This window comes from Fundulus heteroclitus, chromosome 19 (assembly GCF_011125445.2).
Source record: "Fundulus heteroclitus isolate FHET01 chromosome 19, MU-UCD_Fhet_4.1, whole genome shotgun sequence".
Lineage (NCBI taxonomy): Eukaryota > Metazoa > Chordata > Actinopteri > Cyprinodontiformes > Fundulidae > Fundulus > Fundulus heteroclitus.
The window spans coordinates 1,494,559-1,566,156 of NC_046379.1; the positions used below are offsets into that span (position 1 = coordinate 1,494,559).

Below are 71,598 nucleotides of genomic sequence, written 5' to 3' on the forward strand. Positions count from 1 at the left end.
CAGCACATCGGTTCAGTAATTAATGTGCATCCTGCTGTACTTTAGACAGACATGTAAACTTCTGCAGGAAAGGAAAACTGTCATTCAGAGCAAGCTTAGTCTCTCTAAGACTGTATCTAAAACATTGTTTTGTCTATTTCTGCGTTACTTTGAAGCCAACCGGAATATTCTCTGCAGTTTCTGAGGATGTTGGGCTCTTCGTTTCACCTTCATGGCGTCATTTAGCTCGTAATTCTGTGGGAATCTCATTTCTTATAAATAAAAACTGAGTTTTATTGCAGCTTGCTGTAACTCGGATAGAACACCTGACCGGCCATTACACTGAGTACACTCTGCAGGTTGGACCGCTTCGGTTCTTCACACTGCAAAAAGAGAACTAAAAACAAGTAAAATTTTCTTGAAATGAATGTATCTACCCTAGATTTGAGCAGGTAAACAATATTATTTGCCAATGGAATGGGTATTTTTACCCCTAAAATAAGATAATTAGATATACTGCACTTGAAATAAGATGATGGAGATGAATTCTTCCTATTTTAAGTGCTAAAATCTTATTCCATTGGCAAATAGTCTTATTTACCTGCTCAAATCAAGGGTAAATACATTCATTTCAAGAAAACTTTACTTGCTTTTAGTTCTATTTTTTTTTTCATTCTTGGTGGCAGAGATTCAACATGTCAGAAACATTTTGGTCCATATCGACATGACGGAGGTCAGTAGCAACACTCAGGGACTCTGTGGGGGTTAAATGATGCTCAGGTGGTACTGAGGGACCCAAAGTATGCTGGGGAAGCCCCCCCCCCACCAGGACACCACCTCCACCAGCCTGAACCGTCACTACAAGGCAGGATCCATGTTTCATGCTGGTTCCACCAGAATCTGACCCGACCATCAGACTCATCGGACCAGACAACATTCTCCAACCCGTTGTCTGGTTCTGGTGGGTCTGTCAGGAATTGTTTTCTGCTGCAACGCTCCAGATGTTGTTCTGCAGAACTTCTGGAACCAGTCGGTCCATTCTCAGCTCACAGCACAGTTTCTTTCTCAGAGTTCTCTGTAAACATGCCAGAAGGTTGTGGGTGAAAATCCCCGTAGATAAGCCGGTTCTGAAGCCCTGAGACCGGCCCGGCTGGCACCATCCATCCTGAAGGTCTCGTCTGATTGGCTGAGGTAACAGGTGGGCTTAATGAGGCGGTCTGACTGGATTATCTTCATTTCTGGACACCATCCATCTGTTCTGTGAAGCAGCTACAGAATCAAACCTGCAGACAAAAGAAACTGAAATCCTGAAGCTTTTGCACTTTTATTGAGGGTTAAAAGTAAAAGACAACAGAGCGAAGCGGCTTTTTAATGTTTTTTATTCACTGACTAAAAGAAGAGAAGCATTCATTCAGCATCATTTCCAATCAACAGTTGGCAGGTCGACCCCTCGGTTCTCTGTGGAGGTTTCCACGCTGCCCTCCCTCTCATCGCTCCAACAGGAACATGAATCAACACCATTTTCTGTAAAATCTCCTCCTCTACAGAGGTAACAGACCTTTTCCTGCAGACTGCTCCCAAAAACACAGCTGGGCAGATTTGAAATCAGCTGCAGCTGTCAGGAAGCTGCTGCCTCCTCCGCTGGGTGCAGATCTCAGAGGAATCAGTGAGTCTGGTGGGGAGGTCCACCCAGCTGTGGGTTTTGGGGGAAGTCTGCATCCCTGCTGGCAGGAGGATGCAAAACCCAGCGCTTACATCAGCAAACAGTCACACGGGAACATCACACTCAGCTTTCAGCAACAACGTAAAACCATTTCTGTAAAAATAAAAACAAAGAACACAACGACATGGCGTCTGATTTACAGTCTGTGTGGTTTTACAATAAACTTCATGTTCAGAAACTGAACCCGGACAAGTGTTGCATAAGAGTCGGACACCGTAACGTGGTAACGTCGATACCGTTACAAATATGCGCTGTGTGACTTTATATATATTCATCTCTTTATATAGTTTCTATTTCTTCCTCTATGGTTTTCTAAAGACGCAGCCGGGCGCCGTCAGCACTGCTCGTGCCCCTTTGTGGCCACTTGTAAAACTGCTGTTATTGCAAACTGTCCTGATTTTAAACAAATGCACAACATTCGTACCACGATATAACCGGGGGCCGTCTAGCCGGTCTCACGGAGACCAAGGGGGACCCGCTGTCACCGCCGCCGCTGCTGCCGGGCCACAATTCAAAAGATCTTCAGACTAAAATGATTACAAGATCTCACAAATCATCACCATCATCATAATAAGGCCAAGTTGTCTCTGCACGTTCTCGCTCGTTCACATCGTCTGGTTCTGCACTGTGACGGTGAGAGAATGAAAAAGCAAATATAAAAAAACAGAAAAATGAAGCGTTTGGATTATATGCATTCCTCTTGCATAGTTGCGAGGCTGGACTGGCCTGCCTGGCTAATCAGGACGTTTGGCTCTCCACCGTAAACAAGGAGGACTTTGTTTAGCAGCCAGAAACACATCTGAGCGGGAACATCTGCACGTCCGCTGAGAATGAAGGTCTGTCGGCTCCTTTAACACGGAGGAGCTTTAAAACACGTCTGCATGGCAGCAGGAACAACCCATCACCACGACAGCATGGAGCGATGCTGAGATCTCCATCACAAACTGGCAGCACATCCCGTCTTTCAGATTTACATTCCTGCACGAGTCCAGCTCTCTGCAAGCTCATCCAGACCCACGCTGACGGAAAAGAAGCGATGATGGAGAGAGAGAGAGAGAGAGACGATGAATGAATGAGTGTCAGGGTTAAAAACCTGACCGCCTGCTGCTTTGGTTCTAGGAAACCTCCCCGGGTTCTCCTCTGGTCCAACAGACAGACAGGTCTCTGCGATGGAGGGAGTTAGAGGCCAGCTCTGTGGTTCCGGTCCTGGTGGGACCGCCTGACATCTGTCCGGGTTTCACCGGGAAAGAACAACGTGTGCAGAGAGCAGAGAGTCGGCTGCAGGAGCCGCTGGTGATGATCTCACGGCTGCTGAGTGGATGCAGCTGCTTACAGGGTGGATCACAGTTTAACGCGCGCCTCCAGAACATCAGGCTGTGTGCTGGAAGCCGTCTGCTTCAAAAAGTAAAACTCGCTGATTTAATGGAGGGAGAGGTTTGTGACGTTTAACGTACCGGTGACCCGCGGCGGCATCACCGCCGAGCGGCGCCGCGCCTGCTGCACGACCCGACCTCTGCACACACGCACACCTCTGGGTAAAAAAAATAAACCTCTGTTTGTAGAGATGGCAGGATGCAGGAGCAACCCCGCCTCCACCTGGAATGTTCTAGCAGCAAAATCAGTTTACAGCTTCAGACGGAAGCGGGGAGGACGCGGCGGACGGGCCGAGCCGAGCCGGGCCGAGCCGAGCCGGGCCGAGCCGAGCCGAGCCGAGCCGAGCCGAGCCGAGGAACCTCTGGAAGCATCCGGAGACGAGCAGAGTCCTCCATCTGGGAGCCAACTCTGCGCTACTTGTGTTTCACGGCTCAGAACATCGGGCGGATGCTCTGATGTTCTGGTGACACATTTCACAGACCCTGAGTACCGATCCGAGGCAACGCCTTCACTCACGGCCGCGCTTTGGTTCGTTCCCCTCAGAGAAGCAGGCGAGGCTGCAGGAGAACGAGGGAAACGCCACAAGGAAGCAATACTGGCTCTGTGCTCTCAGACTTTGGCAGCTTCCAACGGGTCAGCAGAAGAGAAGCGGATGCGGAGGCTCCGTAATAATTCACACAAACAAGCAGGAGGCCTGAGACGGTTTCAGTTTCCATCCTGCACCCTGAGAGCGTCCCCGTCTCACGCCGCGGCACCAGTTAGTCCCTCTTCATCAAACACACGCAGGTCTTCTACAGGCATGCGTCAAATAAAACACGTCTACTGGATGCACGAGAAAATTCACCAGAACCATTATTAAAATCCAACATTACAGGCACACAGCAGAGCAGCTGCAGCAGTTTGCATCACTGCTTCCCTAAAAGCAAACGAACAGCAAACATCGAGTCCAAAGCCGCAGAACCGGGCTTTGGACTCAGCGAGACTCCAGAACCTCCCAAAGGCTCGGCACACAGAGGGACCGCCGTCTCCAGGCCTGGTCCTCATCGTAGCTTTCTGAATACTTTGTGACCCAGAACCGACCCGGTGCCTCCGACAGGCGCAGTCTGCTCTGTCGGTACTTATCGGTGCCGTTTTACCCTCACGGTTCTTTTACTAACCCTCCAGTCTGAGGAAACCAGACCAGAAACACAACAGGAAGTGAAGCCAGTAAAAAAAAAGATCAGCTTTCTACTAACCAGAGGTCGACTAAAAACAAAGACACCGGAGCGTTTTTGCTCAGCAGATCTCAGAAGCTGAGCTCTGGGAAGTTTTCAGCGCTGAAACAGAACCTCTCGGTACCACAGGGCGGTTTCTCTGGAGATAAAAAAAAAACAAAAAACGGAGGCTGCTGCAGATTATCGAGGTTAAACCATCGAGGTCCAGTCAACGCGGCGGGCCCGGTTGCAGGGACCGACTCTCTCTGCGGCCGGTAAAGTGCTGGGAGGGAAGAGAACGTGGTTCAGAAACTACGGATCCCTGCAGCCTGAGCTGAAGCCGTCTGGGCCGTAACGCGCCTCCTTTAGCTTCAGCCAACCTTAATCGTTGAAAACAAATGTATGATCAGGTTCTGTGGCCCTCGGGCCGAGGCGGGTCGGAGGGCTCAGTCAGATGGCGAGACAGGCGACGACATCTAGAAGGATTCAAACGGGAGAGTGGAGCTGTTTCCAAGGCCACTGTGACGTAAGAGGAGAGGGAAAGTGATTGTTTCAGTGATGCTAAAAGCCTTCCTGAGGGGACACAACCCAAGCCTCATTGTGCTGTAGCTCAAATAAAAAAATAAAGGAAGGACTCTCGGTTGTGACGCATGAAGCTCAGACTGGTTTTTACATTCTGCTCCAGAAGCAGCGCCGCTGCGGCTGCCTTGCTTCGGGACGGCGAGGGAAACAAATCACACCTTCCCTCCATCACGACGCAGAGCTTCAGCATCTTCTGACGGGACCAAAAGGTTTCTAATCGGATGAAACCAGAACAGCTTTGGTTCTGACATCCGCTGGGAGGGGGGGGGGGCTCACCGGGAAGAGTAACAGAAGTCTCCATTACACCATCAGCAGCTCAGAACCCCAAATCAATGACCTTTAGACGTTAAAAACAGCAAAATAACACGATGAAGAGCAACAGAGCCGCCCGCCCTGCTGCCGGAGGACCGTCGCTCAACCTGCCGGTTCCGTCTGGACGTCTGCGTTAAACACACCAAGCCTTTACGGGCGGGGAACAGACCACACACAGGGGGGGGGGGAGCAAAGAAACACAGGAATCAGAGTTACACTGTCCACACAGAGGCTCCTGGACCGAGACCAGACCAGACCGGGCCGGGTCAGACCAGACCAGCTCTCAGCAGACTCCTTAAATATCTGGTTGTAACAGGCAGATTTGTGCCGAGTTCTAAATAAAAAAAACAAACAAAAGAAGAAGAAACCTGATGGAATAAAAACTAAAATAAAGCCAATCCTGTAAATCTGAGATCTGCATGGTTTTACTCGGTCTGCCGTTCTCCCACCAGGTCTGGTCCGGTCAGCCGGCGCCGCCCCCCCCGGCCGGCCTACATGCCGGCGCTGAAGGAGCGCAGCTCGCGGTGGAAGTGTTGGGTCGGCTCGGACAGAACCACGGAGGAGTCCAGGCAGGGGTGCCAGACGCGGCCGAGGCCCAGCGACACCTCCTTCACCAGGTTGTGGACGGGGTCTCCCTCCACGTACAGCGACTGGTCCGGGTCGAAGTCGATGCTCTCCTCTGAGACGGTGAGGACGCGCAGGCTGGAGCCGCGCAGGCGGGAGATGGCCACCAGGTTGTGGGACCACACCGTGTAACCTGGTGAGAGAGACAGGAAGCGCCGGCTTCGTCAGACAGGATCGCTGCAGGCAGGGATTCTGCACGACTTCAGCTCCAAGGCTCTCTAGGCGGGGCGGTATGGCTTAAAAATTAAATCTCAGATGGTATTATATCAGATTATTGTACTTTTAGGACTATAAGGTGCATTTAAAAATCCTTTATTTTCTCCAAAATGAATAGTGCGCCTTATATATGATCACCGTTGTGCTTACTGACTGATTTTATGGTACAGTGCGATCATAAATCTGTTAAAATGTGTAAATATGACTTTGGTTAACAACGAAGGACCCCTGAGCTGTCTACAGACTGCCTGACTGTAAAGTCTAAACTAGAAGTGCTTTCATGTAAGGCAGCCTGGAGTACGCGCTAGCAACAATAAACCTAGTAAGTTAATTTATTATAAAGTTTATTTTGGCCTTATGTCAGAAACAGGGCATTGTAATCCAGCTACTGTGTCCTCCCACAGAGACGATAGAGAGCTGTGGACGTGGAGGAGAGATATTACACACCTGGGGAGAATATTTAGTGCGCCTTATGATCAGACATATACGGTAATCAATTTTTTTCCCCTCCTTTTCATTTCACAAAAAGAAATTGTTTTAAAAACTTGCTTCTAATCATTGAAACCAGAACAGGTTTGGTTCTGACATCACCAGGAAGTGAGCAGGGTGGGAAGAGTCTGGGAGTTAAACCTGAATTCAAATGCAACTAAATACAAGCTGTAAAACAAGATGGCCGCCCCGCCGTTGTTAATGAAAATATAACTAAATGTTCGCTGGTTTTATTACACAATGAACAAAGAACAGGCTTCACTTCACTCCTGTAACTTTAAATTAATTTACTCATTTACTTTTAGTTAAAGTTCCTCGTCCAACCTTATAATAATATTGTAAAGTTTCCTCTTTACAATATTTTGACAATATATTTTCCTAAACATATTTTCAGCGTTGCTGCTTTTCCTTGGCAAAATAAAATCCAGATTTTCCAAAAATTAAATCTTTGATTCCAGTTCTCGCTACATGCAAATGTGCCCTTGGGCAAGGCAGTTTGTTCCAAGTTGCCTACCAACTTGCATATTGGTGTATGAAACAGTGTCTGTGGATAAATGTGTCTATTTAAGGTCAGTCCACGCTCCTTTTTATTGGATCAGTCCTGTTAGGGTCACACCTGCCATCACAGCAGCGACTGATGAACCAGATCTGAGCTCAGCTCTCTGCAGGATTTCCCTGACATTTGCATCCTTTGACTGAAGCCATTGTGTGCAGAGGACCAACGTGATCTCACTGTATGAAGGTGGCAGACAGGAGAAGGCTATGAAAAGATTTCACAGCATTATGAATGCAGAGGCCCAGTGAAAATCACAAAGATGTTGACAATGACATCAACAGTGAAGGAGCTGCAGACACTTCCAACACGCAACAATATCCTGCATTTACCAAGGAGGGTCTGATGAAGCCAAACTGGCTTTAGAAATGTGCAATGAAATGCTTTTAGGTGCTTTAATATTTAATCAAATAACCTCAGACTGGCAGACATCGTCCTGTGAATATCAGCCCCATTTGGTTTGGATATCAGGACAACAGGTGAAAAATTCGAGTTCTCTCTAACAAACTCTGCTAACATGTGGAATAAATCAGTGACAACTCTTCACAGATAAGAAATTATGAACAGAAATAATTCAGCTTTGAGTCTAAATATTTCAGCCAACTACTGTTCTCTACTAGGCCAGTGAAACTCCATTAAAGCTACTAGGCTAAATCAAGATTAAAGAAACTATGTACACACGAGAACAAAGAGAGAAAAATGGGTGAAAATCATCACCATGAAAATGATTTAATGATTTTTTTTAGAGTTCAACCAGGATCTTTAATTCAGAGTATCTGGAATGTAGTTAAATTAGCTTAACTCATTTATAACTACATTTTCATTCACAGTGCAACTCCGAGTTAGACAAAATGGTATTTCAGAAAATAATATTTAAAGATTGATTTGCTAATTTAAACATCAACAACCATTAGAACACTTGATTTTTAATTCATGCAATTATTTCTCCGGAAATAATTAGAGTTGAATTGGCAATAAGATGGAGGGATGCTTTAAAGGAACGGACGACCGGAGGTTATTTTGGGAGCACCTCCTGGTCACGTAGCAATTAATTTAATATCTTTCTCCTAAGTTCCTCAAAATGCCATTAATCACCATTAATGTTTGCTGTTCATGTTCTAAACGCTCATGGCATCATCGAACGAACGTTATGTTTAAACAAACTGTAACTTTGGTTAGCGTAGCTTGTAAGCTAGTAGCGTTAGCAGCTAACGGACATCTTGTTTAACGGATGTTTTAGTCATATTTCGGTGTAATGGTCAGAAAACATTAACGTCCATCAGTGTTTAATCCTATAAGACACGTTTTTACTTGTTTTGCGGTACCATAATTTCACAATACTTTGCACAATCTGAAAGGTTTCTGAAAGGAGAGAGATTGCGCTTTATAGCCAATGTCGAGTTATTACGGTAATTTTACGGTGGAGGGAAGCCAGCCCTCCTTCCGGTGCAGATAGTCGTGGAAAAAACTGTGCAGCTACTGGCTGTACCGTCAAAACTGAGATTGCTGGAGGAGCAAAGAAAACGCCGACACATAGTTTTCTGTTTTTGAACGTTTCTTCACTTTCCTAACAAGGATTCTTAAATTTGTGTTTTACATATTTTCAATGCTGTCTAAAAATCTCAGTCAGAACGCAAAAGTCTTTTGTTGTGTACATCTATTGTGTCTTTTTGATCACTAAAAAAATTTCTGTTGCTTTTTCTTTTTAAACCGATGAAACTGATAAAACTTAATAGACTGAATTGTAGAAAATGGTGGATCTTGAAAGTTCAAGTTGTTGTTGTAGGTAAATGGGCAAACATTATTTACATTTAATGGCCTTTCTACTGTTAAAATAATCAAAAATATCCAGGCGGAGCTTTTGAGGCTGAGGCCTTAAAGGGTTAAACCCCTGATTAAACCCGTAACACTGTAAACACCAGAGCCAATAATGGATGGCTTTATCTTTTATTCATTCCTATCAATCATTCTACACTCACCGGCCACTTTATTAGGAACACCTTGTCAGTATCGGGTTGGACTCCTTTTGCCTTCAGAACTGCCTTAATCCTTCGTGGCGTAGACTCAACACTGGAAACATTTTGGTCAGGAGTGTACCTGATAAAGTGGCCGACGAGTGCCGGTTATAATTTTTAACCTAAAAGCCTCCTTTCTTGATGTTCAATAACCTTAAAATAGTTGAAATATTGAAAATAAAGTGCTGCAGTTTAAAGCAGCTTTTTCCACAGCTGCGGCTGCGTTGCTGAGGAACACGGGCCATGATGCGGTCCTTGAACTCACCGTGTATCACCAGGACCGCCAGCTGGGTGCACCTCCACGCCAGCAGGACCAGGGGGTCCTCGTTGCGGTTGACGCTGAGGTCGGGGAAGCCGGGGCCGTCCCTGAGCAGCAGGAAGTGGGTGAGGGTTTTGTTGTACTGCTGGGAGATGAGCTCCAGGGTGGCGTCGTTCACCAGCGTGCTGTAACTGTCCAGGTGGAGGCGCTCTAGAGGCAGGCTGGGCTTTAGGACCCTGAGGAGCTCTGAGCTGTCCACCTCCAGAGCCATTATGTACACTCGCAGGTTGGCGCTGACGCGTACCTGGGGAGGATGAGGGAAGCCTCGTTAGCGTCGCTTTGGGTCTACAGAGCTACAGCTACGGCGCCGCTAGCTTACCAGCGCCTTCCAGTCCTCCTCTTTGGCCGTGTCCTCCAGCGGTTTGAACTCCAGGGCGGCGCCGTTCAGCAGCAGGGAGAGGCGATGGAGCGGAGCTCGTCGTGGAGATGCCAGCAAACCACAGAGCTCGGGCGTGAAGTCAGAGAAATCCAGAGCTAAGGAGTGAAGGTTGGAAAGCCGATCCAGCTCTGACGGGGAGATGAGGGGGCCTGAGGAGGAAGGTTAAAGGGTTAAAAACGCTGCAGCTGTTCCTCACCCATGGATCAGAAACAAATACAGACCGAGCTGGTGGTCGAGCAAACTGAGGTGTTGCAGCGTCTCAGCTGAAGGGTTGGACAGGCAGGCCAAGGAGCAGGGCGTCACCAGGCCCAGCATGAAGCTGCAGGACAGCCACCGCAGCTGCCGGCTGTTGGACAGCAGCTCCATGAACAACTGCTGGATTCTGTGGAGACGAACCAAGAAGCTAGTTAGCCGCGTTGCTTCGACCCGACTGAACCTGCAAAACGTTCTGACCCGTTCTGCAAACACCCCGTTTTTCTGAAAGAACAGGTTGGAGCGATCGCTTCCTTCATCCAGTAGATTCCCAGCTTCAACATCCACTGACTTCATCACAGTGAGTATACAGGTGTGTAGAAACACAAAGACAACAGCAACGACTGTAGAGAGACTAACTGAAGTCCATCACCCTACAAAGAGAGAGCCTCACACGTAGAAACCATTTCAGACAGCTGCACACTGCAAAAATGGAACTAGAAATAAGTAAAATATTCTTTAAAATGAATGTAGTTGTCCTTGATTTGAGCAGGTAAATAAGATGATTTGCCAATGGAATAAGATGTTTGCACTTAAAATAGGAACAAGTCATCTTCATCATCTTATTTCAAGTGCAGGATGTCTAAATATCTTATTTTAGGGGTAAAAATACTCATTCCATTGGCAGATAATATTATTTACCTGCTCAAATCAAGGATAAAGACACTAATTTTAAGAACATTTTACTTATTTTTAGATCCGTTTTTGCAGTGCAGATATCCTGTGGCGTAGACGTCCCAACTAGGGTCATCAAGATAATCGATACCCCCAAAGAATCAATGATCAATAAATAAAATAATTAAACAAAGGTGTTAATTTGTGTCTGGATCACTATAAACTGACCCGTTCACAATAACAGAGACACCCAACCTGAACGCTGACCCTCCCTGCAGACGCTGCTGGAAGCCTGAAGTCTGTTAACCTGTCCAGTTCAGCCAGAAGAACACGAGACGCTCTGATAAAACTTTCCCTACAGGAAAACACCAAATGCTGCACGATGCTATATGCTAACGCTACAAGCTAACGCTGCAATGATGTCGGAGAGCAACCTGAAAAGTCTGACATAAGCTAACGCTGTTGGTGTTCCTCCGTTCTGCTGCGGGACGAATCAACGCAGGAAAACAATCAGCTGGCAGCTCAGTTAGCTAGTGAACAGTGAAGCCCCCCCCCCCATATTAGCTCTCTGTTTAGATGTAAAGGTACTGGGGCTAATGAAGAAGGACTGAAAACGAGAAGAACCCTGGTGTTGTGGCGGTCTAGTCAAAGTCCAGAACTCAGCTGTGCAGAAACCCCAATGAGCCGAAGCAACGCTGGAAAGAGGAATGCATCAGAATTCCTCCACCTCGATGTGAAGGACAGCTGAATCATGAGGTGTGCTGATAATTATGGGCCTGGATTGTTACGTTTTGATGGAAACATTCAGACCAGCAGCAGATCTGAGCCGATTCCACCAACTGAACAGGAACACAGCTGCCAGGCTTTCTTACTCGTTGATCTTCTTGTCCCCCTGGTGGATCTGGTGCAGGTTGGAGCCGTCCGACAGTCCCTCCTGCTGCAGGATGAAGGTGTCTCCGTACAGACTCAGCCTCTGCAGGTTTCTGCAGGAGAAGAAGAAGGAGACCAGAAACCGTCATGTTGATGGGAAAACACCGTGACTCGGTATCGTTTACAGCCGGGTTTGTTCTGTCAACAACGGCAGCGGACCGCCGGTCTGGTTCCAGTCCAGAGGGACACCTCAGATTGTTTCCTTTACCAACAGCAGGATGCGTCACTGACCATCGCTTCATATCCTGCTACCTGAAATTAATCAGCTGAGCTCCCAGCACTTCCTGCTTCCCTCTCCCAGACTTCAGGGACGGCCTTTTACTTCATTACACTGATAATTGGGTTTTATTGCAGTGATTTTTATTCTTCTGTCTGATTTTGTTGGGCCCTCTGTGCTGCAGTCATGTTTTAAATTAAAGTGAACTGACTCTGCAGGACCAGGGCCGCGCGCTCGCCTCGTAATCAGACGTCCCACGCAGCGAAGCGTGCATCGTGATGAAAGCAGCCACTTCCTGAGCAACAGCTGCCGCCTCGGCTTTTGTTTTCTCTAAAGTGAAACCAGCGAAGAGGCTGTCAGGATTACAGGATGTCGACCGACAGACCACAGATCGGAGCGCTTCGTTTCCTCGCTCGCCTCTCACCAACAAGTCAAATTCAGACGTACGGCTGGGCCACAAATCCATTTAATCCATTAATTAAAAGTTACAGTTTAAACAGGACTTTAATTTACCAATAAACTCACTGGGCTTCCATGAAGAGAACAGCAGCAATGCTGAATATGTTTAGAAAAATGTCAAAATATTGCAAAGAGGAAACTTTTTTTTCACCATTAGACCAGGAACTTTAATCTATTAATTTACTTTTTTAAAGTTAGTTTGAAGTTAAACAAGTGGAGTGAATTAAATTCTCAGCTCACTGTTAAAACCACCAGCAGTAAACATTTAGTTATATTTTCATTAATAACAGCAGGGCGGCCATCTTGTTTCTCAGCTTGGATTTAGTTTCACTTGAATTCAGATCAACTCCCAGATGCAATACTTGACATAAAAGCAAGTTTTTAAAATCATTTCTTCTTTTTTTTTTTTTTTTTTTTTTTTTTTCCCCCAGTGTCCTGTCTAGCACTATGGCAATAGGAATTGATATCTCAATGCCAGATAGAGCTCGACAGATTTTGCTTTTACAAGTGGAGCAAACAGCTTTCGCCATAGTGCTCCACTTGATTTATGCTTGTAAATAGCTTTATTATGATTAAATTAATTTCTTAAATCTTTTTTGTGAAAAGGACGGGAAACAATATTTGAAAAAATGTATTAATCAGAATTGGTATAATTACATATACATTTATTTTTAAGCCATATGGCCCAGCCCTAGCATCTGGTTTTCTCCCCATTTATTAAAATGAATCAGATCACCTATTAAAACTAAGTATTTCCAGAGGTTTTGCACCATAAAGGCATCGACTAATGACCTGAACTATAAGGCTGTTTCCTTAGTTTAATAAAACTGATTAAGGCCAGGGCAGATGCTCTAATAAGTAAATGGACATGATAATGTACTTCCTTCGCTTCCTGGTGGATTAAAGGCTGGTACCTCCATTAAAAGGACCTGCAGCTCAGTTTTCTCCTTAATGCATTACAGCTCTTTGACTAATTAGCATTTTTTATTCTAATTCAGACTGTGCAGGTCAGAGAAAAACAGGCAGGAAAAGCCTGATTGATGCCTCGTTAAGACAAACGTGTTTGATCACAAAGCTCCACGATAAAGCCATACTTTAAATAGAACCGCAGAAGAATAACATCCAGTAATCTTTTCACGGTTCAGATAAAAGCCGCATCAGTACGGGCTGCTGGCATTTTAAAAGTGCAGTGATGATCAACGCTCACGCCTAAAACAGAAACTGCTAAACGGAGAGAAACGATTAGAAACACGTGCGTAGAGCCGACCAGACGTTAGCACAACTTAGACAAAGTAAAAGCCGCTGAATGGGAGCCGCGTCGGTGCTAGAAAGCACTACGGCGCCTAAAGGGGAACATAGGAGAAGGCATCGGCCATCAAAAGGAACATTTCTGCAGAACGGAGCTTCTTTATGATGATAATTATCATACGCTGCTCAGCTGTGGTCATAAGTGACAGTTTGTAACAGCAGATCAATCTAATCTGCACATAAGGTGTAGATGTGTGTGTTTGTGCTGATATCAGCGGCTCAGAGGCAACAAAGGGTCTCTGCAGCGCTGCTTTGTGTCCTCTGGTGTTCAGACCGGCCCCTGACCTCACACCGACACCGAAAACACACAGAAACGCTTTCAGTGACCCGCCGAGCAGCGGCAGGACTGCTGATGAATTAAAAATGTCTGCGGATGCAGGCCTGCTGTCAGCGCTACAGCGAGGAAGCACGCAGCAGAAGCTGGTGTCTGACTCACAGCTTCACTGAAACAGCGACTTCACTGGTTTCAAAGGATGTAGATTATCTCTGGTTATGAAACCTAAAACGCACGGATCAGAAAATGCAGTTTGAAGCCTTCAGCTGATCCAAAATGCTGCAGCAAGAGTTCTGATGAAAATCAACAAGAGGGATCATATTTCTCCAATTTTAGCTTCCCTTCATTGGCTTCCTGTTAAATCAAGAATAGAATTTAAAATTCTTCTTCTAACGTATAAAGCCCTTAATAATCAAGCTCCATCATATATCAGAGCTCTGATTACCCCGTATGTTCCTAACAGAGCACTTCGCTCTCAGACTGCAGGTCTGCTGGTGGTTCCTAGAGTCTCTAAAAGTAGAATGGGAGGCAGATCCTTTAGCTATCAGGCTCCTCTCCTGTGGAACCAACTCCCAGTTTTGGTCCGTGAGGCAGACACCCCGTCTACTTTTAAGACTAATCTTTAAACTTTCCTTTGTGACAAAGCTTCTAGTCAGAGTGGCTCATGTTACCCTGAGCTACCTCTATAGTTATGCTGCTATAGGCTTAGGCTGCTGGAGGACATCAGGGTCTATTTCTCTCACTCTGCTGAATTCTCCTACCGCTCTCCAATCTGTATTGTTATTATTTCAGCTTTTAACTTTTTGTTCTCTGTCATTTTTCTCTTCATAGAAGGTACACCTGGTCTGGCGTTCTGTTAGCTGTGACATCATCAGGGGAGGCAGATCATCCTCTATTACCATCTAACATAGAAAGTACTCCTGGATCAATGTGAGCTTCTGAGCTCACATTGGTTTTGGAAACCCAGCTCAGTTTCTCCAGCCACACTCAGGCCTGATACACCAAATCCTCTAGAATCAACAAATCTTATTAATAGAACCTGTCCGACAACATAAAGGATTGCTGCAAAGCCATCAACAATGCAGACGACTGTCCACTGTGGCTCTACGCTCTTTCAGGAGGAGTGAATGCTGCTTGGAGAGACTTGATGCAACCTGCTGGGTTTCCTTAGAGAGGAAACTTTCTCACCAACCTGGAGGATCTGATGGAGTCTGACTTTGGAAAGAACCTTGATGATGATGACATGATGTGAATTGGTGCTAAATGGAAAATAGACCAATAAAACAGAATCCTAAGGATACAGCACAATGTTTCAAACCCTGGTTGTATTTGTGGAGTTTCCAAAACTCCCTTTGAAATGTATATTAATAGAAATATTACACATAATTTGCTTTATTATGCTGATTAACAACAAGATAAGATAAGATAAGATAGTCTTAAAACACCTAATGCTATATGAGAGGTCTGTTCAAAGTGGACAGCAAGGTGGTTATCATGTCATTACAAATATGTCCCACATGACCATTCAGGAGTGAATATGAATGTTTATCTCCTATCTCTGCATTTCCAGGTGTCTCAGTATTTAAACGCTACAGAATCATTTCCTTCCCCGCTCCAGAGATCTTTACTCCTCAGAAACTAACAAAGGGGCAAAAGGTAATCTGGGATTCAATAGTTAATGTAAGAAGGACCTTCATAATCAGCTATTTAATGTTTTCATAAACTCTAAATTAGATTTCAAATAACCTGTAATGACTAAAGTAAAGTAATGAACAGAAGAGATGCATTAATGAGGCCTTTTGGGCCCAACAGACCCAGTAAATGTTTACGTCTCTGCTACTCGTGTAAACAGCCTGTCAGTGATGGTGTGTTCTGCATATTTCCTAAAATCACCCACTCAGCTGCACATTTCATTCTTTTCATAAAGCTATTTTACTAACTTACCACTAAAACATTGTACTAACTGTACAGTATTCTGCAGTCTTCTAATATTCTTAGTTTTATCTGCTCCCTTTGTGGATCTGCATGCGTCAGTTTAGCTTCACTTTGCTGCTGCACACCTCGATTCACCAACTGAGGGACAATAGAGGCTATTTCTATTTGATTCTATTCTGACCTGATGATCCAGAGTCAGTTTGTACAAATGAACGAGGAAAAAAAGTGCTTCCGGTTCTTTGATGGTTTTACATCAAAAAGGAAATAAAGGCTAAAACTTTTGATCTAATTTCCATTAAACGTTAAATTAATGCTGCGTTAATAAAATAACAATAGTGCCACTATTAGTGTTATTTGGCGGAGGAATATGAGGCAACGCGAGAAAAGCTGCACGTTTAGGACAGCGCAGCCTAATCCAGGCCGGGTTAGCCCAAAGCACTGGACCGGTCCCGGTCCCGGTTCTCCTAGAACCAGGGTTCCCCAGAACCAGGAGCTGCCCAGCGGAGGCAGACTTCGCGGTCCTCCGCAGACCGGACCCGGTTACGTAACTCCCGCAGCCGGTTTGTTTACAGCCCGAGCTGCGGACCTTCCGCTCCAACATGTCCGCTGCTTTCCGGGGGTCGCTCCCCGCCCGCAGCGCAGGCCTCTGGCCCGGGACTCACCTGTTGTTCCGGATGCTGGTGAACACACACAGGACCTGGTCCAGGTAGGTGGCCATGGCGTCCCTCCACCGCTCCGACAGCCGCTGCGGGTCGCCCTCCTGCCCGCCGGCCGGCTGCTCCATCCCGGCGGCCGGCGGCTCGTTGCTCAGCGGGCTGAGGTTCCCTTCCACCGGCGCCAGCTCCAGCTGCAGCTCCCGCACGAAGGAGCCGAACTTCCGCATGAGGAACTCCAGCTTGGGCGTCTCGTCGGCGCCGTTGCGGCCGTCGCCGACCCGCAGCTTGAGCTCGGTCCACAGCGCGGGGTAGAAGAGGCACTCCCTCCAGCGGGAGCAGACCGCCGAGGCCCGCAGCTTGTCCCGGTCGGACAGAAAGGAGAAGATGTGGACGATGAGCTCGCTGGGTAAAGCCATGGCTCCGACACCGCCGCACAGAGCCATGGCGACCTGGGAGAGCAGCGAGCGCTTGGGGCAGCTGTAACCGTTTGTGGGCTTTAAACGACGCAGCGGCGGCCGGCCTCCTTCCTCTCCTTGAAAACAAACCGTTCTTTTTTTTCAGCTTCGCCTTCACTACCGGACCGAACCACTTCCGCCCCGGGATGCGGGGGGCAGCGCGGGCATTACACAAACACGGGGTTATTTATTTAACCTAAACACGTCGATATATTTTTATTTGTGTTCCTAAAAGCTGGTAGGATTTTACTTATAAATTAATTTAAACTCGCAGTGTGTTTCCTGCTGGCGTCTTGAATGGTTCCGTCCGGAGCTGCTCGTATTTTTGCCATATCTCTGTTGTCCACCAGGGGGCGTCGGGGAAGAAACGGAGAACCTGGAGCCAACACGCGATCTTTATTTTGGTGTTTGTTTCCAGCATGACGCGCCCCACGGACGTTCACACCCCACTGCAAAAATCTGACGCAGGGCTTCATCTGGTGGGCAAACCAGTGCAGCAGTGACTGAGACCCTAAATGATGTCACCTCCAAAAACATGGCGCTCTATTGCTTTCTGCAATTAAATTTAACTTCAGTCCGATGCATTAAGAAAAATAAAACACTTTAAATAAGGATAGTACTGCAGCTACAACAAAAAGTGTAACGTTTGGAAGTTTGAAAAAAATTCTGAGTCCCATTTTATGTACCTTCCATCCTATTAGAATAGATTTTTTTTGTTTAGTTATCAATATGCAAAATCAAGTGTATGGGCAGCAAATTGCAAACAGAAGCACACAGATACAGTTAAATGATGGCGATTTAAAAAAAAAACTACATAAAATGGAGACTATATACTGCTTGAAATTCAAGGCCGTATACACAAGGTAAGAAAACTACACAGTTATGAATACACAACATGCAGATTTTATTATATTTGTTACAATTCTGACAGGGAGCCACAAGTGGAAAATGATGAAAAGCCTTTTCTCTGATCATCTCTGATCATCCTATTTCTAGTAGCTCCAACTGTTAGATGACATCTTAAAAAACAGACGATCATTTCCTTCATCCAAATACATGTGTTGTTGCCTGTCAGGTGAAAAGATGCATCTCTGAAGATAAAATGGATCTATATGTGAACACTCCAAGGCTTCACCAGGACAAAAGAGACAGTTTGGTAGCCATCAAATTAAATATAATTAAAAATACAAGTCAAATAAGGTTTTATAAAGTATAGTATATGGAATACAATAAAGTACATACATATATGGTATATAGTACAAAATGTCAGAATTTTATTAGAATATTTAATTTGATTATTTTGTTTTCTTCATTAAAAAATATTGTGAACGTCTTCCATTTTGCTTGTCATTCTTGTTATTTATTATTTCCTTTTAATTAATTAATTAATAAATTTTTCTTTGGTTATTTTCCATTACTATATTTCCATTTGGTTTCCTCCTTGTGACTGCGTTTCTCCTGTTATTTACATTAATGGTGTCGCTAAGACGTAGCTGTAAATATAAAGGTGCTAATCTTTTATTTTGGTTGGAAATGTGCTGTTGTGGCGCAGTTATGCAGTTCTATGTTTAAGCAGCAGGGGGCAGCAGAGGGCATGAATTAAATAGGCCTTTTCAGTCATGGTCCGCGTCTTTGATGTAGAGGACGCGGGTTCGACTCCCGGTTTAGTCAGGAAGAGCATCGGGCATAACAACTCTGTCAGACATGTGTGGAATTTTATTCACCTGCTGTGGCGACATCTGAATTAGTGAACCACTGAATTCACTTAAAAAAGGGGTTGGTGAGAATGTTGTGACGCCAAGTGCACAGAAGGGGGTGACAGGGAGTAATGCAGCCTGATAACCATATAAAATACTCAAGTCTGTGTACAAACCTAAAAAGTAAAAGTACGACCACAAAATACTTTCGTATAGAACAGCAAACACATATAAACTGCAGCCAGCCTACAGTTATACATGTGGAAAACCTCTTTATAATCGTATAACATCCACCACCATGTTTGACTGTAATTATGGTGTTCTTTTCTTATATGCTGTGTCACTTTTACTCCAGATGAAACGGAAAGCACGCCCTCCAGAAAGTTAAACTTTAACTTGTCAGGATGGAACATCATGATGTTTTTTTTTTCTTCAAAGATGCAAGATTGTTTCGCCCGTAACCTTTTATCTTTTGGCCAAAACTACACAAAAGTTGAACTAAATAATTTTAGATCAGTGACTCTAAAGGATTTATTAATTAATTGTATTTTTTCCCAGTGTGGACCATTTTATTTTTTCATGTTATTCAAATCGCATCTGAGAAAAGGACCAGGTGACGTCAGCTAATCCGCACAAGATGCTTCTTTACACCCCAGAGGTGTTAGACCGACTTCTCAGGGAAAAAGGCTGTTATAGAAAGAGTTCAACATGAAGTGAATACAGAGAACCAGCCGACGGCAGCTAATCAGCACAAGACGCCTGCCTTCACCACAGAGGACTTCAATACGCCTCTACAGAAATTAGCTTATAATAAAAATCCACCGACTTGAAGTTAACGTGGAGGTTAACGCTAGAGATGGGAATGATACAACTGTGCCCATGATCCCAAACTGCGACAACCAGCTAAATGGTGATAACCGATGGAAATAGGAATAAACCTACCTGCAGCCCCCCTGGAACACTCTGGGCGCGAGGCCAAAAGACCAGAGAAGAACCCCACACCTAGATAAGGAGATGTTACAGAGAAGTGTCCCGCTGTCCCAGTGCGCTGTTCTCACAACAAATTATAGGAGTGAACCAGCTGGAAATGTTGGAATTCCACTTTAAAACAGATTTACCCCACTTCAGCATTACACCTAGTAAAATAGTCCATCTCCTGACAATAATCTGTGTTGTAAACGGTCATCTGCTAAACTGCCAGAGACACAGCGAGCCACAGGTCTGCAAACCTTAATATTATGCAATGCAGCTTTAAAGGGTATTAAACACTTCTGTAACAAGATGATTTATGACTGTAACCTGGTGTCTGATACCTTGGAGAGCCTTCTAGAGATCATGGAAGAGCGCCCACCCTGGAAAAACTCTTTATACACACTGAAGCCTTGGGTGATGCTGTCAAAAAAAAAAAATCAGGATTACATTCATCTGCTGAATATGGCAGAATGTCTTACAATAAATTACCTTACATGGCCATTTATTGTGGAGATGAGAATTCTGATGCTTAAAAACTGCAGTAAAACTTCAGTGACCTTCACTGACAACTTCAATATTTTCTAATAGAAAAGACACATTTTCTACAGAGACTTTTTCTCTCTGAACAGGTCAGGTGCAAAACTTCTCATCTTCTGTTCTGTGAGCCATGCACCATCAGCTTTGTCCTTCAACAAAGTACAGCAAGAGCATAAACAGATAAACCTGGTACAGCCCGAACAAGCCAAGACAGAGATAGCAGAAAAGACGAGGAAGAAAGAGCCTTCTTCACTGTTACAGGATGAATCACCCCAGATCTCAACAGTGGAACCCCTGGTAAGCCCAACAAAGAACCGAAACCCTCCCTCCCTCAGACCAGACTGCACCACCTCCCCACTCATTCCACATGTCCCTTTCCTGGATTTCACCAACATGAAGGAGGGTTTAAAGATTGGCTTACAGCTGACATCTTCTCCTCACAGTCACCCTGATAGCCCAGGCTCTGCCACCTAACCAACATCTTCCAAAAACCTCCCAACCCGTTTCCTCCACATATCAAGGATGATGAACACCTCTGCTCTCACTTCTCTGTGATATACACTGGGTTCTAGTCGTGACTTTATCAGAAATGTTAACTTCCAGGAAAAACTTGGGCCCCTGCTGGGAGATAGCTGTAAAATATCTGTGATGATGCACGGCAGAAAGAACAAAACTAAAAGGATAACAAAGAGAAATAAACAATCATACTTAGAAGTCATACATTGTCACAAACAACCAGCCAGACACAACATCAACCACCAAATCATATAAACTAGGTTTATTAAACATTAGATCTCTGTCAGGAAAATCCCTTTTAATTAATGACTTCATTATTGACAATAATCTTGATGTAATGTTTTTAACAGAATCATGGTTACATAAATCTAATAAAGCAGCTATACTGTTGGAGTCGACAAACTACAATTTTCTTTGTGAGAGCAGACAGCAAAGGAAAGGTGGAGGAGTAGCAACATTGTTTAATGATTCACTAAAATATAAAAAGGTGTTTTTGGGAAAATTTGACTCTTTTGAACATTTGGCTCTCCAGGTAAAGAGCCCGGTAGGAACTATGTTTCTGAATGTTTACAGGCCTCCTAAGTCCACATCAAACTTCTTTAATGATTTTAGTGACCTCTTGTCTGTGATATGTGTTGATTATGACTGTTTAATTATTGTGGGAAACTTTAACTTTCACGTTGACAACCCTGAAGACAGAAGTGCAAAAGAACTGTGTGACACACTTAGAAACTTTGGTTTAACTCAGGGGTGTCAAACATACGGCCCGCGGGCCGGATCCGGCCCGCCGAACAATTTAGTCCGGCCCTGTGGCTAAATGCATTATCATTATAAAAAAAAATATATATTTTTTTTTTTTTCCAGTGTCCTGTCTGGCAATGTGGCAATAAGATGCCACAAAGAGCTCATCAGATTTGACTTTCACAAGTGAACAAGATAAAAGGAAGAGAATGATAAAACAATTATTGAAAAAAACATGTATTTCGTTTAATTGAAAATCTGCAGTTCCTATATTGTCCTGTGTTTTAATTAGCAGATTAAGCTTCAGGTGTGGAAAAATTCAAATCATTTCTTAATTTTTATCTGTTTGATGTATTTTGTTATGCAGGACAGTGTTTTTAAGTCCAAAAAAAATTTGAATAAATGTTTTTCAACACTGTATAATCACTGTGATCAGTTCTTATGCATAATGCATATGCATAAGAATGATGATGGTTCTATGTCTGGCTCTCTGGAGCACCAGTATCCAGTGTGACACTTTCTAGACTGAAAACCATTATTTACCTTGTTTTTGGATGTGTTCTTGAATTTCTTTAGATCGTAGCATAAGCTCTGCTTTTTCAGATCTTTCAGTCAACGTTTCAATTCAATTTTCAATTCAGTTTTATTTATATTGCACCAATTCCCATAATGTCATCTCAAGTCTCTTTCCAAAGTCAGACTCCATCAGATCCTCCAGGTTGGTGAGAAAGTTTCCTCTCTAAGGAAACCCAGCAGGTTGCATCAAGTCTCTCCAAGCAGCATTCACTCCTCCTGAAAGAGCGTAGAGCCACAGTGGACAGTCGTCTGCATTGTTGATGGCTTTGCAGCAATCCTTTATGTTGTCGGACAGGTTCTATTTATAAGATTTATTGATTCTAGAGGATTTGGAGTATCAGGCCTGAGTGTGGCTGGTGAAACTGAGCTGGGGTTCCAAAAATAAACTGTCGAATCACATTTATTCCTGAGAACAAGGGGAGATTCTCACAAGGGACCAGTTTGATGTACATTGTATTTTTGTTTCCTTAGCAAATGAAACCGGTAATTTAAAACTGCATTTTGTATTAATTTATCTTTCTCTGATATTAATTGTTTGCGCTGAAATACTTAATGTGACAAAAAAGCCAAAACTGAGAAAATTCACAATGTTAATGCAAATTTCAGAAGAATGAAGTAATTTTCTGTGACCAGGGGACACAGATTGAGAAGGATTTCCTGGGACATTTTGTGGTGTTTTACGGTAGCTTTACAGCAAATGAAAGCAGTGAAGAGGTCAGGTTAATGTAAAACCTGACTGATAAGGCATTTTATGCTGTTAATTCAGATTAAAATCTCTCCTCCTTTTTAAATACAGAAACAACCATGATAATGAGACCCTCCTGGCCCCGTTTACGGTAACATGGCATTGTGACAGTCGGACAGGGAGGGCAGGGCAGACCAATACTGGAGCGAGTACGTGTCGGGCATGGGAACACTCTGTCAGCATCATAGTTTGAATCCCACCGTGTTCCTTGTTTTGTCTGTCTGACCTTTTAACTCCTTTACGTCATTTACTAACGGTGGTGAATTAGAATTGTGAGAAGCAAGATCCAAAACGGGCCGGGTTACTCAGGGATTTGGCAAAATTCAACACCCGATTTTTCATGAAACTATGAAATAAAAAGGAACTTTCCAGTTTGGTGTGTTTTATCATTTTTGTAGGAAACTTTTTTTCTCATCTCATCTCATTTCTTTATTTTTGTATATTAATGTGTAGAATGCCTTACAGCGTTGTATACACCCCTAGGAGCCTTTTTGCTGTGTGTAATCTTAGAACCACGGACTTCAGTGAATTACACCTGGATTTTGTTGATAGATGGACAAAAGGTTGTGCAGAAATTTGCAGCAACAGGATTCAAGCTTTCTCTAAATGACTTACAATTAAACATCTGAAAAGTGTGGAATGCTTTTATACAGCTAGACCCAGATATTTAAATACATGTATAGCCTTGATGTTTCTCTCTGTCTCACACTTAATCAGAGTAAACCTTTTCTGTTTTATGTCAGTTAGGATCGCCTAAATAATCTTCTAAATACCATATAATTTTATTATGTTCTTTAAAAGCAGAAGTCTACATGGAACAAGATTACGATGACTTTAGCCTAGATGTGGATGTCATGGCCTTGGAAACTTCTGGTGGTTTAAATTCACACTGTTTGAGTTAAAAGGACTCCTGAACCAACATGGTCTGCAAGGCCACTCAGAGAAGAAGAAGCCATTACTCCAAATAAAGCCCTGATCTCAGTCCCATTGGAAACTTCTGAACAAGGCTGAAAAAGTGTGAGAGAGAGCAAGGTGGCTTATAAATCTGACCCTGACTCTGTTCCACCAGTTCTGTCAGGAGGAATGGGCCATTGACTGAGCTTTGTGGCCCAAAGGCAAAAACTATCTGTGGAGAAAAACTAGCACTCCAACAAAAATGTTGGTGTGTGGTGTATGGTGGTGGCAGTATCATGCTGTGGGGATGCTTCTTGCAGCAGGACAACCGTAAACATAAAGCCAGAGCTGCGATGGAAAGGCTTTGACTGAAGCATATTAACGGGTTGGAATGGACCAATCAAAATTGAGACTTTGATCTAATTGAGAATCTGAGGCAAGACTTGAAAGTTGGTGTTAATCTCCATTAATCTGACTAAATTTGATCTGATTTGCAAAGAAATTAACGCTTTTGTTCATCGTGCAGCTGAATCTCCACTGTTACTATGTCCTGTTTCAGGAGGAGGGATTTCTGCCGGTCGATGACTCGATGCAATCGGCTGAGTTTCCTTAGATAGAAAACTTTTTACCAGTTTTAATAATAATAATAATAATAATAATAATAATAATAATAACTATTATTATTATTATTATTATTATTATTATTATTATTATTATTATTATTATTATTATTAAAAAGGCTGGCCTTGATTGTTAATAACTAGAATCAAATTTGATGGGACTGGACTGACTAAATATTTCTGTTCATAGAAGGGATAATTTTGTAAAGTGCATTGAGAGGAGTTTTGTTGTTAACTGGCGCTATTTCAATAAACTGAATTGAGTTGGAAGAGCAGAAATATGCAAAAACGTTAGAGACACCAAAAGATTTGCAGCTGAAAAATAAAAAAAAAATAAAAAATCTATGCATCTTTTTTTCTTCTATTTCACAATTATGCAGCACATATTTTTTTCAAGGGTTGTGGAATCCTAATTAGCCCATTAAATACTAATATGCTTCATATTTCGTCTGTGCGGGGCTTTCCCCTCCAGGCTAATGACACCTCGGGGCTTTTTAAACAACATGCAGGACTATAGACAGAATGGAGGTTTGATGGGTCACAGAAGGTTACTGGTTTTTATCTATCGAAGCCCATTAATAATTCAACCCCCACCCTTTCCCCCGCACAAGTGAATGATGTAATAGCGTGTCTGCCGATGATTTGGATCCGCTGTGCGCCATGTGCGCATCTACGGGTTGCGAAATGAGGAGAAGATAATCCTATTTTGTGGACAAACAAGAGTGAGTAAACTGTTCTCGTAGCAATAGATGTAAATAAACAGGCGGGTAAGAAAAGAAACTGGTGTAGAGCTTGGTGCAGCTTGATGCAGGTGGAGGAGTCGTGGCTGGAGGGAGGAGAGCATCCTCCCCCGTCAATCATGCTGCTGGTGTGAGGCGTGCGTAAAGACGCGTATAGACACGCTCCGGCAGTCGGTGTTGGACCGGACCACTATTCCGGTGCCACACGGGATATGGTTCGGACCACCGAGTGGTGCAGGCATCTGAAGGAGCCTGTCTGAGCAGCACTGCCGGTGACACGCTGCGTTCACGCAAGGCGGGGTGAAAAAGGAGGGGGAAGCCTCCTCCGCTGGAGAGGCAGACAATGCGGCTCGTCGATGCGCTCGTTGCTGCTCGCAAATAAAAGCAGGCTGCGGGAAAGTGAAATGGAAACGGAATGCGTCGTGACTTGGTTTTCTTGATTTATTTTCGGATTTGGGATTCTCGCTGAATATTTTTCCTGCACGTCTTGGTTACTAAGGAACAAAGCAAAGATGAAATTTCCCATAGAAAACCCGACAAAACAAGTAAACTGGGACCCCGAACAAGGTTGGTAAATCGACCGTTTGTAATTAGCTGCTAAGTTTCCTGGTAATTTCATTTTGTGTTGATGGGAACCACCTCATTTCAGCAACATCGCATAGAGGTGGGCTACCTGCAGCACATCCGCATTACATTCTTCACACGCTTGAACAGTTTTGCTGGATTTCCTGTTCGTGATTCACCCTTTTATTTCCTCTGACACCCCCAGATTGTGGACCCACATCATGCAAATGAATGTAAACAGCAGGCAGGTGTTCGTGACAACCAGCTCTCCGTCAGTCATGTGCTTCTAGGTGTGCAAAGCAGCGTTTAGGAAAAAAGTCAGTTTAGCAGAATACCACTGTCTGAGACAAAAAACTTTTCAAAACAAAAGCATGAACATCCACAAAATGTTTCATTTCTCCTCATCAACACCATAGAAATCCTTTTAGGGAGTATTTAATATTACTCATCAAAACATTTAACTAAGCATACTGGTTCCAGATCCTCAGTATAATATGCTAATTCACAGCTAATGTCATATCTAGGCGTTTTAAGAAGACAAATTTAAATTTATTTCCAATTATACAGAAATAAACCATAAATCCAGTTCCAATTAACACAATTAACACAATCCAATCATATAGACACGGACTGGATGAAGTGACACACTTTGCATCCTAACAGTGAAATAAGTCCAATTACATTATTATTATTATTATTATTATTATTATTATTATTATTATTATTGTTATTATTATTATCATCAAGCTATTTGCTTTGCATCATCGTTAAAGTTGCAGCAATCCCTTGTAGTGATCATGCATGTGGTGATAGTGGGAAGGAAAGACTTGTTTAGAACAGGGAGAAAGCGTGAGCAGAACCAGGTTTCGGTTAAACAGCGACATCTGCTGTGGGGTTTTTAGCAGACAGAAAGCAAACACAGCTTCAAAAGTGCTTTCTATGTGGTTCTTGAGAAAGTTTCTGTGGTGGAGCAAAAATTACCTCATTTAGTGACAGTGTTTGTCCTAAAGTCCAACTTGTTAAAGCAAGCCAAGCGTCTTAACTCCCATGCAGTCCCAGCTGGTTGTCAGGTTTACATCCTGCCTTGGTTGGATAGATTTAAGACGTTTATTACGGTTTCAGTGATGTTTTCTCCCTTAATCACCAACCGGTCCTACTTCTTTCCGCTTTTAAGATGGAGAACAACCCAACCGTGCCAAATCACCCTTAGAAATATTTAACAGTCAAATTATTTAGTTAGTTTCAAAATCAAAATAAGTTTGATTTTTACTGAGATGTTTACTCATTATTTTTTTCCCTGCCAGGTCAAAAAGTAAAAAAAAAAAAAAAGAAAAAAGAAAAAAAAAGAATTAGAATGATTAGAATGCATAAAATGTGACTAAAATAGTAAAAAAAAAAACCTTTAAACTTATTCAGTGAAGGCAGCATTACAACAACCACAGCTGGTCAGGCTGCTGGTCAGAGGAAACTTGTTTAAATTAACTTCCTCTTTCAACAGGAACCAGCCGATCAGCTCAGTTCTCTCACTTAGCCTTCTAACTTTAGTGTGTTTTTCAAGAACATTTTAATTTGTGAAATCTTGCAGTAAAACAAAATTTTCATGGGTAGTTGCTTTAATTTCTCATCATGTTGGAAGGATTTGTTACCAAAGGAAGTAGCGAGCATCACATGCATTAACGAGCATACTTTGTTAAGTCTTAATGACTAGAGATGCAAGATATATCAGCATTAACATCGGTATCGGCCAATGTTAGTAATTTTTTAACATATCTGTATCAGTCTGATAAGTAGCTCTGGGCAGATATTAATAACTGATGTTTATTTCCATCTGGTTGCTGTTTTTGCCAGTGTTTCAGGAATGGTAGGCAGCTGGTGATGCGTTTTTTGTTCGGTCATGAGACAGTGATGAATCGCAGCCAGGATGGTTTTTAAATAAAGCAGAGATTTAAAAAAAAACAGTGTGTAAGTCTAGACAAACTCATGTTCAAAATTCAGTTAGCAGAGTTTTCAGTTGGTACAAACTTAAAAAAAATTATTATCACAAAAAGGAAATTTTCATATCGGTGCATCAATATCAATGACTAATATTTATTGCTCTGCTAGATTCTGTTGTTTATAGTGTGTGTTCCTTCTTAATAGGATAATTGTGCAAAAATTTTAAGTTTTACTGAAATAAAATCTATAAATTCTGTTTTGATGTGCAGAAAATTTGAGAAACTACTTAAAGCTTTGACTGCATGATTGATGCTTTGAAGTCCTGTTTTCATACTGGAAGGTTTAGGCATCAAATGGCGTTTAAGTCGATGCTTGACTTTGTGGGTCTCAGATGTTGAGTTAAATACCTGCCAACAGAGGAGCGGGGGATTCATCTTACTGACTGTTTAAAGAGTCAGAGAGTGAACAATGTTTGCCTTTAGCCTTTAGCCTTTCAACAGGCCCACTATAAACTAGTTTTACCTAAAAGTGCTGCAGATGGACCCGGACCTCATCGAGCTCTGCATCTTCATCTGCTGCTCTCCATTATGCACCATCAGCTCCCGTGGATTTCCCCTCCTTCATCTTTGCTTAGACAGACGGTGGAAGCACAGAGTGAAGACTTGAGGAGTGAAGGGATATTATGGCATGAAACACTTTAAACTCAGGGCTTATCTAATTTACAAAAATCAATGTAAAGCTATTTCAGTAGTTTAAAAATGAGTTTACAGTAATGGCACCTGCATGGCCAGAAAGCCAGACAGTATTATGTTCACTGTTAGTGTCGACTGCAGGTTCTTGTAGGTTCTAGTTAATGTTCTTTATTTACATTTTACTTTTCTACCCAATGCCATAAAAAGGAAAATGTGTTGTCACTTTCTGACAACTAATGTTCTTGGAAGACTGTTTTGCCCTCATCTAAAACATATCGCATCAACAAATAAAATAAAATAAAAAACATAACTTTTTGACATTTTTTCATCAGTCATGAGGTTTTTACCCAAATCCTTCACTGGACAAATACTTTTACAGTTATTCAACCCTCCTCTGCAAATCACTTGTTCAGAAGTCTGATATAAACAAATTGCCCAACAATGGTTTAAATGCTTAAATAAAGCTACAAAGAGGGAAATTTAGCACTGAATCTGAGTTTTAGTGAATGCCACTTTCACAAAATGATTAATTGCATGAGAAGTTCATGAGAACGGAAACCTCAACTAGCCGGACTGTTGACCGTATTTCATTGGATGCCTGAGATACTGTATGGCTAATTGTCCAAAGAGTTCAGAGAACAGATCATTGCATTGCTCAAACAAAGAGAATCACACAAAAAGAAAGTGAATTCCCCCAAGAGACACAGCTGCAAACACGATTCTCAAGTTTAAAGTTGAGGAAGCAGTAGTTGCGCCACCTGGTGGCAGAAATAGGAAGCTGTTAGGGACTGCTGCCAGATTCCTGAAGAAGCAGGAGATCAATAACCATCGACTGGTTGTGAAGGACCTGCAGCCAGAGTTGGTGGCAGCAGCTGAGGTTTCACTTTCCACAGAAAGACGAGAAGGAAAAGCAGAAGGGCGCCACGCCTGATCTGTAGAAAACACACCACTACCGATCCAGAAACCCCATCCCCCCCCCCCCAGGCGTGTCTGGATGGCGTTTGCAGCATGCAAACCAAGAGATGTTAATGACCTGAAGGTGTTTAACTCCTGACGGATGCTGTTGTCTTGCTACGCCTCATGTTTGCAGCATTCATCACAGCAGAGGGGGAGGGGGGGGGGGGGGTCACACCGTAACACGGTCTAAGTCAGTCAGTTTCTATGTTGCTGTCATAAAACAGAATGTGTAGTGGGGGTGGAGTAATTTCATGACATGGCTCTGATGTTATTGATCCACTCTGTGATGTGTGGATTTACTGAAAACTTTCCTGCGTCAGAGAACGGCTTATCGATTCTCCGTGGAGATGTTTGCCGTACAGCGGCGTCAAGCAGCACTGCGTCTTCCTCGGTTAGAGCCGTTTGTCATGCGGACCTCAGCGCAGAGACGAGCAGCGTCACAGACGACGGCCTCCGCCCAACGCTCGCAGGCTCTCCAGCCTGAGAGGAGTGTTGGCGTTTGGGGTGAAAGCCAGAGCTCTGACAAGCTTATACAATCCATGCATTTTAAAGGAATATAAATCTGGATTCACTTTTCTTTTTTTTGTCATTTGCTAAATGTTTAACCTGCAGCAACAGACAGGACCCATTTATTTATAACTAATCCAGCAGAAAAGAAATGCTGGAAACGCTTGATTAAATCATATTGGATCATTTGTCTTGTCTGTAATATTAGTAAATGGGGGAGGGGTCTGTGTTTGGAAGAATCTGTGATCAGTTTAAAACGGTTCAGTCCAGCTTTGACCAGCGTTTACACTCACCTGCTTCTTTATCGGACGCACCTTCCTGGTACCGGGCTGAAGTTCTGGCTCCAACATCTAAAACCTGCAGCTGAAATCATCCGGCCAGGCGACATTTTTAATCTGATAAAACAATGTCTGCATTTCATTTGGTGCTAAATACAAATGTTGAATCTGAAAGCAGTTCATTGTCATCAACAACTCACCGTCCACAGCCTGTTTTCCTTCTTCTTGACCAACACAGGGGAGGATCTGCTCCCTTTTGACTGGAAATGACAATAAGAAACAGAAAATATCACAAAACTTTATTTTTGCTTGTTTGTGTTCTGATGGCCGCCCCCCAGCACAGTGGCACCCTGGGTAAGAGCCATAATGGTAATATCACAAACCTTCGCTGCTGGTCAAAGATTGTTTTTCTCTGATTTAGATATGATCGTTGTTTAATATTTTCCTGCGCCATCACAGCAGTAGCGGTTGTGATGTGACCCAGGTTGGTCTGAAATGGCTCCGGATGTTCATGTTGGAAGAATTTTAACGTGGCAGAGAGTGAGGAGGTTAGAAAACAGCCGCAGCCTGGATAACGCTGGTTTTCTCTGAAAGCTTTCCTCTGCAAAAAGCTCTTTATCTGGACCCAGGAAAGCTTTTTAGGCCTTTCCTTGTGAGAGGGGATATCAGATCTGTGATGGCTGTAATGCACGTTTTACTGTCTGTATGCAGCAATGTGTCTCTAATTACTGAACGGGAACTCCAAACCACTAGAGAAGCGTTAGTTGAACCCATGCCAATAGTTTAAGATTTTAATTCTCAAGAAGCTTTTTACCACAAACCAAGACAAATGTATGTGATCTGTGAATTATTGTATAAACTGACCACAATGCCTTTGCATTCATTTTGAATTTATCTTTAAAGATGAAAGGATGCAAAACATCCCATTAGATTTCCCCTGACAATGTTTTTACTCTTAAATTAAGACTGTAGATGAGTTTTCTGGCCTGTCCAGGGTGAACCCCGCCTCTCGCCCATTGACAGCTGGAGATAGGAACCAGCACCAGGGAGAGACGTGTTGGAAAATGGATGAATTTTCTGTTTTGTCTTACCAACAAAAATCTAATTGTGATTGTCTTTTTGTTTCTTAGTGGCGGTCCAGACCCACTTGGCCCCGCCCAAAAAGATGCAGCCGGGCATGGTGAAGTCCAGCCTGGTCCATGCAAGCGTGGCCACCATGCAGAATCCCATGGGCTACGACCCGAGGACCAACGGTCACTGTGCGCTGCCACGCCTCTCCATCTCCTCGCGGTCCGCCAGCATGGTGGCTAGCCTGGACGCCGGCAGCGACGGCTCAGTCCCGGTGCTCCAGTCCGTCATGAAGTGGAAGACGGTGATGGCCGTGTTTGTGGTGGTTGTCCTCTACCTGGTGGCCGGAGCTCTGGCCTTCAAGGCTCTGGAACAGCCCTTTGAGAGCAACCAGAAGACCAGCATCACCCTGGAAAAGGCCTCTTTTCTGGAGAGGCACCCGTGTGTGACTCCTAGTGAGCTGGATGCCATCATCAAGGTGAGCGCACAGAGAGAGGCCGACGGGCTCAGAGATTTTATTTATGAGAACCTTTCAAACCAAGCAAAGCTCATTTAAAAAAAAAAAAGGCCTTAAATTAAAAACAGGAATTCAAAGGGTATCAAAAGAGAAAATGGAGCTGCATCTCATGCTATATGCAGTCTGCAACAGATGGGGTTTCAAGTGCGATTTGAGAATGCTTGAAGGGTTTTACAGATGCAGTGTGGAGCTGAAAGGCTGCAAGCTTGACCTCCTGCAGCAGTCAGGCTGGAGGAGGAGAGCCTGGAAAGGTGCGGTTTGGTGAGTTATTACAGATGGTTTCAGGCATGGATGGAGGAGAAATGCTATAGATGGTCTTAAAAGTGAGCAGCAGGAGTTTGATGAGGAGGCTGTGTGTAATGGGATCCAGAGAAGGCCTTGAAGGACAGGAGTAACGTGCTGGGAGAGGATGGCCGCTAGATCTGTACCTTGAGCAAAGGTGTGAATTCTTGGAATCGATTCAGATTCAGATTAAGATTATTTATAGCTTCATGGCAAAAAAATACAAAAACAGTCATTTCTGTCAAACATTCCCATGAGCAAAATGGAGCAGAAAGAAGATAACATCTTATTCTGTCCGCCCCTAGTCAAAAAACCGAACCAAAGCAGGTTTTGGAAACAATTGATTTTGTACCAATGAGAAAAATCTCAGTTTTATTACAGTTTAATCTGAGGAGGCCTGATTTAAACCAGTATTTATTTCTATTTAAATGGTCAGAGAGGGAAGAGGTTGCTTCAAGAGAAAAGTAGAGCTTCATTGCAATGCAAATTAATATTGACTGTAAAAGAAAGTGGTGAAACGAAGGAGATGAACTAGAGGGGACCGAGCGTAGAACCTTGAGGAAAACCTTCTGTGACTGGAAATGATCAGCTTTGAATACACAGCTGTAATAAACATTTATGGCTGAGAAGGACCCAGCTGAAGGCAAGACGTTGGCACAATCATAGTACAGTGATTATTTAACAAAACAAAGAGAAAACTACAGTAATAAGCAAGATGATCAGTCCATGGGGAAAACAGAGGAAGCAGAACTGGGGCTGAAAAGCTGGAGGCATCATGGATGGAGGCGGTAAGGAGCGAGTGAAAACCTGCCGGTACACTTTGGTCAGTGGATGAAAAACAGGGAAGTCTAATTAAGAGGGACAGCAGAGGGATGCAGGGAAAACTGTAGAGACACACGATGAAAAAACACTAAAGGGAAACAATAATTACACAGAGCACGGCCAGAAATAAGACTAGAAATTCAAGCAAAAAGTTAAAAAAAAAGATGTAAACAAGTCAAACAGGAAGAAAATAGAACAACATACAGAAGAGAAAAGCAGAAGGAGAAACTGAGGGTGAAGACTTAGAATAAAAATAACAAAATGTTAACACAAAAGAAAATCCCTGGAATTATTATAATGATACTTTTGTATTTTTTGGCAATTTAATATAAGAATAACAACAAAATGTTGGACTATGAATCTAATAATCTTCGTCAGTTCTTGTGTTTTTAACTGAACAGTGAGTCTTACCTGCCATGGAGCAGATTAGGCGGCTGCTTAGGGCCCCACAGCCACTGGGGGCCCCGAGAATGACGCAGTGTAATGACTCACTTTACCATAGAGCCCAGTTAATCATGCAGTTTAGGCCAATCAGCAGCTACTCCAGCGTCCATATAAACTGATTGACAGGTAATCTGACAATTTTAATTTGTGACTAACCCATGATTGGCCCTTTGTGGGCCCCTGGGCTGAGGCCTGGTTGACCCTGTGGACATAAGAGCCACCATTAGGCTTGAAGCCCCATTTCATCTAAAGACATTATGGCTGATTTTGACCCACAAAAAACATTTAAATGGGAAGTGATTTTGCTGCAGTGACGTTTTTATTATTTCATTTGATATATTTTGAATTATACGTTATTATTCTTTTTTTGAATTTTCCCTTTTATTCTTACTCCGACAACTTTTATTTATTGTAAAAATTTCTTCATCTTGTTAAGATTTGAGCAGTGATTTCATGCTTATTTGTGTTCTAATTTTATTTATTTTATTTTATTGACCTTGTTCGTCTTGTTGGAATTTGTATTTGCGTCGTATTTGTTACTGGTTTCGAGTCTAAAGGCTTGTTTTTAAGGATTATTTATAGCCTTTAGGTTTTTTTCACCTACAAAGAAAATAATTTAGAGAATAAATATAAAAACATAGCGTAATAATTTATTGCGTTCCTTTTTATTCTGTGAGATGGCCGCTATGTGTTGTATGTTAAACTTTAGGTTTGGAGCCCTCTAGTGGTCGGATTGACTTAATACAATTTAACAGGTTTCAACACAAAACGCTGTTTAGAGACCAGCTCATGTTAAATAGACTGTACTTATACAGCTCCTTTCTAACCCATCCACACGTGCACTCATACAATATTTTCAGGTGTTACCACCTACACTGTGGTCATAGACGTCAGATGTTATGCATAAAGTAAATAAGTGCATACAGCACTTGGTTTGGAACACCTACAACTTTCTATCTACGGTAAAGTAGGGCTTCCAAAATATCTCCTGCTTAGGGCCCCCGAACGTTCAGGTGTGGCTCTGACTGTAGCCACCAATCAGCCTGGAGTTTATAAGATGATGACAGATTTACTGTAAATTTGTCAAACAGATACGGAGAAACGTGGAAAGCATCAGCTTTCTGCACGCCTACATGATGCTACGTGACTCCATGATGTCTGGCCAAACTAAACCGGGTTTTGCTGCGGCTGCACAGAAAGATGTGCTTGTCTGTGATGTTTTCAGATGTTCTTCAGGACAGCCTCCCCTCCTTTGGCTGCAGCACACTGTCTCGCCTTTGCTGTGAAATCCCAGTGAGGAGGTGTTTATGGACCTGTTGTTTTCTGTTTTCCCTTCAACAAATGCTTGTGTTATTTTAAAATGTGCTTTCTCCCAACACCCTGGACTGTCTTCATCTGCATGCCACAATATTTTCTTTAACCAAACTGAAGACATCAATAAATAATGATGTGATGGGCGATATTCATCCATTCGCCGTTCAGAAACACCTAGTGGGGAAGTTTTATGGCCGAGCACTTATAGATTTGTCCGTTTTAATTTACAAGCGTATTTTACTCCAGTTTTATAAGCTGGGATTGCACTACTTTTATATTTTTGTTAACAGCTCTGCCGTGCCAACTAAACACACAATGTTGTTCTTTGACTGGCTGAGAGGAGCTTTTTGATGCCGGTGGCTATTTTACACACAGCAGGGATATCTTTATTTTCCACTTACACCTCTTATCTGTCTTGAAATAGATTTGATATATAAGATTGCATAATAGCGATTAAAAAAGGAGGCATGGTCGGTATTCTCAACCAAATATGTACATTAAATGTAAAAGAAAACAGTTGTTGGGACATTGGTGACTTTAGCTAGAAAAAGGCCCACCAGGCTGATGCAGTGGGGAAAACCTGCTATACATATATTAGTTTGCAAATAGGCCAAAAAGTTGTATTTTGCACTCGTTTGGCCAACGCAAACTGCATCAGGACTTTTTTATATTTCTTTCTTATTATATTTTTGCCATCCATGCATCAACACCTGGTTTATAAAGTGCAACACTAACAGATTGTTCCACTTTCTCTGCAGCTCCTCCATAGGGTTTCATTTAGGGGCATCAAAGCAAACGGGGAGAATATAAATGCATGCAGCACTTTTCAGATTATTTTATAAAAAGATGTTTAAAAGCCATTTGGTTCTATTTGGTTCAACTTCACATTGAGCTCTACTCTGTGTTGGTCCCAAGAAATGACAATGAATTTAGTGAAGTTAGTGAATGTAGCACGACACATTATGAAGAGTGTGAATATTTTTTGCATGTATGTTTTTAAGTTTGTCAGTTGTGTTCCCTACTTTGAGTTGTTTAGAAGTAGCTCAATTTTGCAAGATAATCTAAAAGCCTTTTACCACAAGATGTGGTGCAGAATTAATTAAAAATTTCTTCTTAATCGTGACAACCAGGTACAACCTCCACTAATTTATCAGCCTGACGTCTGACATTTTTTCTTCTTGTCAGCTTGTTCATTGCTCCGGTAAACAAGCAGGAGCACAAATGCCCATTTCAGTCATTATCCACCTTAACTGTGCGTTTAACAGTTTTTTCTTCGTCAGCTGCAGTGATATGAGGTACGGCTATGATTTAGGCCGCTCTCTGCCATTAAACCCAGAATTATCGGTCCAGATTAGGGGTCACTACATCACGCTGACAAGTACAAGTGGAAACAGGATTGGAAAAAGGATTTAAGCTGTGCTAGGGTGAGCGGAGCAGGAAGTTTCATTTGTGAGGAGGTGCAGAGCTAAAAAAAAAAGAAGTCGTCACAATATGCTGTTAAAACTCCAGATAAGACAGGAAAACCATCCTCAGCAGGTCCAACATTAAGGAGCTTAAAGAAGAACCCAGAAATAGTTTTCTATAAGTTCTGAGGTGAGGGGGTCCTTGGAATGACCCCCAACCCAGAGAACTAGCGTGGATCTCGTGTTTCCACCAGAATAACTCCGTCTCTCATGCTGCCTCCTCCTCCAAGCTCATCCTCACTTTCTTTAGGAACCGTCCTTTTAATGCTGCGCCTTCCCTTTGTTGTGCTCAAGCTTTCAGCCACTGATGCTTTAGCAGAAGTTTAAAAAATAATCAATGGCAGTAGTTCCTGAGAAGAAGCGTGGAAATTAGAACCTTTAGCGTAGTGCCTGGGGTCCAGAGGGAATCAATTATTCATCGAACGGGTCTGCAGTCACAAAGTGAATCAGAGCCGAGATCAACTTCTGGACAAATGATGACATTTCAGAAATTCTTTACTTCCCTTAAACTGTAAATAACAAAGTGGAAAAACGAGTTTGACATTCTGCGTAATTATCTGATTAATATTTTTAATTTATTTGGGTATTTTATTCTTTTTTTTTTTAAATAACACGGTTTTTACCTGATAAAAAGCAAACCATATCAAGGTTTACTGATAAAACTTTTGAAAGAGTCTTGCAAAATATTCTCTTCAACTTTTAAAATTGTGCAGCATTAGAACCACAAACATTAACGAGTTTCATGAGGATTTTATGTGATAGAGCAACCAAATGTAGCACATAATTTAAAAAAAAGAAGGTAAATAATACACTTTTAAAAACCTTATAGAAACGATGACCTGAAAAGTGTGTTGTGCATTGAGTTCTATAACACAGAACCAAAACGCCTTTTGATGCATTTACAGCTGTAAACCACCTTAGACCAACTACGTTTTGCTTAAATAACAGAAAATAAAGTCCAGTTCTGACATTCAGCAGCAAAGTGAAAGGCAAATGGAAGCAGCCACATACGCACACCAGGATAAACAATAAAACAGAGAGCAGGAGGCTGGACAATGAGGGCAAACCTACAGCATAAGAAAAATACATAACATTCTCAGAATAAATTAAATGTGCAACAGTTTAAGGGGATTTGAAAATGTTCATGCAGGAAACAAAAACTATTTCCAACAAATTAAAAGCCGATGAGCTGATCTGACCACTTCCTGTCAGCTGCTGCTCCACCAACCGGCACCTCAGAAGGTGGCTGATGTTGCTGCAGTCATAAAGGTCTGCAGAGGTCTCCCCCAGACTCCAAAAGACCTCAGTCCGGTAGGTGGCGTCAGCTCTGAGCCTTCCTGTGAAGAGCGCCAGAGTTGTAACTCCAGGCAGTTTATTGTTCAGGCGAACAGCCGGGAACCAATCAGAGTCCACCATCTAAAAGTCGGTTCTCTGGATGTTGACCATTGTCAGGGTGGATCTGAGCCTGCTTGGTGTAAATATGGTCATGACTGAGTTAAAGGTGTTCCTCTTTGGTAAAGTCCAGATTCCACAGCTTCTCTGATGTCTTTGCTGTATCTCAAACCTGCTAACAAAATAATCCGGGTTGAAAAAACCATTTGGTTTACTGGTTTAGTTTTAAAGGTTTATGAAAGTCTTCCATTAAAAGCAGCATGGTCGAGTTGGCCTAAGCCTACCTGACCTATATGGGTCTCCACTAAGATGGCAAAAACTGCCTGCAGGTGTGCAAAGAGAAACAATTAGATGGAAAAACCTTTATTTTATCATCTTCATAGAACTTTACACAGTAATATTCTCCTGCTGGGGTCAAAGAGCCACTGAAGGTCTGTTTTCTGTAGCGACAGCAGTCCCAGCGATCCTCTCTGCCGTGCCGGAGCGTTGTGCATCTTCATTCAGGGCAACCCCCAATCTGTTCACTCAAGCTTTCAGTAAGCTGAAAGCCCATTTAATAAAATATGCATCTACTCTTTTGACACACATTTCCAAGCAGCGAGAGCATGACACAACCTGCAAACATGCTGCTTACTCACCATCCTGCCTGTAATCGCCTCAGCTTCATCAGCACCGACCAACTGATAAACCACATTCAGCACCTGAAAGTAATCGCCTTCAATAATGCTTAAGCTTTGTTAAACATAAATCATTTATCGGGGAAATATTCTATAAATATTCCTAAAATAGCCTATTTCAGGAGTTGAGGGGCAGCCATACATACATAGCTGCTCAGCGTGTCTGAATATTTTATAAGATCTATTTTTGTTTCTCAGCTACACCCTAAGAAAAAAGCCACTAATGCTGTTCCGGTGCTCCGATTAATATGATGTACAAATAATTGATATTTCCATTTAACTGAGAATGAGAAAAAAGTTATTTTAAAAACTTCATGTGCATCAAAGTCGATATAGACTGCATCATTTTCATCTGCAGGTTGGTGCAGCGTGTCAGACGGCAGCACTGCAGGCTCTTCCTTACCTGAGCTGGAACATCTTAATGGCTTAGAAAGACACGATGCAATACAGAAAATAATGACAATGGGATCATTAGAGTTCAGGAAAGCAGCAGACACACCATGCACATATGTGCCGCTGCACAGAACCAACGCACTAAAAACACTTCTTAATTCCAGCTAGGCTAAAAAAGACCCTTACTCTCCTTTGGCTCCTGGATGCATGAAAAAATGAAACTACCTGTTTTCCACCTAGTCTCAAATCAATTCAGCTTATAATTATTTGATTAATTCAACTTAATTAGTTGAAATGTTATTCCAAAATGATTGAGTAATTTAATTTATCAAACTTAAAGAAGAAATGAGACCGGCAAACTGGTTCTTGGGGTTTAAAGCTACAGTAGCATGGCAGGTCACCTGGGACGCCGTTCTAGACCAAAGGGAAGGACGCTGATGAGCTTTTACCCAACCTGTGCAGCAGGATGGTGGCTGGAAAGCTGAGCAGCGCTGCACACTTGGCAGAGCGTCGTACAGGCAGACATCTTGGCACCGAGGATTTTAAAAAGGCCGGTAAAGCTCCACGCCTACAGAAAGAAAAGGCTAAACCATGCAGGACTGCAGCAGCTTCATAATACACCCATTAGAGCTCAGCTCCACTAGCAGGAGACGACTGGAACAAAAGCAACAAAAGGCTTCATTCTGTACCTGGAATGAAAAGAAGGACATGCCCCCCCACCCCCACCTGTTTACATGCTCCAGATCCTTGTTCACTGCTGAGAAACCACTTTTCTAAAACCTTGACCCAAGCACGTTCACACTTCTAGCAACTGTTGATTTTTTTTTATTCTGTTTCCTGTATAGGAAAGCTACATTTTGAGTTGTTTTATTATCAAAATGGCTGCTGGCTTGCCTTCTAATCACTGATTTTATCATAATTAAAACTTATCCAGGAATCTGAATCTCTCTAATTAAGATTGGTGCGTGCTGCGTTGCTTTATGAGATCACAGAGTCTCCGTCATGTTGTCACCGTTTATTTATCACATCGGGTCAGATTTCCTTTAATTGATCGTTTGAGAACAGCGTTCCAGACTTGCTCAGCTTATTTCCCCCTGACATGAAAATTAACTGTGCGACGTTGAACTTTTTGGCGGTAATTAGCAAAGCAAAGCGTTTCTGTGTTAGCCACCGTGTCTTGGTCTGTTTTGATTTCCATCTTTGCTCAGACATTGTTGCAGAAACGCTCTTACCACCAACTGGCTCTTGGCTAATGTGTTTCCCCGTCCTCCACTGCAGGATCATTAGAGAGCAGACAGTCAGTGCAGATTTTCATCCTCTCAGCGTGGCTTTCTTCCCCTCAGCAGGTGACAGCAGTGATCCGGGCGGCAGGGGGTCTCACGCTCTCCTTCCCCCTGCTGCATTCTGACACTGAGCCAACAACTCTGCTGTGCAGCACTTTTACCGTCAGCAATGCCTGAAGACCCAACCAAAATATTTGATGCACACGAGAACTGAGCACCACAACAAAAACAGGTGGTTTTACGTGAAATAAGTCGTTTGCAGAGAAGTTAGGGCGACATCCTGTTATTCTGTTGTGTTGCATAATTCATGGTAGGGTGTTGTGACGTGTTTCTGCTCCAGGTAGCCCAGCGCATGCAGAAGTTTATTTGCAGATTAGTGACTCATGAACACACGAAGCCTCGCTGCTGTCAGAGACATAACGCCACAGCGTGAGTCACCAAAGCAGAAAACCAATTAGGGCTGCAGTCCTGGTGGCACACAGTGGGCGAGCGGCCATAACGGCTCCTGAAGCAGACGTGAGGAGGTCAACAGACCTGGCCGGACACATTAGGCCGGCACACGCTGTCCGGCCAACCTTAACGAGCGCTGCCGCTCTGAGTTATCCTCACACACGCTTCCAAGGTTGCCATTTTTCTGCCAACTCCTCCACCAAAGCGGTTTGACAACAGTGAGTCACCGCTGCCCCCCCCCCCCCCCCCCCCCCCAGTAGATCTTCAGCCCAGCGACTTGAGCACCAACAGGCGGATAATGAAAGCTGTGTGAGGACCAGACAGACTTTTTGATGATGTACGTGTGAAGCAGCAGGTCCTGGAGGCCTTTTCTGGAAGCAGAAGAAAACAAGCGGCTCTGTTACTGTAAACGCCGCTAAGCCTCGATGTTTATCAGGAATACGGATCTATTATTGTGGAAAACAAAAAAATCACTTTCTTCTACTGTTCTGCAGTCAAGATGGCTTTAATATATTTTATTATGTGCGTGCAGGTGGCCATAAAGCTGCTCCCTGTCAACTTTGGCTCTAGTAAAAAAATGCTTTCCTTCTCCAAACAGCTTTTCACATCAAACTATTTTATTATGTGACAAACCAGCCAAAGTGCTTTATAATTCTGAGGTGGATGGAAATAGATATAGTATAAATAAAAAGATTGACTTGAGAAGTCCCTGTTTGCAGTTTTCCATTAAGCATGTAGACGTCGTTCCCGACTGGAGAACAATGTTGTGTTTTCCTGGCAAACTTCAGGTGAAACAAACTTCAGGTGAATGCCGCTCCTTCTGAAATAATTTAACGGCTCTCTATCAGTGAGGCAACGGAAGATTTACACACTAAGTCTGTTACATCCCCTAAAACTGATTCTTCTAGCTCAACAACTCATATAAATTTCTGTTGAATGCTGTTATCTTCACAGATTAGAAGCCAAAATCACTTTGTGTACAGCACCAGTCTCATTTATTAGCAACCCTGGTAAAAATGTGCAAAAGGCCTTGAAATAAATTTATCTTTTATCTCAGCAGCTCATTCTCACCCTAAAAAATTTGGAGAAAAAAAAACATACCTTTAATTAAAGAACATTTAATTGTTGTGAAAAAAATATCAGTTTTCAGATAGTGAATGTTTTTAAAATAGTCCAATTAATTTATATTAATTAATTCTTGCATTCACTTTAAAGCTGAAAAGTTTTATTTGGCTTCAGTCCTAGTCAGAAATAGTACTTTTTTAGTCGTAATTTTTTTTTTTAATTTGTATGTTATTTTTAGACCTTTAATGTTTTGTCTAGAAAAACAAAGAGTAGAAGTGCAGAGTTTGGGGATGTGTGCGGCTTATCCAGACTTTTTATGTCACAATAACACTTTATTTTAAGGTAATATTTCCAACAAACTACAACAGAGGGACTCGATTTCAACCCCTTCATTAGATCTGCTACCAGCTGGTGGTTAAATATGTAACTTCAGGAAACCCAAATCTCGTTTTAACCAAGAGGCTCAGATTGAAAAGGTAGTCGCATGTTTCATTTGAATGCCTGTCAAGAATCCTTTAAACCTGTGAATGTGTGATGACAAGTCAAGAGTTAGTTTTTAACCTTCATCCACAGCTTTAATCTTTGGAAACAAAATAGAAGTAGTTAATTTTTGTAGTTTGTTTCTGAATCGGTGTTGAAGTGAAAACTTTGAGCATTTTACATTTAATCCAGTCGTTTTCCAACATCACTGGTTTCCCTCTTTCCTCGTCTTCCGACTGGTTAGCCTGTTTTCTTCATTTCTCATCATTTCCTCCTGGTGTCAACTTGATGTAATCTTGTAATTGGAGCTGATAGCTGATCTTTGTTCAGGCAGAAGTGTTACACAATCAGTGAATAAGTGGAGATATGACAGATACAGAAACACTGGCAGAAGGTGGAAACGTCTCTCTCTGCTGATGCTATCAGGACTATTTTAGGAAGTCAAAGTGTTTGTTGGTTCCTTTCAGTGGAGGTGGCAGGAGATCAACAGGTGCTCTGAGAGTTTCATGGCTTCTCTTTATGATCGCTGGGCTCTAAAGGTTTATCTGACTAACTTTTCACAGTTTTAATCCGTCCCATTTGCCTCTCCTCCCTGTTTTCTGCAGCATGCTATCGATGCTGTGAGCGCAGGAGTGAGGCCTATCGGAGAAACAAACAACTCCAGTTACTGGGATATGGGCAGCGCCTTCTTCTTTGCTGGAACTGTCATCACAACCATTGGTAAGACCCAAAATATGCTGCTCTGCTGGCCGTTGTCAATAAAAACACAGTTTGAGAAGTTATATCAATCAATACTCTGCATTTGTTACATAGCAATTATAACCAATAGGCATTAGGTCTTACTGCTCATCCTTCACTGAAACAGTTTAATATCTAATCTCAAATAGCAAAAGTTACTTTGCAAGACATTTTATATTAATAAAGCAATGTAAAAGTGTTTAAAAAACCTCATAATAGAGTAAAAAGGGTAGACTTTGAGGAGGAAAAGTCTGTCTGACTTTTATTGTCATAAATGTTCTTTATTTTGAGCTAGAAAACTTCATAAGAAAGCAGAAACTCCTTTTCAGCTTGCAGACATAATAAGTATTAAATAAAAACAAGACGTTCTATTTAAAATAAGTGGCGACTTCTATGTAAAATGCACCACTAAAACCAAATCTGCACAAAGAAAACTGAACGAACCATATTAACTACACACATCTCATTGCTGGTTTACACAAACAGTGGTTGAGCCAATGATAAGGCAGCAGCTTAATGCAGCTGTGCATCCAGATGTGGTGAAGTTCAAACTGAGCCTCAGAGTGAGGGAGAAAAGGGGATTTTAGGGACTTTAAGTGTAGCTTGGTTGTTGGTACCAGACGTTCTCACACAGAACCTTGTTGAGATTAAAGTTGTGTCTGAGGAGGGCGTCCCGGCGTCCATCCTGCCGGCATCCATTGGTTCAGGCTGCTGGTCGGTACCTGGTCCACTTGGTACCAACTCAGCGTCGTGTAAACACAACAGCAATTTAATTCAAAATTCAGATTTAACGAGTTCAGATTCCGCGTGTTATTTGCAGAAGCTGAATAGATGTAGTGAAATCCCCGCTAACTTGTGTCTTATCACTATTCCCAGGTGAGTTTTACTATTTGCTTTATCCCGTCACGGCGACGCTCGCTTATGGAAGTGGTAATCGCTGTGGGACCTAACGGCCTGTGAGACTCAGCGTTCTCATAATTGCTTTTGAGAAACTGCTGACAAACATGTTGTTTTCTCACTATAATCCGTCCTTCCTGGAAAAGCCTCTGCAGCTTTTTCAGAGGAAACACGGTGACAGTTTGGGACTGATGCCAATTCTGTCTGAGGCCATTAAACACCTTCTTAAACATTAAAAACTGTCTTCTCTCATTCAGCTGCTTTCGTGCACCGCAGTAAAAGTTATTACGTTTTATCACTTTGCATGTTTTTATTGGGATATTATGCGATAGACCAACATAATGTATTGAATTGTTAAATACGTATATTTGCAATAAATTGCTCTTTTAGGTAACTGCTTGGAAAGTGCTTGAATTTGACTGTTTGTTAGAGAACCTTAAAGAACAGCATCAAGGAACCCAGCCAACAGGTCAGGGAGGAAGTTCTGGTCCAGTTTACAGCAGGTCAGGTTCTACAGAACCTCCCAGAGTTCTGATCATCATGTGGACCTGGAGAGAGGATGGACCACCTGCAGACCTACCAGGACATGGATGTCCACCTGGACTGACAGGCTGGACCAGGAGAGCATTGATCAGAGAAGCCAGGATGAGATGGAGCTAAATCCAGAACGTTTGTGGAGGAGAACCTGTCAGAGGCTGCAGGAGAACCTAAGACTGAGGAGGAGGTTCACCTTCCAGCAGGAGAACCAGCCTGAACATCCAGAGATACTATGTGATGGTTTAGAGCAAAGCACGCCCATGTGTTAGAATGTCCTAGTCAAAGTTCAGACCTAAATCAAGCTGATGTACTTTATTGATCCCATTGTTAGAAATCATTGGGCAGCATCACAAGCAGAAAACAGACAGCGGCAACCTCAACACTAGACCTGAAAACATGAAAGTGTTATATTAACATGTCTATGTTTATATTGTATAGCAACATACATTAGTGGAAACAGACAGAGGTGGAAAGTTACCAAAATAATATACTCAAGTCTAAGGTCAGGGACCTTGATAAAATGTTACTTAAATATAAATAAAGTTATCAGTTACTCAAGTAAAAGTAAAAAGTACATCATTAAAATTTTACTTTAAGTAAAAGTTGCTTTTTTTTATTATTTCTTTGAGAAGAAAGTCCCTCTTGTGCATTTCACAAAGGAAAATACTGTTTTTAATTAAAGGAGCACCTTTCTAAACTTCCACTGTAGTTGACGTGTTTTTGCTAACGCCTGATGTGCCTCCATGTTGGACCTCCAGCCGACGGGTCGCTGCTTCCAGGGATTTCTGTTACTTTCTTTCTGTTTAGTTTTCTTTTACTCCGTAACGGACATGATTTCAAACGTAAATGAGTTAAATACTCAAGTACAAGTTAAATTTCTGCTTTTGTAAACTACCTAAAACGCACAAAGTACACACAAATTGTACTTAATTACACTAATACGAGTAAAAGTAATTAGTAACTTTCCTCCCCTGGTAATAGACATTAAAAAATGATGTTCACATATGTTCTCTATCCAGTCTGACTGAACTGGAGTTATTTTGCAAAGAACAAATAGTTTTGGTCTCTAGATCTCCAGCGCTGGTAGAGACCTTCACCAGATGCCCTGCTGTGACCAATGGTTCCCTAAAGCACTGACCTGGGCCTGTAAATATGAATAAACACACTTTTCACTTTCTTTTCCTTCGACTTCTCAATTGAGCACCACTTTATGATGGCCTGTCACATAAATCCCATTAAGAAACGTTGCGGTTTGTGATGTAAAACAAAGGTAGAGGTGTGAGCAGGTTTACATGCCACTGATGCGACGGGGAAAAAGCTCTGAGACGTAAATAATTCAGCCAGTTGCTGCTGGACTAAAGCTTTCAAAGGCTCAGTTCACAGCACCTCTACTATAAAGAGGTTATGTGAGTCTGATAAATGTTTGCATAACATGATTAGTGCATTTCTGTCGGATGAAGAGGAAGAAATCTTCAGCATGCTTTCTCCTGCATCACTGCTTTCTTCGCTGCACCTCATTGTTTCACTGTATGTTACGGTAAAGTCGTTATTAATGCGATTTCCTTAAAGGGGAACCTGATTACAGCCACTGTTGGAGCCTTTCCATGCACTAAGAGGTATTACATAAGGCCATCAATTGATTGTGTTACGTAAGAGAGGCTTGATTGACTTTTCCTTCTCGTCTTACTCACCATGCCTTCCTTGCCCTTCTTTGTGTCTTTTTTTTGTCTTAAATAGTTCTGAAATGTTCTGCCCTTCTCCCCTCTTCGCCGCTTTTCATGGCGCCAACAATGTCTCCACAGGTTATGGAAACATCGCTCCCAGCACGGAAGGCGGGAAGATCTTCTGCATTCTTTATGCCATATTTGGCATCCCTCTCTTTGGCTTTCTGTTGGCGGGGATCGGCGACCAGCTGGGGACCATTTTTGTGAAAAGCATCTTGCGAGTTGAAAAGATATTCAGGGTGAGTGACGTGCTTTTGTCTGTTTTTTTAGGTCCTGATGCTATTTGAGTGTAGAAAAAACTAATTAATGACACCCAGTGTTAAAATGTTACTCTTTCTTTTGTTAAGGTCTGTTTTTGCTCATATTTCCAGCTTTTAAATAATCTATCTAATTTGTTTTTAGAATTTCTATTAGTGTCTCTTTCTTGGTTTTCTCAGCAAAAACACCGACAGATCAGCCAGACAAAGATAAGAGTGACGTCCGCCATCTTGTTTATCCTCGCCGGCTGCATCGTCTTCGTCACCATCCCCGCTGTCATCTTCAAGCACATCGAGGGCTGGACCACCCTGGAGTCCATCTACTTCGTGGTGATCACCCTCACCACCGTGGGGATCGGCGACTACGTGGCAGGTAGCCCTCCACCGCCGGAGCGTTTAATAAATAAATGTAATAAATCGTTAGCGGGGTTCTGAGCTCGCCGTGTTTTCCTCCTCCAGGTGGAAATCGTACCATCGAATACAGGACCTGGTACAAGCCTCTGGTGTGGTTCTGGATCCTTGTAGGGTTGGCGTACTTTGCCGCTGTGCTCAGCATGATCGGAGACTGGCTGAGAGTTCTTTCTAAAAAGACCAAAGAAGAGGTGAGCGTTCCTCACGGTTCTCCACGTTCCAACACTTTTACTGCCGTTCTGTTGCTGGTCGACAGCCTAGCATCTATCGCTAGGTCTCCTGCCAAGCCACGCTGCTAAGCATTTTTGAGAAATGTTTAAAAAGTTACTTTGCATGAGCCAGAGGTGGCGATCTGAGTTTGAGTCATAAAAATAAAACCCTTCAGACTTTTTCCCTAAATACCTGAGACTCGACTTGGACTCCTGGTCTGAGACTGGAGACCTAGCTCCAGTTTTTATGTCACGTAATGAAGAGTGAAAGGAAGTAACTACTTTATGTTTTACTGTGAAAAGATGAGCTGACTATTAGCCAGTGATGTTGGTGGAGTATTATGGGATGTTAAAGGCTCATAAGAACCTGTTTATGTTAGCTGTAGCTTCATAATAATGAGCACATGAATGGCCATTCAACTGAACGCGTTACTAAATATTTCTGGATTGTTTTCAATAAACATTACTAACCACAGGCTTTCTCTTGCTGCTTAGCTAGCAGCTACATTACAAGGACACTTCCTGTTGAGAATATCAAAATAAAAGCACTTCCTGTTCCGTTCATTCAGTAGTTCAACTTTCTTTAATTTAATTACTTTGTCTTGATTGTTACGCTGTAATTTCAACGTTAAATTTAAACATATTTACTATCTACTATTATTATTAGCATTATTATAAATACTACTGCTAAAACTGTTGTGCATGACAATAAAATTAATCAAATAAAAATCAAAACCACCAACAACAACAACTATTATTATTATTATTATTATTATAATAATAATAATAATAATAATAATAATAATAATAATAATAATAATAATAATAATAATAATAATAATAATATCATCATATTTAGAACTGACAACAAAAGTTTCAAATGTAGATTTTTTTTTAAGTTTGCTAATATTATGAAAACTTCTCCAGCTCAGAGAGAAGACGAAAACCCTCCAACTAGATTTAGTTTATTATATAATGAAGAGGGAACAATATGACAACAGGGTTAAAAAACTGTTAACTCCGATATTACAAAGTCAAAAAGCATAAATTCAACACTAGCAAGTTTGAATTGCTTTCTGTAATTTTTCTCACAGTATAAATGCTTTTTTATATTTGAAACATGGTAGACTGCACAGCACGAGTTGGTCAATTAAATTATAAAATAATAAATTATAGAAGTTAATAACTATTAAAAGATTGAAAAATAACAATTAAATGTTCATGTAATAACTTAGGCCTGAGGTTTGGGTTCCTGGTCTGCAGCGATGCAGAGTTAGAGATGTTAGAGAATTTCAGCTGTTGGATCTTGAGGCGTTACTCTCAATTGGAGTAAAAGACTTGAGACTTGACTTGGACTAGAGCAAAATGACTTGTGAACATCTTTTCCATGAGTGTTGCAGCTCAGCACTTCAATCCAATGCTTAGCTAAAAGGCAATTAGACTTTTGTTTTACTCATTTTCATTGAAAAGTCTTCGTTAGAACCATTTTTCTCCTCAGTTTTTGTCCTGAAACCTTTTTAGCATTTTACCTAACTTACAATTCCTAAATAATGTCATCATGCCGCTTCTTTTACTCATATAAACAGAAGTTAGCACCTGAAGGGACCGTTTAAACAACTGTTTCCAATCAGATGCCAACTTTACTGCTGTGAACTGATGCTTGGACAGATCTACAATGTTTTCCCAGCGAACAAGCCAGATCAAAAATATCTTATTTGTTTTCAAAACGCTCATAAATATGATCACTAATAATCCGGTAGAATATTCGTATTCATTATGTGTTATAAGATGCCAGAAAGTCTGTGATTTGGTCATAATGTGACTTGTTGAGATGCACCTGTAGGTTCTCTGATCCATTTGTTGTTGTGTTCTCAGGTCGGGGAGTTCAAAGCTCATGCAGCTGAGTGGAAGGCCAACGTCAGAGCCGAGTTCCGGGAAACACGCCGCCGCCTGAGCGTCGAGATCCACGACAAGCTGCAGCGGGCCGCCACCATCCGCAGCATGGAGCGCCGTCAGCTGGGCCTGGAGCAGCGCGCTCATTCGCTCGACGTTCTTTCCCCAGAGAAGCGGGCCATGTTCGCCAGCCTGGACGCCGGCCGCTTCAAGACTTCCTCCCAGGAGAGCATCAACGGCAAACTGAACAACCTGAGGCTGAAGGGCGCCTGCGAGACGTACGACCAGCAGGGGAGCGAGCAAACGGCGCAGACAGCGTCTTCCTCAGAGGAGAACCTCTTCAACCTGCGCTTCGGGTCGCTCACCAAGCTGGCCAGGCGCAACAAGAACCTGTGCAGGAACATCCCCGGAGATTCCCGACGCACCAGCACGGTCATCAACACGCCCCTGCCGGGGGAGGACGACGGCGAGCCAGAGGAAGAAAGCAGAGAAAAGAAGGAGGAAAACACCAGTCTGTCAAACCTGGCGCAGTACGCCGCCGAGCGCACCAGGCTGAACGGGCTCACGCCAACACAGGCCAAGGACCGAGAGAACGATTAGATATCAAATGCATGAACACTTCAGCTGCAGACATAGACTGTAGAAAGAGACCGAATGAAATCTGAGTGACAGGGAGAGTGCACAGTCCTTCGAGATGTCAAGAAACGTGCCTTTTCTGTTTCCTATGCTTCGACTGGAACCGTTCCCATCAACTTCAGTCATCGTGCCATAGCAATGGGAAGAAGACCCGCTGCCAAAATGAATCAAATAAACACGCAGAAGAGCCTGTTGTTCGATTACCTCATTACATATGTTGCTGTAAAATGGGCTACCTGTGCTGTGTTTTTGGAGCTGTCACGTTCAGCTCTGTTGTCTCTCAGCCCTCCAGGGTCTCATGAGGCGACCATCTGTTCGCGCTGAATCTCATTTTTCTTTCACACTGTGGGCAGAACAGCCAGAGAGCTGGACTCCTGTCATTCATCTCCGGAGACATTATCGATCATTTTGTCATCTCATACTGCGGTGGCTGTTTATAGCCCATCGGCCTGCTGTGGAAGGACTACAACTTTAATGACTGCAGTTTGGAAGCTTTAGGTTTTGCAGGATCAATAAACAACGCTAGTAGCTACCTAGAAAACGTACAATTATTCCTACATTGTATGTGGCTTTGCATATGTAGCCTGAAAGTAAAAAAATAAAATAATGAAAATAACAAGTAAATATCAAGATCTGTTAAAAAAATAAAAACAAATATACACAATGCATGGTTATTAAAAGACGACCATAGCAGCTAGCTGGAAAAACTTAAAGAGTTACAGCTGTTATAATGTTTCTTTTTCGTACAAAAACAAAACAAAAAAAAAGTTTGGCTTTCACTCCTAATTTCTGCTAATTCACAGTAAAACAAATGTGTTTTTGTATCGTCTAATTGTGAATTAACACTAGCATACCAACAACTGCAGCATATTAAGATTTCCAGCAGCCTTTAATGTACAAAATTTTTTTACGCCTTTTTCAACCGGCCTTTTATTTCTGTCGGGATTTTACATGTCAACACTGATTCTGTTCATGAATGTGATGCTGTTGCTTTTATACTCACAAGCATGTTTGCCTCTGTGTTTACTTGTTTTTCTATCAGCCATACACCTCAGTTCTGTGTATTTTCCATTAAACTGTAACATGAACAAAATAAGTCCTGATCTGATGTCTTTTATTTTAGCTTTAATAACTTTTAAGGAGCATTTAAACCGTTCTCAGTACCAGTGAGGAGGAGCCTTCACCCAACGACCGCTGCAGACAGGCACCAGCTGCTAAGCACTGATAAACGGGTAGAGACGACAGATGGAAGTAAATGTCTGCATATTGTATAAAATAAGTGATTACGTCAGAGGAAATCCTTCTTTAAAGACTTGTACTAAATGGACAGGTTTGTCCAACAGAACTCATTCAAAGCCTTTTCCTGTGGAATATTAGGACCTCTGAGTGGTGTATAAACAGGTTTTCTCCTAATAAATGGTTAGTAGGTAATATATATTATGCAGCGAGTAAACTGTTCACAATGGTAATGGTTTCAAAACTGGAAATGTAAGGTTTTGGACTTATTTGACATGCATCATATAGTAATAATCTTATAAGTCATTGTGCCTTTGTACATTAAGATGAATCCGTCCTCTGCATTTAAGCCGGCCTTCAGGGAGCAGTGGCTGCATTCTGGGACTCAAGCCCGGTTCATGCTTCACGCATCTATAAGGTCTGCGTGGCCAGAACCACGTGGACAGTCCCATACAGGAAAACACGGCAGACGAGCAAAAGCTTCGTTTGAAGGAGGTTCGTAAATATAGTCATCTTTATGATTCGGTGCAGAAAGGTCACCATGATCAACAAATTGTAAACAAATTCCCTAACAGGAAACGTTGTCTCTCTTGAAAGAAAGTAAAAGGCTTAAATGTTGGGGAGAAAACTGTTTCCTACTTCTACGTGTCGTGAGTGTAGCGCGCCTGGCGTAGGAGAGCAACACTGCTCTCTGGAGTCTAGGAGAAAAGTGAATGTTGTGTCCACACATCTCATTTCTGCTCAGAACATACAAGCATAAAGCATAAAGCAGTCTTAACTCGTTCTTGGCTACCACGCCCTTCTGCGCACCCAAAGGTTTCTGTTCAGCCCAGCAGGGAAAATTCCTAACCACGAGGACAGTCCAGTGAAAAACATGGCGGACAAGCAAGAGCTCCATTTGATGGAGGTTCTTAAATATAAACATATTTATGATTTGGCCCATAACGAGACACCTGTGGGGCCCGTTTAGCTAACAGCCCCCCTCCCCTTCTCGTCTCACCCGGTCGAAGATTTGGCACAGAGAGAAAAAAGGCAGTGAATTCAGAGGCAAAAACAAAAGTTAAACATATATTTATTACAATTTGGAATTCCAAAGTGGGAGACACTTACACGTTTATCACAGCATCGAATACCTTAAGTTCTCTGCCTGTGTCTGAAGCCTGTCTCAACACATACACGTTATCCCCCCCCCTTTTAACACAGACAGTCCAAGCGGGGCTGGACCTACATGAGACATTCAGTCTGCTGCACACAACTGTTTCCTAACCTTTGACTTTTAAATATAATCTATCTCCTAGCTTGGTTCCTGGGAGTTTGACTGTAACAACATACACCCTCATGCAAACATTTTAACAGCGTTATCACTCACAAGACTGTCATATGGCCTTGGTGCTTTCTGCTCCTGGTATCTATCTGAAGTTTGCATGCACCCTTTGATTTCACACACATCCATTTCTTTAGGTTACTGGGTTAAAGTTAACATCTGTATTACTTTAAGCTACCCTATTATATATATGATTATATTTCCATAACACCCATTAAGATCAAATGAGCAACACATTCTTAACAACTCCTGGAGAGAAATGGTTGTCATTCTTAGAAAAAAGGAAGAAAATTATGGAAACTAATGTCTTTTCTACTGTTATGTAGTAGAGTGTAGTACAATTGACGTAGGAGTGCAACGCTGCCCTCTAGTGGCTGGGAGAACAGCGCTACTATGCATGGAACATAAATGCTGCAGACGTGTCCAACCCTTTAGGCTGGTTTATGCTTGACGCACATTCTGCACGTTTTTTCTAACAATAATTGATTGCTGACTGTCGGATCGTCCTCAAAGCTTCAGCTGTCATGGACTACAGTCCAGATCTATCCAAGGAAGGAAGAGTGATGCTCCGGCAACAAGGTCATCGGTCATTGATGCAGGTGAAGAGCAAAGGTTGGCCTTTGTGGTTCGACCCTGCAGCTACTGTAGATCCAGCGCTGGTTATCATAAAAAGCTGTTTGTGTTTTATTGTTAATGTATGGTGGGCACGGCTTAGCTCTCTGTAAAACCCAGAGAATCCCAGTAAGCTGGACCATGCAGGCTGTCAGGACGCCGGGGCGGACACCATCTGGACCTGCTGCCTGATCCCAGTTCTGCCTCTGCAGAATCAGGCGGGGCGGGTTAAACGCGTCCTGATGTGGCAGGAGGCTTTGTTGCTGGTGGAGGCTGCGGCTCTGCTGGAGACTTTAGAGGTGCGACAGGAAGCTGTGAGTTCAGAGAGGTGTGAGCTGTGTGGGAGGGAACCGCAGAGAAGAACCCTGAGTCTCTTTGTGAATTAAACTGAGATTCTTCCTACTCCTCCCTCACCTCTTTTTTCATCAGTGCAATTCAGAAAGCAGACACAAAGCAAAGCTACATGTTTGACTGCATAAAAGTATTAAATGTATGGTAAGAGGCGGACGCCATGGTAACCAGCCAAATGAGTAATTGTAGCTCTTTTTCAGGGAGCTTTTAAACACCCAGCATACAGGAGAAGAGTGAGATCCCCACCCTTACATGTTTATGATGAAATAGATGCTGTTTTATTTTTACTTTAGTTGCATTATAGAATCACACGTTATCAGCTGAAGTTTAAAGAAAACAAACGTGGGCTGAAATAGGTGCATCCTGGTAAATCAGAATCTTTTCTAAACATTAATCTTGTACAGACATACAGATTCATTACACACAAAAAGATTAATTTAAAGTGTTTGATTCTGGTTAACAATTAATAAATATCCAAAATTCTGTTTAAATCAGAATATCACATCATAACAATAAAAAATGAACTGAACTAGATCTCCATGTTCTATGCACAGTCTGCACTCATCAGATGGTCTGGGCTCCTTTTGCATGAATTACTGCATTAATGCGGCGCAGCATGGAGGAGATGATCTGGGGTGTTCAGGAAGCCCCGGCTGCTTCAGCTCCTTCATCCCGTCTGCATTGTTGGTCCTGGTGGCCCTCATCCTCCTCTTAAAAACAGCACATAGTTATCATTTTACTTGTGCATCTTTTTCTAACACGTTTTCCCTCCACCAAACTTTCCACTAACGAGCTTGGATCAAAACTGAGTGAACAGCAATAACCTTCTGTGGCTTACTTTTATTATTTAGGTGCTAATTAATGTCTGCTGGACATGAAAATATAAGCCATAAAATAAAATATTTTATTAAAAATCCTTTTCATTTGTCTGATGTCACAACCTACAGGTGTTTGTGTTTTATTCAGATTATTTCTGGGTTTATTATTGCTAGAACAGATCTTGCCATATTCAGTTGTTTAATATAAACCATGAGGATTTTCCATTTTAGTTCAATCATTTATTTTTTTATAATCATTTTGATTATTATTCTCCCTGTTCTCTCTCCACCACAGCTCCTCCACATCTCCTCTGGTTCCTTTGTCCTCCTGGCTGTTCATCCGTTACTCGGTCCATGAATTTTCATTAGAAGTCGTATTCTTCAGAATTAGGAGAATAAAATGCTTAAAATATAATACTGTTTGTGTAAAAAAAAGAAATCTAAATGAATTTTACTGTAGAATAATCCAATGAACCAAGTTTTGTTGCCGTCCTTCTTTGTTAGGACCCGCCAACATTAAGAACCTCTGAGCGTCTCAGTAATCATCCAGATGCTTCCTACCACTCTTTCTTCCTCTGTCCTTTCAGCTCTTTGTCCTTTAAAGACAAATAGAAACCAACTCTGGCAGAGATGTTCCCAAAAATGGGCCGTGCGGTTTGTGGCTCCAGCTTTACCGGCCATTTAACGCCTCGTGTTCAATACTTGTGTCCTGACTGACCTTCAGCAACAAAGCCCTGATTGGCTGAGAGTGAAACCAAAACTACAGCATGCTGGAGGTTGAGAGCCTTTTGTCTTTCTCCCACCCGCCTTTACAGACGGACTCATTTAGCATCTGGCTGACATATTATATCCTTACAGCATTATTTTGGTGTTCTGGCTGTGACGTCTGATAACTTCAAACAAACAATCTTTTTTTATAAAATCTTTTTTTATTTTCCTTTCCCCCTTTTTGTCTTAATGCCAAAAAGAGTCCAACAGATTTAACTTTCACAAGCGGAGCCTTACCGCATTCGCCGTAGTGCTTTATACATGTAAGAAGCTTTATTATAATTAATGCAGGGAATATTTCATGTTATATGGACACAGAAACAAGAAGGCAGAAGAGAAAAAAAGGAGAAAAAAGGAGAAAAGGTGAAAGAGAAAGAGGAAAGGGAAAGGAGAGAGTAATATAACATCCTCTGAGTCTGCTTCTACACCTGCAGAGAGAGATATAAAGAACAGCAGAACCAGCTGATAAAGAATTACAGGAACAAACAACCAACACCTTGATACCATCACTGAAGAATATACAGGATTAATCAATACATGTAGAAAGTGACAGCTGAAGGTAATAACAGGATTAATTAATACGACATGTAGAAAGTGACAGCTGAAGATAATAACGTGGGTTTTCTGGATAGAAGTGAGTCTGTAAGATCCAAGCATCCAAACAAACCATCTTAAATTGATGGAAGCAGACCATCATTTGAACAGCTGTGTGGAAATTGTTCGACCCCTTCCTTGTTCTACATTAAATTCTAAGTGTTTTATTTTTTATTTTGCTATGTTTTACTGATGTGAAGCACTTTACGTTGTCCTTGTACTGAAATGTGCTGTACACACATAAATGTGCCCTGCCTTGACTATTTCCTATGCCTTTTATTTCCTGGATGTTTGTCACACTTCGGTGTTTCAGAGCATCAAACAAATTCAAATAACAAAGACAAGTAAACACAAAATGCAGTTTTTAAATGTTTTAATGGCTTTGTGTGGAAAAGTGATTGGCCCATACACCTAATAACTGGCTTGGCCGCCCTCGGCAGCAACAACTGCAGTCGAGCGTTTGATGACTTGCAGCGAGTCTTTTCAGGCGCTTTGGAGGACGTAGGGTCACTCATCTCTACAGAACTGTGGAAATTCAGCCACATTGGAGGGTTTTCACATATGAAGGGCCTTTCTAAGGTCATACCACGGCATCTCAACAGGACTTAGCTCAGGACTTTGACTAGGCCACTCCAAAGTCTTGATTTTGTATATTGATTTTTCAGAGTTCATTCAGAGGTGGACTTGCTGGTGTGTTTTGGACCATCGTCTTGCTGCAGAACCCACCATAGTTTCAACAGATGGCCAGACCTTCTCCTTCAGGGTTTTTTGTAATAAATCCTGCTTCTACATATACTTGCACTACTCATATTGTCTTACACATAACCTTTCTGTACACACAAAGTATATTTTTAGTTTCCTGACAAAGGACAACAATTCTATTTGTAATGTTTTTCTTCTGTCTTCTGTTTTTATCAGGAGCCTTGCAACAAAATTTCGCTCAAATGTTCATTGTACATGTTCAGCTGAATGACAATAATGTCCATCTAAGAGTTTTTTTAGACAGCAGGATGGGTCTATTTATCTCAGCAAGTCTTCCATGTCCTGCAGCAGTGAAATAACCCCAGACCATCACACTACCACCCCCATGTTTTACTGAAGGTATGAAGTTCTCTTTCTGAATCGCCAAGTTATGCCAGATGGAACGGGACACACACCTTCTGGAAAGTTCACCTTTTATCTCATCAGTCCACAGAACATTTTCTCAAAAATCTAGTAGATCATTAAGATCGAGCCTTGTGTTGTTTTTGCTCAGCAGTGGTTGTGGTGTTGGTCCTCTGCCTTGCAGCTATTTCCACCTACAGTAGTCTCTTTCTGATGGCGGAGGCGTGAATTCTGGCCTTTACTGAGGCAGAGCAGGCCTGCAGGGCTTTATATGTTGTTGTGGGTCTTTTGTGACTTCTTGGATGAGATGTTGCGTCTGCTTGGATTGGATTTTGTTTCCCTCCATTTAAAAACCTCATTTTATCTTTACTTGCATTGTCTTTGACTTAACTTTGATTATCAGATGAAAGCAAGTGAAGGCTATTTTGATCTTTTTTATTATTTAAATATGAAATTGAAATTTCTTTCATTTGCATATATTGTCTAAAAATAATATAAATTGTGGACTATAGTAACTATAAAGCTACGGGCCATTTCTCAGCACCACTCATGATGGGCATAAATCTCATTATTTTCTGCTTTTCATGATTCATTTGAGTCCTTTTCTTCAGGGTGGTCTGACAATCTCAAATGTAACTCAAAACATTTCAAAACAAGATTTTGATCCACTAGTGGAGGATTTTCTCTCATTCATGCAGGCTTTAATGAGTACATACAGCCAGCCCATCTTTGTTTAAATGTCTCTTAACAAACTGAATAGAAATGTCGCTGCAGCCTTCAACAAGCTTCTGGCATCAGCCTGACTGGATATTTGGGTTCAGTAAGTGGCAGCTTTCCAGGCACAACGCCAACTTTTACGCAGTTGACCTTTCTCCAAAACCAGTCTGAATGGGTTTGGAATCATTGTCCTGCTGGAACAACCATTGCTGTTCAGGTTTGAACACATTTCTGCTGATATGAGGTGAAATTAATTTAGTAACTTAATTAATAAATTAAATTAGGAGGTAGTTGGACTTTTTATTCTATCTACTTTGTGCAATGCAGCAGTACCTCTGGTAGAGAAGCAGGCGCTCAGCTTGATGCTGCCGCCATGACGATGATGCTGCCATCATGCCTCAGAGTTGGTGCAGTTTTAAAAGCCTCCTCTTTACTCGCCTACCTTTTGTGATCGAGGGGAAACAGCTGAATCTTTCTCCAGAAGGCACCTGGCTTCTCCATGCGGGCAGCTGCTAATTTCAATTCAGCGTGAAGGCATCAGGTATTCTTTCTTTGTTGAACTTGGTGCAAAACTTACTCCTCAGTAGACCACGGTGCTGGTGTTTCAGTCTCTTTCAGTTGATGATAGGCCTGGATTTGGTGGTTTTGGGGTCGTTCTTCAACATCCTACCAAATTTCAGGTCAGATGGTCAACATCTATGACATAATTGAACGTTCCAACAAGACGGCTATTTCCAAAAAACAGTCAAACTGCACTCAAAGTGGATAAAGCAGCTTACACTAAGCTTTAGGAATTGCCCTGACCCAGTTCCTGCTAAAAACGTAAGGGACTACATTTGAAATCCACCATGAGAGAATTGATCAGGCTTGTTTAAATTAATTAATTTAGACAAGCTTAACCAGTATCCAGGCAGAATGATGCCAGCTGCTTGTTGATGGCAACAAAAGGTTTTAATTTCTCTGTATCTTAGAGACATTTATCAGATATTAGTGGGAGAGTATGAATATATATGAGCCTGTGTTGTGGATAAGAGGGGCATTAACTTCCAACTCGTGAATCTAGTTCTTTATTTGGAACATTGTTAGAGTGCCTTTGTAGTTTTTGTCTAAATGTAAACTTTCCTTTTTTACTCATATTGACCAAGAAATTCCTGGCATAAAAATGATTAAAACTACCAAAGAATAAATCAATAAATCTCTGAAATAAACCAGTAAAACTGTTTGTAGTTTTTTGGTTTTCTGGTTTTAATCTACAAACCAACAATATTCAAGTTTCAGTTCCAACCTTTGTTCTTTATAAATAAACAAATGATATAAAAAAGTACACAACAAGCCCTTCTCCTGCTTATTTTTAATCCAGTGCATGAACAACACAACCAGCCTGTCTAAAATGTTCATTTTTTTTTTTTGCAAACCGTTTCCATCTCTCTCGTGGAGCTTTCAGGTAATTAAATGACAGAATTTATTATTATGTAAGTGACTCCTGGCGTGTTGCAGGATGCTGCAGCCCCCGGGTCTCCATGCGTGCTCGTCTTCTTCCCTCTGAGCCACAGGCACATGTGTCCGGCTGTGTGTGGGATGTGCACGAGCTGCAGAGCTCTCCTTCAAGGTGAAAGTGACCTCAGTCTGCTCACGCTCCCTCTCTCCTTATTCATTTGTCTGCCTGCGATTTCCCACTGCGGCTCCCAGACCAACAGTAAATCTGAGGCCATCCCAGTGTTGCTCTTTAACTACTTTTTCTCTGAAACTATCATTGACTGAACGTTCCTTCGTCTACTTGTGTCTGGACAGCCAATCAGAGTCATTTACAAGAGTGTTAAAGGAAATCAATTAAATCAGAGGCTACGCTGCAGTAAAGAGGATAAAGGAGATGCACACATACAAACAACATTTGACTTTTTTCTGAAGAAAAATTGACTCTTTTGGTGCCTGGAAAATATTTAAATAAATCTTCAACATGCTGCAGTGTTACGTAACACTGCTAGTGAACAACAGAAAGGCGCCAGAGAGAGCCTCTTCTGTCAAGTCAGGAGAAAATGATCTGCAAGGCCTCTCCGTCAAGTTTTACTCCATTTAAATGACTAATTTATTGAATTTTCTGTGGTAAAATGACCAAAAGCAAAATAGACGGTTTTGGTGAAGGCTGGGAACCCATTGCAGAAATTTCCAAAGATTTAATTGGCAAATTAAATCTTCACCTTCCTGCTTTTCAGATGAAACCCTTCCTCCGTAGTTTGACTCCATGTCACACGTACCGCCGTCATGCTTCTCTCCACTCCTATGTTTTCCTCTGAGAAGAAGAATAATTCCCTTCTCTGCACATGCTCAGTGAGCAAGGTTGGGGGAAATCGGTTCATAACTCTGCTTCACCAGCAGGAGGCGCTCACCATCATCTCAGGAGGGCCGACTGAATTTCAAACATGTTTGATTTTCCTCCGATTCCTGATGGGGAGGTGGTTGTGAGAAGCTAATCGCTCCTCGTTACCCCCTGAATACGACACGACGCAGGACGCACCATGCCGCTGAAACTCGATCCAAAACATTCTCGCACGACTGAAGAATCGGCACAAAAAGGGCAGAAAATTGTACCGTGTACGCCCGGCTTTAGTGGAAGCAGCGGGGAAAAGCAGTAACTCCACCGTGAAGGGACAGGTCGTGTAAAATGACGGAGCGCAGTCGGTGGATGCTGAGGCTCAGAGGTAGGATCATCCTGGCTGAGTCAACAGCTACAAACCTCCACACCTCTGTGGCTTTCACATTAACTCAAGAAGATCACAGAAAACACTTCATGCAAGAGTTAGATTGTAAAGTGCAATTCAAAGCGTCATATGCTCTGACTCAGTGGGTTAAAGAGCTCGGCTCCTAAACATTGGTTCACACGGAGGGATAATTTGGCAGATTTTTGCCCCAATCTTCGCGATTACTCTCAAAATAATCTTAAGAGATGTTCCTGCCGTGTGTGGAGTGTTACGAGTGATCTAGTCCTCTCAGAAGGACGTTGGGACCGCTCCGACCTAAAATGGTGGATTTTCAACATGTTGGATTGTCTTGATTCTCTGAAGTTGGTCCTCCTGCATCAGTGTCTGACCTCACAAATGTACTTTTGACAGAATGATAAATATTGACCATAAACACACCCTAGAAGTTGTGGAAAGCCTTAGCAGAGGAGTTGAAGCTGTTAAAGATTCAGATGCAGATCTTTATTCGTATCCCTGATCTGTCCATTCTGCTGTCTCCTCCTGCTACTCCTCCCTCTCTCTGTTATTTGAGCCGTACGGACCACACCTGCCTCTCCAGTCAGGCTCACACCTGTTTCCTATAAGCTCTCCTCAGACAGCCAGCCAGCGCCAGATTATTGAAAGCCTTCGGTTGGTAAATGTCCACTATTCTTCAGGCCTGTTTTTTGGACCAAAGCTTTTGTTTTCTGGACTTTTACTGAACCCCCGGGTTATTCTGCGTTGTCACTGACCATCTGAGCATGATCCAAACTTTTCTCCCGGACTCACACCACGCCTCAGTCATCCTGCCCGTCTCCTCTGCAGTGAATCATTTTAAATTCATCCGACTTTATCCGACTCCTCTCATGCGCTCCGCTCTGATTTTGTGCTACTGAACTCCAGAAGAAGGTACAAATATTCATATCTGTTATGCAAATATAACAGATATGAACATTCGTTCATGCCACTGTCTGTAGAACCTGTTAACGGTTTGTGATGAGAAGATTAGGGGAAGATCAGGGACACGTATGAAGCCACATCAATGGTCTCTTATGATCTACAGCAGCAAACTGGGAGGGCAGTGGTGTTTAAAGTTATTCTGTTTTTTTAAAGGTTGATTTTTAGTAATTAATTTTGTTGCTATTGTAGATTTATTTATTATTTTACTGAGACTCCTTTTATTAGTGATTGTATATGTAGTATGATGCAACTGATCCTTGTATCCAAGGCAAAAGTCTCCCAAGGGAGACTAATAAAGATATTCTGATAAGTTCCCTCTCCTGCTCACTCCTGTAGATAATTTTTTTTATAATCCTCACTTTTCTCAATAAATCTTTGAAACGTAACGGTAACTCTGGTTTGAATGTCAGGTTCTGACAAAAGAGAGTATAAGGAGAACATCACATCTAAACTGTCTGTCTGTCCAGGTACAGATCTTAATTCAGCAAAGCTGTCTAAAGGACGACTTTCATCCACCTCCTTACCACCAAGGAACGACAAGGTAAGAATCCTGGGTGGGATTCAAACTCACAACCTTCCTGCTGCTGACAGCACACCAGGTGACATGCAAATAAACTCTCAGCCTGTCTATAACCCATTTGTTTCTGGTTTTTTTGTTCATAATCTGTCTCCTCTCATCAAAATGCCACAAAAAATTAGAGAATGATCAATTTTTACAAGTGAGCAAAAGTAAAAAACCAGAAATAACGCTGTGATCAGCGAACAAAGCTGCAAACATGATGAGCAGAGATGTTCACCGCGGCTTCCATCAGCGTCCATCATGTCAGAAAGGAAGTCGTCAACATTTAAAATGAGAACAAGGAGAGATAAACCGATGAGGTGAGAGAACTGAGGTAGGTTGTAACTCAAAGGAAACATTTATTAATTAGTTTTTCCACCTAGCCTCAGACACTGACGACGGCTTTTACAGGCCAAACCTGTTGGTCTGCAGAGAATTTAAAAGCTGGTGGTTCCACTTTTCCTTCCAGCACAGAGACTGTTGGGAAGTCGCTTAATGGAGTAATTCATCAGAGAGGAAGGTGGATGAATGCAGGCTGTGTGCTTCATCCAGAGACGCTGACAGGATGCGTGGGCGCACATCCTAATATTAGCCAGAGCAATCACAGGGAAGGCCCGGGGGCATGGAATAAATTCAAACCTCGTTGTCAATAGATCCAGACAGTTTCCCCGCACACATTTTTGTCCTTTACATGTTGAAAATAGTAGAAATGGCATCTTGTGACAAATATTTGTCACAAGTCAGAGTGTAAAAGAAGGTGCTCAGCTCTGAGGTGGTCAAAACTGAACCTCTGGGCCTCCATAGAAAACAGAAAACCCAAATACTGCACAGCAGCCAGGGTGAAGCATGGTGGTGGCAGCATCATGCTGTGGGAATGTTTGTCATCAGGTCAGGGAAGCTGGATGGAGCTCCATCCAGGACAACCCTGCGGCGGTAATGAGCTGCACTAGAGGCAGGAAGAAGTCTTTACTCCAAAAATGACCTAAAAAGACAGATTTCTAAATATTTGACTTCCAGTGGATAAGTTAACTCTACTAAATACTAAAGGGAAAAAACTATTTTGCTCAATATCCGGACGTTAAGAAAATATAATTAATTTAGAAAATAAAAACCGTAGTCAGATGTAGTTGTGTAGTTAAAGAGTGATTAAATAACCGGTCTGGACTGCAGACCTGCTGAGTCGTGTCACAAGGTTAAACCTATTATTTATACGTTTGCTTTGGTTTGCTTTGAGTTTATTCAACGTAGTGTAGTAAAAGAGAACAAATTTATATACACACAAGGATGAAATAAAATAAAAACCAGCAAAAGAAGAACAGTAAAGTCTAAGGAGTGGGTAGAAGTATAAACATAATCAATTCCTGTTGGTTATAATAACTACTTTCTATATCTATCAATAGTACAGTTCTTGTAAACCGTTATAACAATGCAGTTTTGCAGCAGTAATCTGTGCATTTATAGCCACTCGTCTAGATTAGCGTAATGCCCTGTATAAGGGAACCAGTGATTCCTGCATCTCTCAGCTTCAGAGGGTTCAGAATGCTGCTGCTCGTCTTTTAACACCAAAGTTTGACCGTATCTCCTCTGTTCTAGCCTCGCTGCACTGCTTACCTGTACATTTTAGGATTCATTTTAAAATCCTTTTATTTGCTTTTAAAGCTCTAAGAGGCCTGCTTCCACCCGAGCCGCTACGTCCCTGCACACCGTCCCGTTCCCTCAGGTCAGCTGATCAGCTGATGAAGCGCTCGCTTAGAGGAGGCCGCGCTTTCTGCAGCAGCTCCTAAGTTACCGAACGACCTTCCTTTGGTCTTCAGACAGACTTTCTGAGTTTAAAACCCGGTTAAAATCAACTCTTCTTCTTGGCCTTGGACACCATGTTGACTTTTAAAATTGTTCAGTTTGATTTATTACTAATTTTATTGACTAATTCTTTCCATTTACTTTTATTGATTCTATGATGAATCTATTATTTTAGTATAGGGCTGTTTTATTGACTCAGGTCTTATTGATTGTACTTGTTTAATGCTCCCATATGACAGCTGTTTATTTACTCTGGTCCTGTGGTGTTTAAAGCGCTCTAGAAATAAAGCCGGTATGGTGAACAGACTTGTGCTGCATTCAGGTAGTAATCAAGAACTTAAAAATTTTAGTGGGCGACTTCGCTCCTGAAAACAGGTTTACTTACATAACATTTTTACCTGTTTTACTTCTCCCTGTAGTTCAGACTAATCTTTACTCAGAACAGATTCAGTCTGAACCACTCGTGAAAATAACTCACTTAGAGGCAGAAAAGTGTGCAGATGAAGCTAAACGCTATTCGTTTAAATTAGCTCTAAAAATGTGCCATAAAGATCAGGTACATGTTGAAGATCATCATGACTTCTAAAGAGAAGTCAGTGAGCATTTTAAACACACCCCCTATGATAAAAGTCAGAGTCTGAGCAGCCGGGAGAACTTCCTTGGAGCACGATGTTCTTCATTTCTTCAGGTTCATTTTCACCTCTCTTCATTTAAGTGCCTCAGACACGCCAGGCTGAGTTTTCATCTCTCCCGGTTCGCCTCGTGTCAAACCCGCTGCGCCGCTCGGGGCCGCCGTCTGGCACCAGCTTTAACTTTTCCTCTTCCTGTTGCTCTTAGCGCTATCACACTTCTCAGTTCCTCACACCATCTTCTTCTTCTTCTTCTTCTTCTTCTTTTTCTTCTTCTGGCAACAGGATCTTTTTGAGCTGGTGGGAAAATTGTAAAAGGAGCAAGTGAGGAAGCAGCAGTTGGTGTTAGACTGCGTGTGTGGAAGGCCTCCATCTATTATTTCTGTCTCTTTGTGCTACAGGCAACACGTTTTTTTTTTATCCCCATGGATTTTTATTTTCATTTCTTGATTCATCATGTAAACATCGAGGTGAAACCCTCAGTGTGAAGAAAACATTTGAAACGTTTTATGGGACCACAGAGGCTGGAGCTGCAGAAAGCAGTTAACGGGGAAACAGCAGAAACCTGACGGACGGCGAGGACGTCACAGATGTGGCACACCAGAAACCTGTTTGATTATGGATATTATTATTAATTATAATTTGATATTAGAATTTAATAATAGATCATTCAAATTCAAATACAAGCTATAACAAATATATAATTCAAATGGTCGTGATCTAAAGTCTATAAGCCTGTAATGATTAACACCAACAATGCATTTATTAATTAGCTGTTATGAACTTCTTTATGCTGGAAAAGTGTGATCTGACCGGTTGTTGACCGATTAGACTTTCACAGTGACCCGTATCTCAAATCCAGCAGGGGCTGATTTATGCAGATCCATTATAGCTGACGTAACCGAGAGGTTTGACTCTATCGCTTCTGGATCTTACCCCTCCTGCATCGTTTAGGTATGAGAGTCCAGTACTGAAGGTGTAGCATTCTTCTGGCTTGCTAGATTAAATATGTTAAAGGATAGTTTCTGGTCTACAATACAGAAGACCACCTTTACAGGGAAAGAACTGGAAAGACCACAACACAGGGAACGGTTAATATCCTAACAAAAGTCTAAACAGAGAAATTCACTTGAAGACATAAAAGTGGTGCTGAAAGGCGGTCCATCACAGTCTAACGCAGAGACACACATGACAACCAACCAGACTCAGACCAAAGAGCTCAGCAGTATCTGCCCAGCGGTGGGCAGTCCAGAACTCAGACCCATCATCCTGGACCTCTGAAATCAGGAGAAGTCACGGCTTCCTCCCTTCTGAGCGGCATTTCAGCCCATGTCGGTACAGGACTTCTTCATAGTGGGTAGAGAGCCGGTGTCCTGGAGAGGCTACAAGGTTCTAGGCTTGAATCCCAGACTACGTTTCCACTGGTGCTGCCCAGTGGCAGCCCACTGCTCCCTGAGAGACGCGTTAAATGCAGAGAACATATTTAATAGGAATCTGGGGTTGATTCAGCTTTCATATAAAGCCATTCATCTCTTAGACACAGAACCCGTCTCCTTCCTGAACGGTGTGATGACTGGACATTCCCATTCTATTTATTCTTTATCCACAGTTCTCTTCCTGATATCCTGGCTGAGTCCTTTTGAATTTTCCATAAAATCACACAAGGCAACAGCGTGTTTGAGGCGATTACTTGAATAAAGGAAAAACGGGCAAATGTCACCTGATACAGAAAACGAGTGGAGACAAAGTTTCACGTTGAAGGCCGTGCAGTCAGCCTGAAATAACCCTGCAAGCCTTAGAGCCTCAAACTTCATGTCAATCTGTAAAACGTTTGATCAAAAGTGTTCAACTCTGTTCTCAAACTGATGTTGTTGAACTTTATGTTCACCTGAACAGAAAACTCTCAGAACCAAATGTAAATCAAGTACGTTAGAGAGTTTAAAAACAGAAGGACTGACACTAATTCTACTGAGACAAAAACACTTTTAAAAGATCAAACCAAGCAAACAAAAAAAGTACAATGATAATAAAACAATACAACAATAAGAAAGGAAACACTGGTGGACAAATGAATTATAAACACTATTCAATTGAATCCAAAACAAGAAATAACATAACAGTAATTGTTATGATTATTAATAAACAAAAGTCTAATAACCAAACTTAAGGAGATAAGACGAAAGTTGCTAAAACCACCAATAACTAAAGTTCAAATAAAACTGCAGGAGATAACAAATAGCTATTTGGTTTCATTTAAACCAGACTTACAAAATGTAGCTTTAGTTTGATTTAAAAACATTTAAACTCTCAGCTGCTCTCAGATCTTTAGAGAGGCTGTTCCACAGCTGAGGGACGCCTCACCGTGAGTTTTAATCCCACTGTGGGTATCAGGAGAAGACCAGAGGGGTCCAGAAGGCCTGTGGGACATAAGAGTGCATCTAAAATCTTGATTAGTGAGTTAAACTAAACTAATGGAATGAATGCAATTCTGGTTTAGATGGTATTTATTCAGTGAATCCCTGTTGTTTTTAATTAATTAACAGTAAAGAAACTTGGCTGCATTTCCTATCTCGTCCACTAGAGAGCGATAGACATCCATAGTTATGTTGCGTGCATTTCACAAGCATAGTGTGAAAGGATGGCCATGAATAATACTGATAGTTATTTTAAAAAAGTAAAGCTTTTGAACAGTTGAAAATGTTTTTCTATTTTAAGTTTTGTTGAAACCAATAAAGACTTTTTGCCCAAAAAATGCAGAAAAATGCAGACATGTGTAACTAATTTAACTCTGAAAGCTCTTTGTTGAATAAATGCATTCAGATCAGACATTGAGTTGTGAAGGAAATCATTTTCTTTAAATATATTTATTTCTTGAATGCAGGTGTCTGTTGAGTTTGTGTGTTTTTTTCTCCAACAGACGGTGATTTGTTGAACCCAGCGGTTCAAAGCAGCTGATGTTATCATCTGACTCCGCTATCCACCCCAAAAGAGACACTTACCAAATGTTGTAACTGATATGCACCCGTATTAGCAAAATAAATATGGTGCATCAGAGCAGATGTTGTTCTGCTGATAAAGAACGTACTGTGGACTGATTTCTTAATTAAACAGCCAAATCCTGCGGCAGAAATGAATGTTTAAAGTGAACACGTAGGAGGGGTCATAGAACCGTTTCCAGGAACGAGGAACTGACCAAAAAATAATAAATAGAGCCTTGTGGTTCAGGTATCTGTCTATGTTGTGTGTGCCAAATCATCTAATATTCAGTGACCTAAAGCAACATATTCGGCAAAACCAAATTGAGTCAGTCATCGCTGCTGCTTCTCGTCTTTCTCCCTTTATCTGAACTTCCTAGTCAGGAAAATGGTAACAGATGGTCACTCCTCTATCGACATCAAACCTGCAATAACAGATTTCTTGGAAACAGGTCATCACATAATAAAATTTAGAGGTTGGTGAGTCCACGGGTCTGTTGCTTATCGACTCGTCCAGTTATTAAAGAGCAGCACCCACACTGCGTTATCTGGCTCTCTGCAAATATACAATATTGGAGATAAAGGAAGTCAAGGACAATAATGGGGGGGGGGGGGGGGGGGGGGGGGGGGGGGGTATTACAGGAAGTCTCGTGAAAGTCAAGGTAAATGAATCAACTGCACCGTTTAGATCTAATTTAGATGCATTTCCAGCGATATATCTAAACAACCACCCCTACCCCCTGTGGAAACATCAGATAATCTCCTTTTATAAACATTCTGGGTTTTTTGGTCGAGGCCTAATTAGAGCAGAAGAAAACACTTGCAGTCCCCTTTCAGTTATTGAAAACGCATTTAAACCTCCTTGAAATGGTCCACATGATTTTAGCGGTTTATTAAAGGGGATTTATTGTGCAAAATCCACTTTTTTGGCCCTTATATACATTTTGTTGCATATTTGTAGTCTGTAGGAGTTCGGACAAGTTGAATGCGGTTTAACCAGGAGCTGCATAGATGTCTTTATATTTACTTGGGTCATATTTTTTAAGCTGTTCAGTTTAGCATCCATGAACCATCTGCGACCTGGAGAGGGGCGGGGTGTGAAGGGCCTCATTCGCATTTAAAGAGACGGCACCAAAACGAGTTTTTCTCAGATGCACGTCAGAACAGGGCTAACAGGGGGGCTGTGGGGCAATCATAATAAATAATTCAGACCAAAGCATCTCATTTCCACTTCATTTAGAAAACAACTGAATTATTCAAATGTGGAACATAAGGCATTCAAAACCATGATATTTCCCTTTTAAATGTCTGAATAAAGGCGTAATTTAACCATGACATCCATCCATCTTCTCCCTCTTATCCGGGAATCGTGTCGCGGGGGTAGCAGCTTCAGTAGGGAGGCCCAGACTTCCCTCTCTCAGCCTCTTGGGCCAGTTCTTCCAGGGGAACCCTAAGGCGTTCCCAGGCCAGCCGAGGAACATAGTCCATCACCAATCCACCTGTCGATCTCCTGTTCCATCTTTCCCTCATTCATGAACGAGACCCAGAGATACTTAAACTCCTCCACTTGGAGCAGGACATGCATGAGAAAACCACAAAGCTGACCGGTGTTTGGTCTCAGGATGTCTGAATGATCATCTTTACCAGTTGAGCTACGCACTTTAAAACTTTATTAAGCACAGCTAATGTATTCACTACCCATCAAAACCTTTAGAACACCATAATTATCCATTTTTTTGTTGAAAATTATGGCAGTTTAAATTCTCATTGCTCTCGGAAATGAAAGCATAAAACAAACAATGAATTTAAAAGAAGAAAATAATGGAATCATTTTCTAAACCAGAGCAGACTTCTTCCTGGCTCTGTTGCTGAGGTTTCCATAAATGTGCAGAACCTGTGGGTCACTTTGCTTTCACTCTTCTATCTGGTCCCTCCCAAAACCTCCTAAACATGAAGTCTGGAGCCTGTAGAGGCCCAGCTACGCTTTCAGGCTGACTAGTTCCTTTGTCCTTAGAGTAGTTCTGGCGTAGCCTGAACTTATGTTTTGGGTTTTTATCTTGCAGCAGGATGAGGCCCTGACCAACTAGGAGGTAACAAGAAGTTACCGCCTGGTGCTTCTCACTCTGTCCAGGTCACAGACTCTGCATCCAGCTTAGCAGACCCTGATGGTTCCTCCTCCATGTCACAGTGGATGACACACACTGAGGAACCATCCTTTTCTCTACCAGATGGAGCTCAGAAATCCTGCATGATGAACTGAAGATTTAGATTCATCAGTCCAGAACGCCTTCTTTCAGTCTGTAATAGTCCCCTGGCAGTGTTTCACGGCCCACCAGCGCCTCATTCTTAGTTTGACGTTTTAACAAAGGTTTCTTTCAGCCTCCCTACTCTCAAAGCTGCAGCTCGAAGTCTTCTCAAAGACGATCGCGTTTAAACTCGGCTTTGAGCTGTTCCTGTGACGGAGGCTGGAAACTCACAGGACGCTGTGTTATGATTCTGTTGCAGCTTTGGGCCGACATCTTTAGAAGTCATGATGATCTTTCTTTGTTAGTCGCCTTTTTTATTTTACTCACAGCTGTTTGCTGTATAAACATTGCACCACAATGTTCTGCAACACTGCTACATTTATTAACCGAGGGGTTAATAAATGTAGCCCCACCGCTGAAGGCTTGATCAGCCTCCAATGCAGCGATTCAGCTTTAAAATGCCTTTTTGTGTTTTTATTTTCCAGGTTTGGTAACTCTACTTTCTTAAAAAGCTCTGGAAGTTCACCACTAACCTTTGTACCATTCCAGAGCATCCCTTGGACTTGAGCGGCGGGAATTTAAGTAAATAAACAGGAACAGCTGAGGTGCTGTAAAACGTTTAATAGGTAATGTAAGTAAAGGAACAGTTTTTTTGTTTAGCAGTCACGATTTTACTGTTGCTGTAGAATTTGAGACTATTTTTCGCAGCTTTGGAGACGTCCTGCATCCTTTCTGTGCTGTGAGCCGTTCGGTACCAGAAGTGCTGCCGCTGCATGACAGCTGCACAAGAGCACAACCGAGATTTTTATTTTATAAAAATTAAAATTCTGGTAAAATCCAGAAAGCGTGTTGTTGTTGTCGGTCCACGGCTTGTGCAGCTCCGATGTTGTTTCCTTCAACCAGAACAGTCCAGATGGGTGAATATGTTGTTCTTTCTGATTAGTTCTGAAATTAGCAGAGGATTTCCCCCACATTAATATTATTACAGCAATACCACGGCTACAACCCAAAGAGGTTGTCTTTGATTTTCAGTTTTCTGGCATTTCGCATGATTTAAGGACTTTTTGTGGACTTTGCTGATTTTTAAATCTAATTCTAAGCTAAACCTCGACCAAGGAAATAAAGAAATGATGTTTGGTTCATTATTTATCTCTTCTTGGCAATCAGTTGTGGCACCCATTCAGTGGAGCCACTGTTGTAAGGAAATGCATTACTTGCATTGAGCAGCAGACAACAGTTTGTGAGCTGAGCGCTTAAAGAGTTTCCCAGATATTCTCTTCCATTGCTGAGCAGCTTTTTCTGCTGTCGACTCTTTGCTGTTGTTTTTTTCTGCATTTCGTGGCGGAAATATAGACATAAAATCAACTCAGGTCTGAAGGAGGTCTTTATGCAGCTTTTACATTGACAGCCGGACTTTTGGTCAATGGGCAGAACTAAAACCAGATCTGTAGACTTAAACTTGTTATGTTGATTTTACAACTGAGACACGTGTGATTCTAAAGTTCACTCTTTAACATACATAATTTACCTCCTCCGTGCTTCTCTGCTTTCCCAAGAAGAAAATCAGAACCTGTTTGACATTTTCCTGGCCTGTTCTAGTAATGAAACAGTAGAGCAGTGGGTCTATAAGACAGTTGATGCTGGATATAGCCAGGCTAACCTTGTAAATACAGAGGAACCACTTAAAACTCACGCAGCCATGCAGCAGCAGCATGCGGACAATCATGACGACATGGACCGGGCCGAAGCAAAGCACAAGGCACAAAAGAACCACCGTCAGTAGCTTTAAAATCCGTAGGCGTTCCTCGTCCACCGTGGCCCGGTTGGATTTTACCGCCAGGCAGGTGCTCCAGGTGGAGTAAAAGACGATGAGAACTGGAACCACGAAGCCCAGGAAGAAACGGGCGATGCTGGCATTGACCAGGGTCTGCGACACTGGCAGAAAAATCTCATAGCACAATGAAAACATGCTGGTTTCTTGGTAGGAGTCCTCCCAGGTTATGGTGGAAGCGTTAAAGCCCATCACTAACACCCACATGGCAACGGCGATCACTGCGGCAGTGCTGACTTTCCTCATCCATGCACACTTCAGCGGGTGAACCACAGCAAGGTAGCGGGTGACGGCAATGCAGCAGAGGAGAGCTTCACTGGTGTAGAAGTTGGTGTAGAGCGAGTAGACGGAGACCAAGCAAAGGTAGCCTCCATGGTCCCAAACACCTCTCCACAGGAAGTCCATCCACAGGGAAAGGCCCAAGGTGAAGGTCAGGTCGCTCAAGGCCAGATGGAAGAGATAAACGCCGAGGTCGTTCTTCCGTCTGATGTGCTGGCACGACACGTAGAGGGAGAAGGCGTTAGCAGGGACGCCGATGATGATGACGGTCAGGTAGTAGAGCAGAAAGAGCCTTCTCCTGAAGGGCGTATCGACGGAGAAACAACCTGAAGCATTGGCCGCCAGAGTCAAGTTGTCCATCGCATAGCTGGGATCTTTGTCTTCAGTCTCCAGTGGCAATAATAGAAGAAAGGGAGCAAAGAAGAAAAAAAAGAAAATTGTTAATGGAAAAATCATACATTTACTGTAGGGCACAAAAGTCTTCAATCTGACTTTATTTTAATATTTAAATGGTAATGTTCTGTCAATTTTGAAATACTTTGAAAATGTGACATTAGTCTTTCCAAAGTCAATTCGGTCAAATCATTCAGACAGATTGGTTAAAAGTTTTCTATCTAAGGGAAACCCAGAAGATCGTGTCGAGTCTTTGACCTGCAGCATTCATGCTGAAACAGTTTTTTCAGGACAATAAATCCGCCTTTTTTCAGGAAAGTCATTCTGATCTGGAATTTCAGCAAAGATATTGCAGGAAAATAGAGAGAAAACTGCCAAAAAAAACTGACCTACTTGTTGCCTTTACAGGTTAAATCACAACTCAGTTTGGTTGAGCGACTATTGAGGGTCCAAAGATCCACATCTGGCTCCATCAGGCTGCAGGCCCTGAGAAGATCAGTTCTGCACAACTTGGATAAAATCAAAACACAAGATATTCTTCAGCATTTTTAAACCATTTCAGGTTTCACGCATTAAATCTAGATTTAAACCTCAGAGCTGGACACTTACTTTTATTCTCCTCCACCATACCTCCGGCCGTATAACCAGTTCCTTTTAAGTAAAAACATTAAAGCAGATACTGGCAGCTTCACGTTCTGTGTTTCTTTGGCAGCTTCAAATGGACCAATCAGGATCCGTTTCCTGACGCCTCCTCGACGGCCAACCAGAGCCATTCTCTGACGGTTTGTCTCAGCAAAAAACGCACAATTTTAATTTAGTCACAGTATGAGAGTCTTCATGTTTGCTGTGTAAATAGACGTTGGTGTTGATCATTACTGCCTCTGTTGCCATGTTTCCATAATA

The 71,598-nt window shown here is 42.3% G+C and overlaps 3 protein-coding genes across 4 annotated transcripts; 1 reads left to right on the plus strand and 2 right to left on the minus strand.

Annotated features, from left to right (window-relative positions):
• Positions 1-1,340: 1,340 nt before the first annotated feature.
• Positions 1,341-17,306, minus strand: LOC105921376 (F-box only protein 33). The gene is made up of 6 exons (XM_012857086.3): positions 16,411-17,306; positions 11,498-11,608; positions 9,980-10,140; positions 9,699-9,907; positions 9,326-9,623; positions 1,341-5,920 (listed from the first exon to the last, which is right to left on the minus strand). Exons 1-6 carry the CDS (start codon positions 16,845-16,847, stop codon positions 5,655-5,657), a joined length of 1,482 nt encoding a protein of 493 aa, XP_012712540.1. The 5' UTR covers positions 16,848-17,306; the 3' UTR covers positions 1,341-5,654.
• Positions 17,307-24,770: 7,464 nt separating this feature from the next.
• On the plus strand, positions 24,771-49,878 carry kcnk10b (potassium channel, subfamily K, member 10b). 2 transcript variants are annotated; one of them, XM_021313299.2, is made up of 7 exons: positions 24,771-24,879; positions 30,961-31,376; positions 42,086-42,200; positions 45,455-45,615; positions 45,814-46,006; positions 46,093-46,235; positions 48,129-49,878. In XM_021313299.2, coding segments are annotated over exons 1-7 (1,647 nt in total). In that variant the 5' UTR covers positions 24,771-24,878; the 3' UTR covers positions 48,747-49,878. The 2 variants fall into 2 exon arrangements, with proteins under 2 accessions (XP_021168974.2, XP_012712545.2); XM_012857091.3 differs by lacking the exon at positions 24,771-24,879 and adding an exon at positions 24,989-25,464.
• Positions 49,879-69,702: 19,824 nt separating this feature from the next.
• Positions 69,703-71,414, minus strand: LOC105921379 (psychosine receptor-like). Its single transcript, XM_036150922.1, has 3 exons — positions 71,305-71,414; positions 71,085-71,204; positions 69,703-70,689 (listed from the first exon to the last, which is right to left on the minus strand). The coding sequence occupies exon 3, from the start codon at positions 70,660-70,662 to the stop codon at positions 69,703-69,705; it is 960 nt and encodes a 319-aa protein (XP_036006815.1). The 5' UTR covers positions 70,663-70,689; positions 71,085-71,204; positions 71,305-71,414.
• Between the last annotated feature and the right edge of the window lie 184 nt (positions 71,415-71,598).

What these genes read in the sequence shown, in the direction of transcription:
- LOC105921379 (XM_036150922.1), bottom strand. Translation starts at nt 70,662, where the DNA reads ATGGACAACTTGACTCTGGCGGCCAATGCTTCAGGTTGTTTCTCCGTC.
- LOC105921376 (XM_012857086.3), bottom strand. Translation starts at nt 16,847, where the DNA reads ATGGCTCTGTGCGGCGGTGTCGGAGCCATGGCTTTACCCAGCGAGCTC. An exon ending in GGGGACAAGAAGATCAACGA is followed by an intron (nt 10,141 to 11,497) that starts GTAAGAAAGCCT and finishes TCGTCTCCACAG; the next exon opens with AATCCAGCAGTTGTTCATGG. An exon ending in AGGAGGACTGGAAGGCGCTG is followed by an intron (nt 9,624 to 9,698) that starts GTAAGCTAGCGG and finishes CATCCTCCCCAG; the next exon opens with GTACGCGTCAGCGCCAACCT.
- kcnk10b (XM_012857091.3), top strand. Translation starts at nt 25,410, where the DNA reads ATGAAATTTCCCATAGAAAACCCGACAAAACAAGTAAACTGGGACCCC. An exon ending in AAACTGGGACCCCGAACAAG is followed by an intron (nt 25,465 to 30,960) that starts GTTGGTAAATCG and finishes TTTGTTTCTTAG; the next exon opens with TGGCGGTCCAGACCCACTTG. An exon ending in GATCGGCGACTACGTGGCAG is followed by an intron (nt 46,007 to 46,092) that starts GTAGCCCTCCAC and finishes TTCCTCCTCCAG; the next exon opens with GTGGAAATCGTACCATCGAA.